Source organism: Mercenaria mercenaria, chromosome 18 (genome assembly GCF_021730395.1).
Source record: "Mercenaria mercenaria strain notata chromosome 18, MADL_Memer_1, whole genome shotgun sequence".
In the NCBI taxonomy this organism is placed as follows: Eukaryota; Metazoa; Mollusca; class Bivalvia; order Venerida; family Veneridae; genus Mercenaria; species Mercenaria mercenaria.
This window is the reverse complement of record NC_069378.1, coordinates 6,274,321-6,346,409: the sequence shown is the minus strand read 5'-3', so window position 1 is coordinate 6,346,409 and position 72,089 is coordinate 6,274,321. Positions and strand designations below refer to the sequence as shown.

Here is a 72,089-nt window from a genome sequence, read left to right as displayed (position 1 = left end):
AATCAATTTCTAGACTTTATTTAATGCATTTCTATCAATGAAAATGTTAGGGTCTATCTCTAATTTATGAAAAACATGGCCGCTTGTTTGATGTGTGTTTTATCTATGAAACCTAGGGGATCAACACAAGACTATTATAACAACTTACCTCAAGCGCTCGTCATCTGTTCTCGAGAGCACGACTTCTTTTCTCGAAAGGTTGTACCGTTTCTCCAAATATAAAACGAAATATGTTTCAATATTACTGCAGAAAACACTGATGAAAATACTTTTAGTAAAACTTTACAATTTCCCCTCGAATGTTTGTAGAGGAGTGACAGGATCAAAATGGGTGTCTTCTCATTACTGTAACAAAATCTATGTGATAAAATATAGATGTGGTAATCATAAGAAGGAAAATATATTTTAATGACATATACGCACACTCCCTGGCATTTAAACGCTGTAAACATATTTTGATGTGCATTACAGACGGACAAAAATGCAAACGAAGAACTTTAAATGATACTTGGCGACTAGTTTTAATGCATCTGTTACTGTTTGTCAGATACTACGATTTCGTCTGTCTGGGTCCCTAATCAAAAATCACTACATAAAGCCAGACATCGTGTTGATCGCTATTGCTGTGAATACGACAATTCTGTCAAATATTGTAATTTAAAATTACTGTGATTGACTTAATTTTTGAAAAGTATTTGGTCTTCTTCAACCATTTAATGCTACTATTGTATAAAACGGCTGATTTCCATGCTCCTTGTTTGTACCATTTTTCTAGTGTTTTTATTGTATTATTAGATACACTTTTAACGATTCTCTTCAATCGTTCTTATTTGTACCATGTTGTGTATTGCTTTTGCTTATGCAAATACACTTTAACTTTCTTCAGTCATTCTCTTTTGCACTATGTTGTGTAGTGTGTTTGTTATTACATTATTAAATAAATTCAGATTCTATTCATTCATTCTCGTTGGTACCATCTTGTGTAGTGTGTTTCTACTGTATTATTGATTTTACCATTTATTGCAGTGACATTGTATTGTATATTAAGTACACTTTGATTCATTCTCTTCAATCATTCCAGTTTGTACCATCATGTATGATGTGTTGATCGCTATTGTATTATTTAATACATATTGAATCATTCTCTTCCGTTATTCATTTTTCGTACCCGGCCGTATAGTGTGTTCGCTATTGTATTATTTGGTAGAATTTGATTCATTCTCTTCAGTTATTCTTTTTTCGTACCAGGTTGTGTAATGTGTTTTCTATTGTATTAGTTGGTAGACTTTGATTCATTCTCTTCCTTTAGTACCAGGTTGTGTAATGTGTTCGCTATTGTATTATTTGATAAACTTTGATTCTTTCTCTTCATTTATTCTTGGTTGTACTATACTTTGTAGTGTGTTCGCTATTGTATTATTTGTAACAATTTGATTCTTTCTCCTCATTAATTCTTGTCCGTACCCGGCCGTATAGTGTGTTTGTTATTGTATTATTTGATACATTTGATTCATTCTCTTCAGTTATTCTTGTTCGTACCAGGCTGTGTAGTGTATTTGCTATTGTTTTATCTGATACACTTTGATTCTTTCTATTCAGTGTGTTTGTTATAGTAATATTTGATTCTCTTTGATGCTTTCTTTTCATTTTTTCGTGTTCTTACCTGGCCGTGTAGTGTGTTTGCTATTGTATTATTTGATACACTTTGATTCTTTCTCTCCAGTTATTCGTAGTTGAACCAGACTGTGTAGTGTGTTCGCTATTGCATTATTTGATATACTTTGATTCTTTCTCCTAATTAATTCTTGTTCGTACCAGGTCGTGTAGTTCGTTCGCTATTGTATTGATTTGTGTAGTGTGATTGCTTATTCCTCTGAAAATAAAACATTTTATCGATTGTTTTTCAAGAGGAGCTAAAGTAAACAATTTAGATTACATGTGTCTTTCTGGGGTGAACTTAGTGGAAATTGTTTATGCTTATTTAATCAACACCTCCTATCACTTACTGCAGACAATATAGTTTTAGCAGCGTAAAGTTAGCGGGACATAAATATCCATTACTTGGTAAGTCATAATTAGAGACACATGTAATGTTCAGTAAACAACATGTGCGTATATATTTGATCAAAGATGTATATTTCATTTCACATTTCAATGTGCTCCTTGTCACTTTGAAACTTGATCATTAAATTTACTTAGTTATTCCTTAGCCAAGGGAAGGTAAGTGTTTGTTGTAGAAAGTAGATGAGTAAATATATGAAATCATGTAATGGTTTTTATTGGGTTTAACGTCATACCGACACAATAACAGGTCAGTAGGCAACTCGTTCTAGCTGTCAAGCTATAAATGTGTGCTAGATGCCCATTCCTCATTTTTGCAGGCTGGGATGAGCGTTAGTGCAGAATCACCGGCCTTCTGTAAACCATCTGAACGGTTTCCTCATTTGGAAAGAAATACACCCCTATAGAGGTTTCGAACCTACAGTGATGAGCTGGAAATGAATCAAATTCGGTGACCTTAACCACTCGGCATCGGGTGTCCGCTCAATAAAATCTATCAGTATTAATGTGTCAGTCACACTACACCGTATAGCGTTAACGGACGCCAAACGTATAGAAAAACTGCGGCAGTTAACCGGTGACGAAAGGCATCCCCCGCTGCTGCTCGGTGCTCTCGTGTTCGGCGTATGGAGCGCATAAAACGCACATTGACCGCAAGATTAACGCACATATATAGGACGAACAACGTTCAATTAACGGATATCACCGTACTATTAACGGACTTGTGCCGCGTAAAATGTAAGCGCAACGCATGAGAAACTGACAAAACGTACTTGTCAGTTATCGTACGTTGAACATACGTTACATCCGTTGCATGTTCTGTAGTAGTCCGGCCGTGAATCAGGTCTACCAGACAAGAACGGATGCGAACCGGACAAGTACAGAATAGGGAACGCACGAGTAACGAACAAAACGCATATCAGTGCATTGCTACCGTACATCTAACGAACAAATTTGTCCGGTGGTATACGTTCTAAATTTTGAACATGCTCAAAATCTTCCACCGGACAAGGAGCGTAGTTGCCGCATGAGAAACGGAAAAGAAACCCATGCGAACGGACACGAACGGATTGAAAATTTTGTTATACGTTGGACATACGTTAACGCTATACGGTGTAGTGTGACTGAGACTTAAGTAAAGAAAGTCTGCGAATGTCTCTAAAAGAATTTTTTTGGTACTTTTAGCATGTGTAAATGTTAATTTCTGCTCAACCCGAGGCTAGAGGGCGTGGACGGTAGCATGCATTTCCACTACCGTCCATGAACAGGCTCAATCAAACCGAGCCTGCAACATTTTCGTTTTTGTCGTGTTGAGCGACTTGTGGAGTTGCCACTTTTTCTATTTTACATTATGTCAGATCAAAAAGTTATGTGATGACTACAATTAATGTGTTTAATCATGTCATATGATATCGTTAAATTTAATGATCCATTTTAGTACAGAGAAAATTGATATTGGTAATATTCTGTTTATGACCTCGAAATATTTCTATGTTAAATTTCAACCCTTTTCTCTCCGTTATTACTATTAGGATGATGTATGGATTAATTTCGCCCTAGACATTTTAAGCACTGATGTGTTTAAAGACATTGCCAGAGCATATACATATTACTCTTTTAATGGAAAAAATTTTTCAGGTTACCTTGTGGATTTATGTTTTCCCCGACTATATTAATCTTATATCACGACAATACTTGTGTCAATTTTCCGAAGAAAGGAGAAAAACGACGTTTTTTAAATTATCCCTTCTAGAAACCACGGCTTCAACTTGCAACATTTTATATATTGTGTACATGTTGCATTCGCTTCATTTTGATGAACTTGCCGGAAGTTAATATAACACTTTTTGGACACCATTATCGCAGTATTCCTTGAATACTGTTGGTGAAGTATTTAACTGAAAAGTTAGTACCGTTTTATCGTTATTTAAGGAGAATTACTGATATTATGATGTAAAAAAGTATTTAAGGATATCTCAGACGATATGCTGAACAGCATAACATGTTAATTATTACTCATTAAGCACAACTCATCAAAGTTAATCTAAAATTTTATACATTCCCCTTTTTTCTTATGTCACTAACTGTTGTTTCCACATAATGATTTGCGCTAACGGAGTCCACATAATATAGACACTATTTGTTTTTATTTCTTAGAAACTGATGCAAATATAGCTTATCTCACAAACTGTCAAAGATTGCTGTGCCATTTATGTGTCCATTAGCAATTTTGTTGGTCTGATAGCCGTTTAAAACCGTTAACGCTTAAATACCGAACACGAGTATTTTAAAATTATGTGTCTGTGAATAATTTGAATAGCACATGGATAGTAACCTGAATATTCATGGAATTATTGCACGAGTGACGGTGACATATAGACCAACAATACGGTCCAGACTTTTTTTAAAACTTTTTTTCGGCGACGCCGTCTAAATTCGTTTTCGTTTACCTATGCCACGTGACTTCAGTTTGCAAATCAAACTACTAGATAACGCATTATAGATAATTTATCAATATGGAAGATTTATGCAACACTCTGCCTGACTGGACGAGAGTGTCAATTTCTTTCACTCTGTTGATTGTGCTACGCTGAGTGAAATGTAGACAAAGAGTTTATCCTAAACGACGCTGCTCACAGTTTTAAAGCTAACTTTGGCTTAGTACATTTAGAAAGAATATTATAAGATTCTTTCACTGGTTGTAGGTGCAGATGGGACTTTCCGGCCTAGGAACCTCGTTACCGCCTAAACAGTTACCCGAGAGCCGGATATTCCCATCTGCACCTATAACCAGCGACAGAATCTTTTTCTTGCATACCGATATAAAGATATAATAATAAAAATAAAATCAGCTGAACGGCTTTCTTTTTAGAACTATTTCTTATAGCAGCGTATTTAAACAAAGCGCGGGAAATCAACGTCCGTAAACAGGAAAGACGTCATGACGTTTCAAAGACAAATAACAATGTTTAGTTCCGATTTTGTTTTATCAGTTCCAGCGTAACGTTATGAATTTTTGACAAAATAACGTATTTTGAATCGAGAAATATACTATCAGGAACAAAGAGGAACTGTCAAGGTATTGGATTTTTATTCCGTTTTTCAAAATAAAATACAAATAACTACATAAATCTTCTACATATATGTAGTTCGTAATACGTCATTTAAAGCACGAGAGTCATCTTACACTCTCGTGCTTTAAATGACGTATTACATAATCCGTACATGTAAAGGGCGAGTTGTGCGCAGGAACCTCCGTGCAGTAGTAGGCAATCATACGCAACATTTAAGCCTGGGCATTTACAATAACTTTCGCTATGTTCTTAATATCGCCGACTTGAACAATATCTTGTCAAATGAGACTCTTGACTTATACATTAAGATATTTCGTTCGCGAAAAAGTGTATTCTGAACAGGAAAATTAACTACAGGTCGATGTTCCTTTGTTTAATATGTATTTAGTTAACTCATATTATATAACTAAAGAAAGTTGATTATGTAAACGAACATGTTTAAAATATTACTCAATGTAATAGCAAGAAATAACTTCAAGTTTCACATTCTAACAAACTCTTTACAAAAATATTGTATTTTCTGTAAACTTGTTAGCCATGTGCCGGTCATCTTGAATTTTAACGGCCAGTTTGATTTAATTACTACAGTTGCAATCTGTTTATCTGGCAGGAGTCAAAAACTGGTTTGTTCATCTGAGAGAAATTTTGAAACTGGTTTGCTCATCGGACGCAAATACGAAATCTGATTTGTTTGCCTATACAAACGAAGTTAGAAAGAACGAGTGTTTGTAATCGCCGGTCCGAGTCCTGATAGTACATGGGAATTTTCTTTGGGTGCTTAGCATACGCAGGCCTGAGCGATTTATTTTTAAAGAAAGAAGCTTAACCTTGCATCGAATCTTTTAAGTCTACACTTCAAACATCTGTTTTTAACATTTAGCAATTTACGTCCATGACTCAGTGAATAACAATAACATAACAAATCGTATAAATGCAGTGTTGCTTTGAAGAATGCCACATTCATAACTAAGTGAAATGTCTGTTGGTTTCAAAACTGATCCTTTTAGGTAGTTAGATGCATTATAGAAATGACTGAACTGCTGATGCAGGTTTCACTGTATCTCCAACATTTTTAACGAGGGTCAATGTTATAAAAGCAATGGTATTTAAATGCACAGAGGGACATAATCATTTGTTTAGCGTGCACGTCCGTAGTTATTTAAAAGTAAAATATCATTCAAAAATAGAAACTTCTAAGGAATGATGGATAATGATGTAATGCGATCAGACATAAAACATTTGTTTAGAATAAAAACCATCATTCTGGCTGTAAAACCTGTAATTGAAATGCTGGTGGGTGCGAATGGCGTTGCACATTACACTTAGTCTACACTCTATCAAACGGAGTGTACTAAAAATTTTGTAGAGTGTGATCAAACCTTGAAAGAAACTTCTATAAAATTGTTTAATAATTCAAACAGTCTCGTCCAGTTGCAGTTGTTATGCAAAATAATAATGAAAACGATCACATAATTTAATATTGCTAATGCGGTGTTTGATGCACAATATTTCTGATTAAATTTCTGCAAGACGGGTATAAAGCAAAAGATATTTGCTCAATTCTAGGGTTGTTTTAAAATACCAAGTCATTGTGGCCTCCAAACGATTGTTCTCTTACAAAGCTGGGCGTGGTGCACATAAGAGTGACTGAAAACTTTTGTTACTTATTACATCCTTGGAAAATAAGAAAATGATTTGATTTATTGATAGCCAGTCACAGTTGACATTATCGAGATTTTATGCTGCACAGCCATAATCCATAAAATGATATGTAAATTTAAATATGCAAATTAAAGTCCCCATTTGCATATCATCTCAAAAGTTATTCTGCAGTGAAATACTTCTTTATACTCAAATGCTAATGATGTCCATTGTTATGTTTGTGTTTCGTTATAGCAGAATTACATGTTGATTTGAAGACACTGATAAGAGTTTTGGAATTCAGTGCTCTTGCAAAATGAGAAATGAAAAGCCAATTCAAATTATGATACTTGATGGATGTCGCATGAACATCAGTCTATATATTTAAGCCTGCAAATATATGTTCAGTCATGCTCATGCAAATTTTCTCACTAATGCACTTTTCAAATCTTTCAGACTCTCATTTTTCATAAATGAAATAATATATTTTTCTAGCCGCATTTATTCTCCAGTATGTGAGCGTTGTACTCACTTGGCTAAACATCAGGGACATAATAATTGTAGTTAGTTACTAATGTATATCCAGACAATTAATTTAAGGTAGAACTATTAATATTGTGCACCTCCAGCATCAAATGTCGTTTTTCTTTAAATTTAATATACGCTTCCTCAAAGTTTAGTTTATACTTATAGTCTGATTTTAGTTATGTGTTAATGGTCCTGATGCCAATCTATATGTCTGCCCGTCTATCGCAAAGTCGTGTATGTTGTATATCCTTTTAACGCCTTTAATAGATAACTTGACACTAATATTTGATATAACGAACCGAGTTGTAGAACGCCATAGTCTTGCCATAAAGTTATATCAAGGGCGACATGGGCAGAACGTCAGGTCTGATTTTTATCTTTAAAGTAGTTCATTTTTCAGGTGTTCATGATATCAGGAAATGTACTCTCGCTGCCTTGAACTCTTGATATATCAAAGTGGTAATTACAACATAAACCTTGAAACAGTTTTCTCCCTCTCTAGTTACAGAACTGTAATTGGTTACAAATAGTCAAGCAGTTCAAAACATTTCATTAAACCACTTAACTACGTTTGGAATCTCTCATTCTCTCTCCATTTCACTTGAAATATTTATATCATTATCATTACGGCTTAGGGCGTAACAAAACACCACAATTATATTTAGTATTGTAACAATAATACAATTTCCTAGAGAGGTGTTTTCGCTTTATTTGCGTTCGATTAAAGTTTTAAGACAATCGTTTTTCTAATATTAGATAGTATCAGGAATGAACTTATCGTTGCCTCTTATTGTTTAAAAAATAATATGTAAGAAGATTTTAGTAAGTGAAATTGAAACTCTTGTCTTATCAAGGTTCTTAAATCACGCTTAATGAACGAATCGCTACACGTAGGAGGCAATGTTTTTTTTAAAAAAAAAAGGCTTTGGGTAACTACAAACTTACAGATTAAACGTGTTTCCTTGAAATCAGAGTATTTCCGATTGATTCCGTTTGTTAACGTGTATCAAAATGTCAAACAAAAAAAAACGCAATATGATCCCCTGTTTCTTTTGTTAAAGTCAACCTTTCCTGTATAACTTTGACTCTTTGATGTCGTCATATCTCATGTTTGCGGCCACAACTAAAATTGCCTTTGTTGATGGTGGGTTACATGTGCTCAGTCTCTGTGTACATGTATACATCTAGACATACCTATAGTTTCATGTGAAATGTTGCGTTCTTTCATTGTGGCTTTTTCTGTTTAACCTTTGTCGCCTTTCATAGAGGCATTTAAGAATTGAATATAGTTTTCAAATCAGATTGGCTTTAGGTCGTATGAGTTATATAAAATAAATAGAACCCGTCACGGACTGCTAAATTATTTATACACTTACGCCTTCCAGTAATATTGTTCTTCAAGCCAGTAATAGAATAGCTACCATTTATTTCGTAACTCAGTACGTTTGCCTTAATCAATACATACTATTACATGTACTTACAGAGAATATACGTTCATTTAGCCCGATTCATTACAAAGGATATGAGCTTTTTCTGGAAGTCTTTAGTGAAATTCGAACTTTCAAATTGCACATGTAGTCTTTAGCGATATATTTTTGCAATTTAAAAAGTTAATTTCAATTATTTCTTTTATAAATGAATGTTAATATTCATTCCCACTATCAAATTACATAGAGTAATTCACATTAAATGTCACGCACCGAGGGTGCGGAAACATAAACTGAACCGTTCCGCACTTCTTACAAGTGTCACTGTTTAGGTCCACTATTCGGAGAATAGGGGTTGGGGGGGGGGGGGGGGGGGCTTTTCTACTCGCCCCGACGTCGGCGTCGGCGTGATCTTTCGTGGTTAAAATTTTTCGGCAACCTTTGTTTTTCTGTCATATCGTTGTTACTATTGCTTATATCTTACTGTAACTTCACATAAACATTGTCACATATACAAACAAAATATGTGTATGGACAGGGTCCAATTAACTTAAGGTCAAGGTCACCAAGGTGTATACTTTATTTACTTTATTTGTAAGATTAAAGTTTTTCGGCAACCTTTGTTTTTCGGTCATGACTTTGTTACTATTTCTTATATCTTACTGTAAGTTCACATAAACATTGTCCGGCATACAAACATAGTATGTGCAGGTGACGGGCCCATTATACTCAAGGTCAATGTCATAAAGTTATTATACTTGGAATTGTTTTCATGTTAATTTTTTTTCGAAATCTTCATTTATAGACATATCTTTGGTACTTTAAAAGATAATGACTTGAAATTAAAAATATTCTTTATAATTATCATCTGCATGTGGGGTTACAAACCCCATAACTCTGATTGTATTTTGACAGAATTATGCCCTTTTGTACTTAGTTTTTTTGCAATCTTCGCTTTACTGGATATAACTTTAATGCAATATGAGATAAAGACTTGAAACTCAAAATATATCTTTACCATCATCATCTGCATATGTGGTACCAATCCCAATAACTCTAATTTGTGTTCTTGATAGAATTATGTCCCTTGGTGTATCTTCCTTTTAAAGTACAGGTCTCTTATTGAGACATACATGCATTTTACTGTCAAATCCCCGAATAGTGGAGCGCGCTGTCTTACGGACAGCTCTTGTTATACTACAAGTTATAATGGAGATATTGTGCTAGTTTATTTATTGAATGTATTTTAATACTGGACAATATTTAAGATATTTTTTAAAATTTATGATTATTTTAATATAATATTATAAGTTTGCTACTAACAAAAGCCGAACTTAATCTTAGAAACTCGGATTTACAACATCAACTCCATAATCCATCTCAGAATATTACTCCATTTCTGTATTATAGTAAAATCTAGCTAATTCTATTAAACGACCCCTTGTGTAAATCGCCTGTCCGCAGTTTGCGCAAAAACATCGTGAAACATCAAACACCAGTAGTATCATTTCAATGCCGTGTAATACTATCGAAATTTGCTTGTTTATAAACTTAACGAAACTTATTAGACTCCTCTCGAGTCTGTCGGTAAATTATTTTTGACACAAACTGTATATTCCATGATTTTGTTCTCATTTCAGAAAAGTACATATTAAATCAAGTGAAAATTGGGAGGCTTTGATAATTTTTCATTCATTTAGCCCTATTTTAAGAAGTCATAAAATACAGGTCCGGTTAATATCTTTTATTTTTTTTTGCATAAAAACACTACTCTCACTGGATCCGCCAATGTATTAACCGGAGAAAAATTGTGTGCAAGGGATGTATTCAGTATTTCTGCGCAGACTGACATCTGGCATCTGCGTCTTATTTCTTCCAATATATCTATAACCTCTTTTCACTCGTAGCAGAAAAGATGCGATATTTTCCATAGTATATTTTGCTTTTTCAGTTACCAACTCCAAACGCACTGCCTTCTATAATGTACTTAGGTACTCTCTTCTCTCTCTCTCTCTTTTAAACTCGGCGTCGGTAAATTGTGAATGTACTGAATGGCATGTAAATTGTTTGATTGTTTTTAGGAATCATATAAATCATTTTAGAAAGTATCAGTCTGTATGCTTTCATTCATCTCATTTCTAGCAGAATTCATATATAAATCTTGAAGGCTATTCACTATATTCGTACCCATGCGTATATGAAATGTGTTCGTTCTCAAAACAAAAAGTCATGTTATATATAATCAGTAAATATGTTTTTCATATCACTGAAATGCTCTAAAGTGCTAAAAATGAGGTCTCAAGATTTCATTGTTTATGTGAAATAAAGGAACTTAATTGGTATAGTGTAACCTTCTAGGTTCACCGTTTCCATGAACACCAGAATTGTTAATAAAATTTGTACCGGAATCGTAAAGTCATTACATTAAAAAAACAATACATTAAGTCTTCGTGTCATGCTCATTCCCGCGGGCTTCTGCAGACGTTAATACAGAAATAAATGTGTATTATCCCTACATTAACAAATGAAATAATTTCGTAATTCAGGAAAACCAAAACAAAATCAAATTGACTTCTTTACGTCGACATAATTTATAAATTATTCAAAATTTAAAAGTAGATTGATATTTGATATTGTATCAGTGTCAAGTTTTGGGTTAACTATAATGGTGACAATATCTGAGGTATCTTCCAAGCAGTATACACGATGAAGGTTTCCTAGATATACTTGACTTGCTGTACCCCTAGACTTGCTTCACGTCTTAGACTTGCTTCACGTCTTAGACGTGCTTCACTTCTTAGACGTGCTTCACTTCCTGGACTTGCTTCACGTCTTAGATTTGCTTCGCTTCTTAGACTTGCTTCACTTCTTAGACTTGCTTCGGTTCTTAGACTTGCTCCTCTAATTTAAATTGCTCCTCTCACTGAATTTGCTGCGCAACCTGGACTTGCTGCACTTGGAAGACTTACTCCTCCGAATTGGACTTGCTCCTTTTACTGGACTTGCTGCGCAACCTGGACTTGCTGCACTTGGAAGACTTACTCTTCCGAATTGGACTTGCTCCTTTTACTGGACTTGCTGCGCAACCTGGACTTGCTGCACTTGGAAGACTTACTCTTCCAAATTGGACTTGCTCCTTTTACTGGACTTGCTGCGCAACCTGGACTTGCTGCACTTAGAAGACTTACTCTTTCCAAATTGGACTTGCTCCTTTTACTGGACTTACTGCGCAACCTGGACTTGCTGCACTTGGAAGACTTACTCTTCCGAATTGGACTTGCTCCTCTTACTGGACTTGCTGCGCAACCTGGACTTGCTGCACATGGAAGACTTACTCTTCCGAATTGGACTTGCTCCTCTTACTGGACTTGCTGCGCAACCTGGACTTGCTGCACTTGGAAGACTTACTCTTCCGAATTGGACTTACACCTTTTACTGGACTTGCTGCGCAACCTGGACTTGCTGCACTTGGAAGACTTACTCTTCCGAATTGGACTTGCTGCGCAACCGGGACTTGCTGCGCTTTGGAGACGTACACCTCTAACTGAAACTCTTAAGTTTCGTTAGTGACAATACTGGAGGTTTCTTTCTAAACCTTATTTTTTTCTCTCTTTTTTTTTTATTTCTATTCCATTTCAAGTATAAATACAAAACGCGCGAACCGAATAGAGAGACGCCATTGTGACGTCACGCGAACAAAAATAGCATACACAAAATAGCGGCAAATTGTGTTTGTTTTATACAAATAAATTGATATTTTTGACAACAGCCCCCTTCTAAAGAAATATTCCATATTTCAAAATCATGGCAAAAATATCTGATTTATTCTGTCTGCATATCCTCTGTTCATATTGTAATGTGGGGACTGTCTTCATCATCTTCATCTTGTCTGCTCAGATAATCTTCAAAGATGTTGTCTGATCCTTTTATTGCCTCAATCCGGAATTTATATGACTGCAAAAATAATGCCATCTCACTAATCTTCCATTATCTGGTGTGGATTTCTGGATATATGCTAAAGAATTGTGGTCTGTTTGTATGACGAATCCTTCCCATAAAGATACTTCTGGATTTTTTTTATTCGAATACTATGGCAAGGCACTCTCTTTCTCCAACTGAGTAGTTCTTCTCACGATCGAGCAGCTTCTTGCTGGCAAAGGCAACTGGAAATAAACCCTCTTCATACTGCTGCAGTAACGCTGCTCGATCCCGGTACTTGAACCATCACACTGTAAAATGAATTGTTTAGAAAAATCTGGTAGTCGAAGAATAGGCGATCTGGTGAGTTGATCCTTCTAGGTATTAAAAGCACTATCTTGACTTGCTTCCCATTGACATAATTCGGCTGTCCCTTTTTCGTCAAGTCTGTTAGAGGTGCTGCTATTTCGGCAATGAAGGTATGAATTTTCTGTAATAGCCGCTAATCCTAAAAATGCCCTAACTTGTCTTTTGGTTTTTGGAACTGTGCTTGCCTTATGCGATTAAGTTTCTCCTCTTCATCTGAAGTATTCCATTTCCAACCATATGTCCTGTAAATCCAATATTGCCAAACCCGATAAAACATTTTGATGGTTTAACTGTAAGACATGCTTCTTTAAGTCTTTGGAGGAGGTCTCATAGCATAACAAGATGATCATTCCAAGTTGGAGTATGTCCTATCATATCGTCGATATAATTATCAACGTTGTTACATCCTGCTAGCAGCTTCATCATCATACGATTGAAGGTCGCCCCAGAGTTGACCATTCCAAATGGCATTTTCTTAAACTGGTAACTCCCTCTGTCTGTAGAAAATGCTGTCATTCTTCGGCAACTTTCAGCAACTGGAATCTGCCAGTAACCTTTACATAAGTCGATCTTTGTAAAAAACTTATCATCTTTCAGTCTTGCCAGAATATCATCCACACTAGCCATAGGTTCGGTATCAAACTTGGTCACAGAATTAAGGCGTCGAAAGTCAATGCAGAATCTATTGCTTCCGTCTTTTTTTACAATTACGATAGGTGCATTGTACTCGGATACAGATTGTTCTATAACATCAGCTTCCAGCATCTTCTTAATTTCATCTTCCACATCTTGACGCTTAGCGTATGGTATTGGGTACTGCTTCACTCGGATAGGTTTCTAGTCAATCAGTTCGACGTGGTGCTGTATGAGAGGAGTTGTTCCTGGTTGTTCGGAGAACACCTCACTAAATTCTTGAAGAAGATCTAAGACTTGCTTTCTCTGTTCCTGAGTAAGTCTTTCACAGATATTGACATCACAAAATGTTTCACCACTTGTGTATCCTGGAAACTCTAATAGACTTTCATCATCTACCGCTCCACCTTGAATATGGTTGTCATCTTCTATGATTGCCACACTTGCTGCAATCGTGTCTTTGCGTTCTTCATACTTCTTTAGCAAATTAATGTGATATGTTCTCGTTCTATCACCAACATTTATTCTATAGTCAACTCCGTTGATAGCCTCAACAACTTCATATGGTCCTTTCCATTGTAACATCATCTTATTCTTATCTGTCGCTGTCCATATTTCTTTCAACACTTGCATTGGTCCCCGCACTGTTCTTTCATATAAAAGTTCAAAGGGTGAGAATCCTGTACTTGATTGTGGTACTTCTCTATAGACAAATAATACTGCCGAAAGGTATCTATCCCAATCTTTGGGTCTTTTTTGGCATATCTTCTGTAACATGCTCTTCAGGACTCCATTCATACGCTCACAAAATCCATTGCACTTCGGGTTGTATGGTGTGGTGAAGAGTTGCTTCACTGATATAAGACGACTTACTTCTTTCATCAGGTCAGAAGTAAATTGGCTGCCTCTGTCACTTAAAACTTCACCTCGAAGACCTACTCTCGAAAAGATGTCAAGAAGTGCTTCTGCTACTCTTTCTGTGTCAATTCGTGGTAATGCTACCGCTTCTGGGTATCGCGTGGCATAATCAACCACTGTTAATATATATCTGTTTCCACTGTCTGACACTGGTGCAATAGGTCCTATTAAATCTATGGCTATTCTGTGGAAGGGTTCTTCAATCACTGGCATGTCTCCCAAAGGAACCTTCTTAATTCGGCCTTTCGGAATGGTCTTTTGGCATTTGTCACAAGATCGGCAAAATCGTCCAACTTCACTTGAAATCCAGGCCAATAGAAAACTTGACGTGATCCTGTCTCTGTTTTCTTTGCTGAAAGGTGTCCTCCAACGATCGATTCGTGAGCAAGTTCCATCACTCTTTTGCGTTTGCTCGCTGGTACGACAATCTGTTTGGTCTCGTAGTCATATGCCCCTTTCGTCTGAAGATAAACTCTATACAGCACTCCATTTCTTATTGCAAATTTGTATTTGCACCACCCTTGGTTTCGAGCATGTCTTCTGTCTTTGCTAAATCCCACAGCTTTTGCAATGCTTTATCTTCCTTCTGTGATTCCTTTAATGTCTCCACATTAACTTCTGTTTCACAGGAGGGTCTCGGCACATTCAGTGCTTTCGTTGGTAGCTCTGCTTTTCTACTCTGTGATCTTGTCATAACCGCAGCTACTGATGTATAAGCAATCTTCTTTTTCCATTCAGGATCAGGTCTATCAAGTACACCAGGAACATTCCCAATGACTAAGTCACAAATCAACGACTTTGGTACCATTGCCTCAATTTCTCCAATGTAATACGGAGTATCAACCCATATCTTCGCCATAGGTACAACTTTGGCGTCCCCATCTATTGTGATCATCACTATTTCTTTGCCTAGAAATTGCTCTTCTTTGACTAAGTCTCTTCTTACAGCAGCGGATTCGCATCCAGTGTCCCTTAACACTTTCACTTCTTCTGTTCCTACGAATCCTCTCTGTACCTCCAAGTTCCTCTCCCCTTTTAAGCTGTCAATGGTACAAACTCCTGTAAGTATTGGGACTGACTCCCCACTTGCCAACTTCAATTTTCCGTCTTCAGTATTGTTTTTCAATGGACTGTTTTCTACTTCCGTTTGAACACAAACTGCTGCTAACTCATTCTTTGTCATTCTTTGCTGGAGCTGATCTCATCTGCTTACAATCTCTGGCTAAGTGTCCTGCTTTATTACAGATAAAGCAACTCTTTGGAGTGTTACTCCTGCTGTTTTGTCTACAGTCACGCGCTAAATGACCTGCTTTATTACATATAAAGCAGGTTTTCCGCAACCCATTCTTCTCTCTCTTCTGTCTTTCGACTGGACTGCTCATGACTGGTGGAGTTGTGCTTCCTTTGTGGCGCAACACTCTTCAACAATATTGAAGGTGTCCCCTTATGTGCTTCGATGTACTGCTCTGCAAGACGTGTTATCTCGTCCATCGACTTTGGTGTTCTCTCTTTCAGAAACACCGCTAATTCGGCCGAACAACCTTCAATAAACTGCTCTCTTATCATTAAATCACATAAGGATTCATACGTCTTTTCTATTCCAGCCAGTTCAGTCCAACGACTGAAGTATCTCTTTATTCTTGACACAAACTGGAAGACCGACTCTCCTTGGTCTGGTTTACTTTGTCGAAATTTAGGTCTGAATCCCTCTTCAGTCAACTGATACCTCCTTAGGATCGCTTTCTTGAGAGAATCGTAATTACAGGCCTCTTCTTGTGGCATGCTTGTGTACACCTCCAGTCCCATTCCTGTTAAAAGTGAGCTAAGACTTATGGCCCAGCTCTTCTCTTCCCAATTTTGAATTTGAGCATATCTCTCAACCCTTTCCAGATATGCGTCAATGTTATCGTGCTCTTCATCAAACTTTGGAACTTTAGGTCTGTACGCCTTACAAGTATCAGTACTGTCTACTCTGTTGACCCTCAAACGCTCAATCTCTTAGTCTCTCTCCTTCATTTGCAGTTCAAAGTTCATCTCCATCTGTCTCCTTACTTCATCACGTCGTTGAGCTCTCTCTTCCCTTGCAATACATTCCTCTTCCTTATCTTTGATGAAAAGGATCAGGTCTCCACCGGACAATCCAAGTCTCTCGCCAAGTCTCAACCATTCATCGTAATACATCATGCTTGTTATGATAGCTGCAATATTATTATAGTAAATCCCGGACGAGCCCCCAATTTGTCAAGTTTTGGGTTAACTATAATGGTGACAATATCTGAGGTATCTTCCAAGCAGTATAAACGATGAAGGTTTCCTAGATATACTTGACTTGCTGTACCCCTAGACTTGCTTCACGTCTTAGACTTGCTTCACGTCTTAGACGTGCTTCACTTCTTAGACGTGCTTCACTTCCTGGACTTGCTTCACGTCTTAGATTTGCTTCGCTTCTTAGACTTGCTTCGTTTCTTAGACTTGCTTCGCTTCTTAGACTTGCTCCTCTAATTTAAATTGCTCCTCTCACTGAATTTGCTGCGCAACCTGGACTTGCTGCACTTGGAAGACTTACTCCTCCGAACTGGACTTGCTCCTGTTACTGGACTTGCTGCGCAACCTGGACTTGCTGCACTTGGAAGACTTACTCTTCCAAATTGGACTTGCTCCTTTTACTGGACTTGCTGCGCAACCTGGACTGCTGCACATTGGAAGACTTACTCTTCCGAATTGGACTTGCTCCTTTTACTGGACTTGCTGCGCAACCTGGACTTGCTGCACTTGGAAGACTTACTCTTCCAAATTGGACTTGCTCCTTTTACTGGACTTGCTGCGCAACCTGGACTTGCTGCACTTGGAAGACTTACTCTTTCCAAATTGAACTTGCTCCTTTTACTGGACTTGCTGCGCAACCTGGACTTGCTGCACTTGGAAGACTTACTCTTCCGAATTGGACTTGCTCCTCTTACTGGACTTGCTGCGCAACCTGGACTTGCTGCACATGGAAGACTTACTCTTCCGAATTGGACTTGCTCCTCTTACTGGACTTGCTGCGCAACCTGGACTTGCTGCACTTGGAAGACTTACTCTTCCGAATTGGACTTGCTCCTCTTACTGGACTTGCTGCGCAACCTGGACTTGCTGCACTTGGAAGACTTACTCATCCGAATTGGACTTACACCTTTTACTGGACTGCTGCGCAACCTGGACTTGCTGCACTTGGAAGACTTACTCTTCCGAATTGGACTTGCTGCGCAACCGGGACTTGCTGCGCTTTGGAGACGTACTCCTCTAACTGAAACTCTTAAGTTTCGTTAGTGACAATACTGGAGGTTTTTTTCTAAACCTTATTTTTTTCTCTCTTGTTTTTTATTTCTATTCCATTTCAAGTATAAATACAAAACGCGCGAACCGGATAGAGAGACGCCATTGTGACGTCATGCGAACAAAAATAGCATACACAAAATGGCGGCAAATTGTGTTTGTTTTATACAAATAAATTGATATTTTTGACAATCAGAAACAATACAATATTTACTATTCAATATCTTATTGAATGTATTTGACGTTGATAAAAATCAAGATAATCGGGTATATTTTGTGACTTACTAAAATGGGTGAAATGAATAAAATGACAGAATTGCATTTCCGATTTTGATGAAATTTCACGATGTTAAAAATGTTGACATATTTTTTTCTAACAAGCACAACTTCTCAAAACTATACTACAATAATTTTCCAGGAAAAACATTAAACAAATAGGTAAAGTAGTCAAATATTTATTAACCTAATCATCAGTTGTAATTCTAATAAGTCCTTTACTTCGGATCTGTTTTTGTCGCCGCCTAATATCATATAAATATTCAGACTGATGACCCTGTGACACGTAATTAAATACATGCCATTTCAAGAACTTTGAAATAACTTTTAACCTTATAGTGCTATGCGATACGTTATGTGCCAATAAGTGTCACTTCTATCAGTGTTAAATACATGTAAAGTAATTATTCGAGGATCAGCTATCTCAGGATCTTCTTATACATTTAATTAAATGTCACAACAAAAGTCTTTTAGTGTTGTGTGCTGTTACATTTCCTGGTCCTTTGGGATCATTGAGTCCATTTCATGTTAACGGATAACAGAGACTCAGTTCTGTTTAAGCCGATGCAAGGGTGCGTGAAGAGTGTTGCATATTTCATTTCCACTCGTGAAAAGGCTTAACCAAACCTAGTCTGCTGTTTTGTTGCCTGGTTGTGTTTTATGCTGCCAAAGGATCTTTTCACAGATATAACACGTTATGTAGGTGACTACACGTTTATAAATGACATAATAAACGGATTTGCGGCTATTGATACATTTTACATTGTTTAAACAGAAATATTTTACTTAAAAAAAAGACAGTGGCATATATTACACCAAGGCATTTGCTTCTATAGCGCTTCTGTGAGCTTCTGTGTGTTCAAGTGAGCTGATTGTCGCAGTTCCTGTCTATCTGTGCTTCAGTATGTCTTAATTCATACCAATACTCCTGTAATAATTAACGATTGTAAAAAAAAGTCTGAATATGGATTAGATTAGTATGCATTATAAAAGTTACCTTAGAATATCAACGGGAATAAAAATGTTTGATGAGCTTGTGCCTATATCTGCACTGGTACATAGATAGATAAAAGTGTGTAATCCTTTTTGTCAGTATAGTAAGTGAACTTCACTGTATAAATACTGTAATTTGTGTTTCCAGTGGAATACGTTGGACAAAAATGGACAAAATAAGTTCTTATATACTTTACAAATGTCGGGCACTATAAGTAAAAGATTTCCCAGAACACAGCTCACCCCAAACACAGTCATAGAGACAGACGTCGTAATGTAGGCCCGCAATACAAAAGAAACTATAACGGAAAAATGTAGTAGACGGCTTGCTTCAAAAATCCAACAAGTACATTTAATTACATGCAAAATACAGAAAAGATAAAGGGGTGAGGATGTTTGTGGAAAGTGGAAAAACAATGATGAATATTGAACTTGAAAAACAACGTTTTCTATTAGGCAGTCTCCTAAACTGCAAACCACAGCACGCAAACAAACACCCACGGCACAAATGCACACACGATATGAAATTCAGGCGTCAGTGTATGGATAAATATTGACGTTTCCGGTACCAGTGTAACGTAACGGGAAAAAGAAACGAGTATGTAATAATAATATGAATTAAGGCACCGCCTAGCATTGAGGATTTATCTTTTATATATCCGCTTAGAAAGAAATATTCAACGCTCAAGAAAGTGAAACTTTGCTCTAAACTGTAGTTTACATTTAGTGTCATCATACCTCTTACAGCGAATATCAACGAATATCTATATACGGACGTTACCGTCTCGGGGATTTTCATCCCCTATAATATACAGTAGCAATTTTCTACACGGAATCTGGTTTCTTACTAATATGAAATTAGGCGCTGCCTATCTGACGGGAAAACCTAGTCATAGTGATACGGATTCTTTCTTTTTTCTGCATAAATTGTTCTTTCTGATATTTTCTGTTTGGCTTTCAGTTTTGACAGTACTGTAAGCCTAATGGTTTTGCTATTGTTATAAAAAATAACAAAGGAAAATGTTTTAAAAAGTTTTGTTTAAATGAACATAGATCTAATCATTTCTTCAAATGTGTCAAGACTAGACAGACAATGGAAAATAGTGTTCATGAGTTAAAGATAATAGTGATATTTGGGTGCACAGAATCTAGTCCAAAAATGCACCCATACTGGTACTGATGATAAAATAGAGAAAAGTGGAAACTTCACATGTCGCTCTACACGACAAAAACGAAACTGTTGCATAAACCCGGACAGATAACGAGGGATTTTTTACCTGTCACTTTTTTTTATTTCTGCAAATTGTTATCATTTATTGGTATCAAAATAATGCTTAACATTTGCTGAAAACTTTACATAATTCAAATTTATATTTAGTAAGCAAATTTTAACTCACACGAAGTGAGGGCCGGAAAGGGGTATGTAAAATGGGGACTGTACGAACATTGATAAATTCGACCACTCGGTCATTTACAAAATTTTCCTCATAGTATTATATATGGTGCAACAATCATTCAAAACTGACCCAATGTCAGGCCTTTATGTGTTGACAGTGAGCATGCGTAAAAACACCCTCTTCCCCAGTAGTTTTGGATAAATATTTTATTATACAGATAAATGCAAGTCATTTATTTATACAGAATATTACCAATTTTGTTTTTGTTTAAACCCGTTGGTGTTGTAAGTGGTTGCTATTAGATTGTGTGTTCCATTGTATAAATAACCGATTGCAATCAAATAATTCCAAGGTGGTCGACTTTATCATCTGTCCGGGTTTATCGTCAGTACCAGTAGGCCACCAATTACATACGTACTTAGTTTTAAAACTGTTCAGTATTACCCTCTTCGGTAATTACCTACACTTGGCGCTATGCGCCTCAACGATCATGCCTTTGCTATCAATTTGTTTCTCTAATACAAATTTCTGAATCCGGGAATGCACATTCTTTTCAGTTCATTTGTTACAAATATTTTCTAAACACGACAAAAAAAAAATCCAAAAAATAAAACACAACAATTTACACATTATGCCTGCGTAACATCACATTCAACTTCATGTTTTCTGATATTCTTTTTTAGTATAGATGCCGGAACTTAATATAATCCTATTATCTTAAACACTGACTATTTCGATTCTTTTAAATGCCATTATTGTCAAATGACACTCTTTCAGGACTAATTGTGGTACAGCTATGGTAAAACTCTTGTATGTGGTAATGACAAACAACCATTTACATGTAAAATGCTTATTTCAAATTCATTCCAAAAAGTCTTGACCAGAATTTTATCTATAACACAAACACTCCTGGTCGAAATTCAAGAAATCCAATTTAATTTACCTAACTCCTTACAGTCTGGGGCCATTTTTTGAATATGATTAAGATTAATTTCTTAGCTTATAGGGATCGTAGTTGGGGCCTGTCAAGTTTATAGCCAATATTTTTCCAAGTGTAAAAATGAATTGATTTTTTGAGAAAGTACTTGCAAATGCCAATGTATGTGAAAGACTGTGGAAGGGAGGGGAGATAAGCAATATCGACATATGCTTTTCCATGCCTTTGAAATTTGTGTTCAAAATTTACAGACAGAACATTGGCTAACTATACTCATTATTCATTTCTGTCCCAATAATTGCAAAATAATGTGATAAATATCAATAAAAATCAATAAAAAAAAATGGGCCTATGCAAAAATAATAAATAAAAAAAATTTCAAGCAACATACGAAATTCGAACTCGGACCTCGCGCATGGAAAATATGTGCTCAAACCACTGGACCACGGTGAATTGTGACACAATTGCGTGATAATATTATGTATATAAATAAATTTTGTTAGGGCAGCGTGTCTAAATTCGTTTTACTTTGACATTTTTGAAAATATTGCCTTTCTACATTAAAAAAATAAATAAACGATGATTTTGTTATTCAAACAGTGCTGTAATGTAGCTTACATCACAATTCAATATTGGAAACAAAAAGCGGGCCGCTTGAATCATCCATAAACTCGTTACATGAAGAAACCCGAATAACACCGATTTCTGTTGATACCGCGAATTTTCAACTCGATAGAATAATTTGTTTTGATAATGCGGCGCCGGATCGTTCATAAGCAATTTTATTTTATCAAATGTTGTCCTGAAAATTATTTATTGCGCAAACACGGCAGCAGGTCCGCTAGAATTATGGGATAGAACAACAACAACAAAACCGGTGAAGGTATAGAACATCTTCCCAAGTTGAACGGTATATAGGTTTACTTTGACATATATACACGTACACATTATCTAATGCCTTCGGTTTTCCCGTATTATATTTTCGCTATGCTTGTCTGTATTGTCCACTCGTCAAACAAAACCTTGTTAAAACTGAAATGGAACAATCTGAACAATGGAAATAATTCTTTTTGTGCGATGTAATAAATAGACTTATTGATTTAACTTAACTTGTTTAGACGTTATTGTAAAAGAAGGTAAACAGAGCTGAAGATCTAGATTTTTACATTATTTGCGAGTAATTTGTTTATGCAGCCAACATAAGCTGGAACGGTATTCTCGAATAATGTTTATATTAAGTGATTAATGTATATCTAAAACGGAAAGTAAAACACCGGTTAAAAAATGAACAAAACCAAAATGAAAAACGTTCGTACAATAAGATCAGTCCATAAATTATTACTTACCAGAGATAAAACCGAAATACTAATCCATATATTTATCAAGAAGACAGGATTAGAATACAATATGAAAGAGGACACCAAACATACTGGCCAAAGCAAAACTCCGAATAAATGACACCAAATTAGTTTCTGGCTAGTCGATCTCACATTTGTCCTAAATTTAACCTGATATGGTCACCTTTTGCGAGACTGTTATTAAAACATCCGAATGAGCTAAAATAACTTGTATATGTATGTTATAGATCATTAACTGACCTCATAAAATTAGGTTTTGCAGTGCAGAAAAAAATCATTTGGTTAGCAAATAGGGAATGATCTTAAACCTCTTTCTAGTTCTGTAGGTAACCATATGCAACCGTTATATTTGGATTAAAACAAAATCTCTGGTTGGTAATTGGATGTTTAGACTGGTCAAGCTACAATTGAATAACTAAGCCAGATGTACATACTCCGTTATGTCACAGCTCCAGTTATTTTTAGGCCATCGGGTCAGAAAGATTTAAAGACATAGTGACCTACTTTTCCCTCCCACATGAACTTCCTGCAAACCATTCTGATAATACCGGTATAATACAGCTATTCTACAAGATGAGAGGTGGACAATTTACACCTTCCTTGAATAAATGTGTTTTCACAATATCATATGCAAACTTATTCAGTCATTCTGTTTTCAGTATAAATTTATAAAAATACAATGATAACTATCTAACAATGTAGAAACAAAGTGTGGTCTAAACTCACCTTAATACATATTATAGTACTACATTAATTTGACAACATATTTAGACATGAAACACATTGTGCCTTATATATGCCACTGTTAATTTGTAACTAGATACTTGTAATTTCTCATTTTATTAATGTAAGTCATGTATAATTACCATCATGAAAATACAAAAGAATACAGTTACTAGTATATTGTGGCGTGTCTTTAATTTAGAGGTAAAATATTTACACCGAGGACTTACTGAGTTTGCACCCACTTATAATTATGCTACAACTCCCGCACGGTAATTTAAACGACAGCATGTTTATATGAGTCGCACCACGAGAAAACCAACATAGTGCGTTTGCGACCAGCATGGATCCAGACCAGCCTGCGCATCCGCGCAGTCTGGTCAGGAGCCATACTGTTCGCTAACGGTTTCTCAAATTGCAATAGGCTTTGAAAGCCTAGGTTTTCTCATGGTGCGGCTCATATTATGGTTTGATTGATATGGTTCTCATACATCGTTGAACTAAAAAAAGTTACGTTAACTGAATACTGTAATGTTATAGAAAAATATTTTCTGTATTGAAACGATTTAATGAAGAAAAATCGTATATTGTTTGAGTTATCGTGCGTGATTTATACATAGATCTATATTCCTCATGAATTTCTTGTAAATAAGAGAGCAGAAGAAGAGAAACTTGTACATGTATACATATCTTTCTATTTTTAGAACAGATGAGGATCAGTGCATAAGAAGGCATGCACAGTTTTTACTTGGAAGAAGGGACCCTGACTATTACGAATTTGAAGGTAAAGTAACTAATAATAAACGATGCTTCATTTAAATCGTTCGTAATATCACTTTAGGTGACGTAATGTTTCAAGTACGTAAAGTAACGGTTACCTCCTTTAGGTTTTTCTAAGGCAGTGATAACGTCTCCTGAAAGTTTACGTAACGTGGCAGCAACATCCCCTAAAGGTTTACATAATGTAGTGGCAACATCCCCTTTAGGTTTGCGTAAGGTAGCACTTGCCTCCCCTGAAGGTTAACGTTTACCTGAGGTAGCGATTATCCTTCCTGAAGATTTACATAATTTAAGCGGCAACATCCCCTTTAGGTGTACATAAGGTAGCGATTACCTCCCATGGAGGTTTATGTAAATTTATGTTAATTAATAGACAAGCTTTTGACAATATATGAGAATCTGCGGTCGCTTACGCATAGCCTGCACGTTTGAAGCCAATCTCTGACAACTGCGTCAGAGTCGACCATTTGGCACGGTGCTTAGAGCATTGGACTAGTACCCGAGCGACCAGGGTGCGAATTGCGCCACAGGCAGTTGGGATTCTTCGTCATAAAATACTACGGCTAAACCCCGTAAGAGAATAAAAGTATCGAAAATAGGATTTAACAGGAATTTATATATTTTATGTTCATAACAAAAAGGTGACAGCCACATACTATACAAAGATATTGTGGCACTTAAAGTGCATGATATTTGACCGTTATCCTGTGTGTAAAATTTATTGCCCCATAGAGGGTGTGAAAACCATGTCAAAAGTTTCTATGAAAAATACGTGTTTTGATCCAATGCAGTCCTGTTTTATTAGATTATTTTAGATGGATTAAAGAGGATGACAAAAGCAATACTAATTGCAAAACAAAAACGTTCACCAGAGCTTAATCATGTCTTTTCGTTAGGGTTTAGTCCCTACAGATACACGTAAATGAGTTACCTTTCATTAATTGAGTTTTATGTGGCCATTTGCGGTTAAATGCGTCCTTCCATTTTAGTAAGTAATTATAATAAATCAGACTGTTTGTGTTAATACGATTTATTTCCTATTTCTTAAACACATTAGTCTGTAAAATAATAGTTTTTGCGACAGGCATAAAGAAAAATGTGTCGTGACCCAGTAAATTGACCAAAATAAACCACATTGCTGTCGCTTTGTTTATTAAATTGAATGCACTAGTGTGACTTAAGGCATAAAGTGAACAACATATGAACTTCATTCAATGGATTATGTTTATAAATGCAGAAAATGGAATTTTTGTTACATTAATTCCGTGATTAATGTCCCTGATTATTTTATTTGACATGTAATTTGCTCTACAAAAAAAAAACAATTACATCCTTTGCAAAAATGGAAGTTACTGTACATGATAACTGTAATAAAAGAAAAAAAGAAATACGATGATGAGGAAGTAAACACATCTAAAATCTTAGACGACATATTGTTGGTTTAGGTCACAATAATGTGTATCATATTTCTTTTAGAAAGCCTTAAAACAGTGATAAAGCAATCTAGTGTTTTTCAAATATGAAGTTTAAACATGATACTAGCGATTTTAAAACAAACAATTGAATTTTTCATTATTTATTATCTAAATTCAGTTGTCCAAATGTCAAAGAAATTTCATAAATGTACCATATGCACTATTAAAGATACTGCCTAAACTATCAAGAGGGGTTTTCAAAGTTCCGATTAATGTATATCTAGAACTTCGGGTTCATTTGATACTTCTTTGACTTTTATTTATCTGAATTATTGTTTCAGCTCATACATATTTATTTCTGCACTATTGTTTCAACTAATGTATTCTTTGACACATTTATTTCTGCAGTATTTTTAAGCTCATATATATTTTTTTTACCTGGACTGTTGTTTCAGCTCGTATTCTATTTAAATTTACTCATTTATTTCTGCACCCTGTTTCAGCTCACATAGCCGATGACCTATTTATTTCTGCACCTTTGTTTCAGATCATATATTCTTGTACAGACTTTGTTCGGCACTATTTGTTTCAGGTTATATATTCTTCGACAATTTATTTTTCTGGACTGCTGTTTCAGCTCATATCTTCTTTGATTCATTTATTTCTGCACTATTGTTTCAGCTCATATATTTTTTGACTCATTCATTTCTGTATAGTTGTTACACCTGGTTTTGATGTCTGTAGTATTGCTTCAGGTCAAATATCTTTAGCCATTTATTTCTTTACTATTATTTCAGCTCATTTATATTTTTGACCCTTTTATTTCTGCACTATTGTTTCTTATTATACCTCTCTTTTGCTTACAATGATAAAATCCCATTACCCGAGAAAGAGATATTTTGACTATCAAAAACATGTTTAACATTTTTGACACGTGACCAAGCGAAAGTGACTGTCAGGTCATATGACCACGCTAATATTTTGAATGTCATATAAGGGCAATTGCCTGCTTTAACAGTTAGCCATACGGCTGCCCCCTTGTACACATATAGTAGTGACATCACTGTTCAATGTGTACCGCGCTTAAAAGATGAAACTGTTAAATTAAATGAATAAACAACATTTTTAAACATTTTCATGTACTGAATTTTGCCGGTATAATAAAATAAATATCATATGGCAGCGTGTGTGACATTGTTATTGTCAACCCTCGAAACAGAATGTCACCACTCGGCTTTCGCTTCGGGTGACATTCTTTCCTCGGGTTGACAATATCAATGTCATACACGCTGCCATATGATATTTATATAATGTCACATATTCTCTAACCTTTTATTTCTGCACTATGGTTTCATCTCATATATCCTTTGACTCCTTCATTTCTGCACAATTGATTCAGCTCATACATTTTTACCCTGTTATTTCTGAATTATTGCTGTAGCTAATATTTTCTTTCACCCATTTATTTCTGCACATTTGTTTCAGCTCATATCTTCTTCGACTAATTTATTTCTGCACAAATATGTTTCTACAAATCTGTTCATTGCATTATTTATTTCTGCAAAATTGTTTCAGTTCATATATTCTTTGCATTATTTATTTCTGCAAAATTGTTTCAGTTCAGCATTATTTATTTCTGCAAAATTGTTTCAGTTCATATATTCTTTGCATTATTTATATCTGCAAAATTGTTTCAGTTCATATATTCTTTGCATTATTTATTTCTGCAAAATTGTTTCAGTTCATATATTCTTTGCATTATTTATTTCTGCATTATTGTTTCAACTAATATATTGTTTGACTCATTCATTTCTGTACTATTTTTTTTCAGCTCATGCAGTCTTTGACCCTTTTATTTCTGAATCATGACTTTAGCTAAATTAGTTTTGACCCATTTATTTCTGCACTGTTGTTTCAGCTCTTCTATTCTTTGACACATTTATTTCTGCATATTGTTTCATGTCACATATTCTTTAACCCTTTTATTTCTGCACTATGGTTTTATCTCACAAACTCTTTGACTCCTTTTCTGCACAATTGATTCAGCTCATACATTTTTTGACTCTTTTATTTCTGATTTATGGCTGTAACTAATACTTTCTTTGACCCATTTATTTCTGCACTATTGTTTCAGCTCATATTTTCTTTGACCAATTTATTTCTGCACTTTTGTTTCAGCTTATGTATTCTTTGACCTAATTATTTCGGTACTATTGTTTCACATTTATAATTTATTCTTTGTCTCATTTATTTATGTACTATTGTTTCAGCGAATATATTCTTTGGCCTGAACAGTTGTTTCAACTCATATTTTAATTGACCCATTTATTTCAGCATTTTTGTTTCAGGTCATATATTCTTTGACCCATGCTCAAATATTCTTGGACTCATTATGAGACATATTGTTTTAGCCCTGTCCGTCCGTCAGTCACACTTCGTTTCCGATCAATAACTGGAGAACCATTTGACCTAGAACCTTTAAGCTTATAAAGTGAAAAGGCGTACGAAATAGATGACCGCTGTTGTATTTGGGACCACTCTTCGACTGGTATTGTATTTCAGCTCATATATTCTTTGACTTATTTATTTCTGCACTATTGTTTTAGCTCATATATTTTTGACTCTTGTTGTATTTCTGCTCATTTATTTCTGGACCATTATTTCAGCTCATATATTCTTTGACTCATATTGTATTTCAGCTTATATATTCTTAGACTCATTTTTTTCTGGATCATTATTTAAGCTTATATTTTCTTTGACTCATTCATTTCTGCACTATTGTTTCATCCCATATATTTTTGACCCATTTATTTCTATTGCTTCAGCTCAATGTTTGATTCAGCTCATATATTTTTTGACCAATTTATTATTGGTCTAGTTATTCTTTGACCTATTTACTTCCGCACAATTGTATCAGCTCGTATTCATTGACTCATGGTTTTCTTAACTTTTTTTTCAGCTCATATATTTTTCGATGACGCTTTTGAACCTCACAAAGACGACGAGTTTGAATTTACAGTCAATGAGTATGTCAAACTGTTGATGAAAACCATTCCTGTTTCCGCAAGGTAATTCAAATACGATTCAGTAATAATATCTTTTGTATTAACAAAATAATTTAATGATTTATTTTCTGCTTGTAGTTGAACTTGCAGGTACATTTTTTTTTTGAAAATCATTTGTTATTAGCATGGTTGTCTGTAAAAGAACTTCTGCACTTCCTTTGTAATAGAAGAAATAGCCAACGTTTTATTGCATATAAAAGATAATAGGTCATGGTAGATTTCTCGGAAGCACAGAGCACTAAAAACACAGCCCAGAGCCACGCATTTATTGTAGGCCCACAACAAAAAAAGAAGCTGTAATGGAAAAATATTTCAGACGGAATGCTTCAAACATGCAACAAGTACATATTAATTTATGCTAAATATAGATGGAGGGGAAGGAAATGGTAAGGGGCAAAATGGGGGGGGGGGGGGGGGGGCGGGAGGGGGGTGCGGAGAAGAGGAACCCGAAAGGTAAAGTATACAAGGGAATGACATGTTCTTTAATAACAGTCACACTCATGTACCAAAGGTAAACACACAACCATAATCAACTGAATAACATAGAAAAACGAACAAGCAACACATAAGAAACCTGTAGGGCACCGTTATAGACTCACAAGCATACAAACGCACCCACACAAGTAGGAAAAAACAATCGTGTACCGTCTTAGGACTCCGGCTGCCAAAACAAATGGTAGCCACGAAAACTTAGTCAAAGTAAAGGGGAGGGGATGCAAAATAAAACTTATGTGCATTTTGATTACGTCAACATTTGTAATATAATACCTTATCAAATAAGAGGCTCCTAATAACCCTATATTGCTCGCCTGAGTTTAACAGCTTGCCAAACAAGGAAGTATCTGTGAAAATGTTTTCAAATAGGGCCAGTATTTTCTGACAAAAAGGTTTTTAAAAACGTTTCTCCTAAATAAATACAGGGGTTGGTAATGACATTGCGTGTTTGTTGTGATGGGCGGCGGTGGTGATGGTAGATGTTGGGTGGAAGAGGGGTGAGTGGGTAAATAAAACACATTAAAAAGAAATAGTAAACAGTTGTGGGATAATAAATTAGCCCCGCCAACGAAGGCTGTTTTCTTTTTAAACAAAACAGAACTAGAGATGCTTTTGAGAAAAGCGCATATCTCCCACAACTGCCAAATCATCTAAATTATAGTAAGTCAGTCTATATATACTGTTTACTTAGAGCACACGCGCATGTGCTTTTTTGACACCAAAAGGACCGTAGATATCCATGTATATTGCGCAGTTTTTTTACCCACCGGGACCACCCCCGAATCGTGGATGCGCATTATACACAGGTTTAGACCATTTTCCAACTTCAAAACAAGTTTTGTTTCCAATTTTCGCCATTTTTGTAAAGGGAAACTACTCTCCGTGCTAACTGTCACCGCTAAAATCTAAGATAGCCGTTACGTTCCGTAAAAGATCGAGTGGTTTATTTTTCTTTCAAACAAAATCAATTTCTTATAAATTTTAACGTATTTTGATGAAAGAAATATTTTATAATCACAAATATTATGATACTTATTAAAGATGGAGTATTTTATCTTTAACCGAAAACAAACTGTGAGCAACAAAATTTACAGGAGGTGACACACTAATTTCCGGTAGTTACTGGCCATTTGATGGTAACAAAAAGACTATCATACCTTTTGTTATCAGTTTGAATTGAGATGCTCATGTTATTTTGAAAGATACCATTCCGAAATACCCAAAACGGACCCTATACTACTTGCGTATGCGCTTTCGTGCAGGCAAAACGTTCCCTATACTACAAATTTCGCATGCGCTTGGTTTGGTTAGTTGGTTAGGCCGATTTGGTTAGTTATCGAACTTGGCCGAGGTCTTATGGTCAGACACATTTTATTCAAGTTTGGTGAAGATCCGGTGAGAAATCTTCGTCTTAGAGTGCGGACAAGCTTTGTGACAGACAGACACACAGACAGGAGTAAATCAATATATCTCCCAGACCAGTGTGTGATGGGAGACGTAATAATTTGTAGGAATTGGGTTGAGGTTACTGTAAAATTGAAAACATCGATTTCAAAAAAGAAGATTTTCAAAGTTTTTACATAGTTATATAGGGAAGACTAGGCCCGCTATTTTTAACGAAACAGAAAGATTTGAAAGATGTTGTAGAGGGTAATCCAGAAATATGTATATGCAGTTATTTCTAAATCGGGTCAGTAGTTTCTGAGAAGCAGATGTTTAAATTGTTTTCTTTGTTCACATTACGAAAAGATGCACCCGTGCAATGTTATGTTTGCACCTGGTCATACTAGACGCAACAGTAAATACCTTATGCAAATGAATTGCCTGGATAGCCTGCTTGTAAAACGGCTGTTTCGAGTGCGGGAGGTCACTGGTCCGATTCCCGGCCCTTGTCATACCAAAGACTTAAAAGAATGGTACTAGTAGCTCCCTTGCATGGTGCTTAGAATTAAACGGACACTGGCTTCTCTTCTGTCATACCCTCGAGGCGAAGGATTAATCAAGAATGATGTGTAAAGAGTGCTGAATATAAGTAGAACTGGCCTCACTATGGACTTAAAATAAATTTGTACATTTCCTATGCAATATTTGCGCGGGGTGTCTTATGGTTCACATGATGAAATCTTTGCTTTTGCATAAGTACAACTCTTGCGTATGTGAACAGCGCTTTAAGTCTGTTTTCGTATTTAGTTAATAAAACATAATACTTATTAACAGATCATTTGGAAGTATACATTGCACTGATACAAAGCAGTAGACTACTCATTTTGAGTCTTATCTATAATTAGGAAGCACTAGCCACTCCAAGCACACCCCTTTTACTTTGTGCTATTTATGTTATATGTATGTAATTTATTCCACTTTCAGTTCCATTCATGGTATAAGCTTCAAACAGAAGCCCCCAGTTTCTGTAGCCACACCCTATGGTGGACGACTTGTTTGGACATTACCTGGTGGGAACAAACTTATAGCACATCTGAAAGACAAAACATTTATACGGCATCGAAAACGTTGGAGCCAGGTCAGGCTTTAAATCAAGTTAGCTCTATTAAGGATACAAATCATTTAATATTACATAAACGAGATAACGTATTTAAAAGAGATATGTTCTTAAGTAAAACAAAACATTTCGCCATTAATAAAAGAGATATGATCTTAAGGGACTTTAGTAACAGAGATATGTTGCTAAGGATACAAATCATTTTGCATTTAATAAAAGAGATATGTTGTTAAGGATACAAATCATTTTGCCTTTAATATAAGAGATATGTTGCTTAGAATGCAAATCATTTTGCCTTTAATAAAAGAGATATGTTGGCAAGGATACAAATCATTTTGCATTTAATAAAAGAGATATGTTGTTAAGGATACAAATCTTTTTGCCTTTAATATAAGAGATATGTTGCTTAGAATGCAAATAATATTGCCTTTAATAAAAGAGATATGTTGGCAAGGATACAAATCATTTTGCATTTAATAAAAGAGATATGTTGTTAAGGATACAAACCATTTTACCTTTAATAAAACTGATATGTTGCTAAGGATACAAATCATTTTGCCTTTAATAAAAGAGATATGTTGGCAAGGATACAAATCATTTTGTATTTAATAAAAGAGATACGTTAGCAAGGATACAAATCAGTTTGCCTTTAATAAAAGAAATATGTTGCTAAGGATACAAATCATTTTGCCCTTGATAAAAGAGATATGTTGGCAAGGATACAAATCATTTTGCATTTAATAAAAGAGATATGTTGGCAAGGATACAAATCATTTTGTCTTTAATAAAAGAGGTATGTTGTTACGGATACAATTCCATACGTCTAAAGTAAAAGAGATAAGATATTAAGAAATCATTGTCACAGTTACGTATACTTACGGATTTTGCAAACGCAGCATTGGTTACATGAAAAGGAAGATCGTTACTTGTATTGTGATACATCATCTTAAAGCTTAATATTTCCCATGGCAAAAATATGGAAACGGTTTCCCATGGGAAATTCTAAAATTATTTTCTTTTTGCCGTAATTCGTTTCTACTCTGCTGGTTTACATAATTTTAACGATTTTTCTATCGATCTATCGATTAACTTTTTGCACTGTTATTTTCAGGTAATGTATATGTATTACTTCCTTGGATATGAACTTTTCAACAAGGGTTTAAAACGAAAACAGTTACAGAAAAGAGCGGAAAATACATTCCTACTCGCACTTGACGGAGATGTCGACTTTCATCCACAAGCTGTTCTCTTATTGGTTGACCGTATGCGGAAGAACCCCGATGTAGGCGCGGCTTGTGGAAGAATTCATCCAATAGGAAACGGTAATGTTGCATTAAAAGATACATTCTTTTTGTTTTTACACTTGTGGACTTTTTCTACTAGATCAATAACATTTTATGAAGACACCAATGCTATAATCGAATTGGAACTTTGTTTGAAGAAAATTAATAATACTACAAATAAGGTCATTTTTTTATATTAATCATTTTTCAATCATCTGCCTTTTCCAAATGCCTTGATCTCTCACCATCCAGTAACAAGCATTTTCTACAACAACGTGAAGCAACAATTCCAACTGCGCTTGCACGCTCTTGAATGGACACTTTCAGAACTGGATGCCGTACTGATTCAGTTTTTTACATGACTTATCTGTACCACCGTATGCACGTGTATAAACTGCATTAGCGTCTGTTTAACGTGAGCATACAAAAACATATATTTGTGGCAAAATCGATACATACTTTGCCTGTTACGTTTTAGACAGACCAGAAATGTAGTTTTCAGTGTTTACACTTAGCAAATGTTCCAACCAGCAACCTGAAATATGAAACATTTTATTCTTTTTTAGTTTGTTTTGTTTTCTTTTTCACTATAAAATAAATGTATCTTTGGGTAATGATACCATAAGCTTCGAGATCACATATGAAATAATCAATTTTGCACGAAGAATGCAGGTCTGTGTATGAGTGTATGAGATGCAATTATACTACGCAGACGGTGTGTTGTAATAGAAATTCGAAACATCATCTAATAACTTATTTACTAAATACTAAATTTACAAAGGGTCTAGCTGAAAAAGTCCATAATGCTGCGCATATTGACTGCTTAACCGAAGTGACTTCCAACACGTTTCACTTGTAGATTATGTGTAAACAGGGTAAGTTACCAAACCACCAGTGCTATTTAGGGGCATTTTATTGTATAGTTTTCCGAAACAAAAACTACATCACAATAACGATAAATCAACGATTAAGGCAACTCTTGAAGGTACTGAAACGCAAAGAATTTATTTTGAGAGAGCAATGATCATTTGTAATTCAACACGCACGTAAAACAAGATGATGTATGATTGGTTGAACATCAAGTCTAGACGCTTAGATGTTGTCTTTTTAACCGTACATGCATGGATCATATTATGAATACTCCTGCGGTGGTGTACAGGCCGGGGTTTGGGCCGACGATGGGATGGGTGAGGGCCGGGGGCGAGGCAGTAGCGGCCTCCATAAAAATTGTCCTCATTGTAACTTTAGTAGTTCTTACCCATCTTTATCACACTATTTATTGGCATAATAATCTCAAGTTTGATACCCAGCTTAATCCTCTAACTCTTAACAGTCTCATTGGAGTTATGGCTCTTTAATTACCTAATATCCGAAAATTGACATTGCCCGCTCTATTACTTGAGCACTCCTTACCCAATCTTCATCAGACTTGGTAACAAAACTTAAGAGCAAAATTTGTCCGAGTTGCTGTCGAGCGGTGACCCTTTGACTACTAAAAGGGAAAACAATTAAAAGTAGTGTATTATGCAGTAAGCTACTATATGATGTAATAAAATTACTAGACATTATGTTATAACCGTATAGGATTTGATATATATTTAAGTAAATTTTAGGGGCGATGGTATGGTATCAAAAGTTCGAGTATGCAGTCAGCCATTGGCTCCAGAAAGCTGCAGAAGACAAATTCGGCTGTGTGTTGTGTAGTCCTGGGTGTTTCAGTCTATTCAGAGGTTCTTCATTGATGGACGAAAACGTCATGGCAAGATATACTACCCCACCCACCGAACCAAGACATTATGTACAGTACGATCAAGGTATATTCGGTTATTTCTACAAAGAATTTCATGTATTGCTTATAACCTCTGTGTTAGGGCTTTGCAACCAGTACGGACCCAGATCAGCATGGAAATCCGTGAAGTTAGATCAGGATCAACAGTGTTCGTTTTTCAGTCGCAAACTAGAGCTGAACTTAAAAACGAACAGTTCGGATGCGGGGATAAACGAACAATGCGAATGTTCACTGATCAGGGTCCGTGCTGGTCACAAAGCCCTTTTGTTGGATTCCGTTTAGCGGCACTCAAGTAAACATATTTGTGTAGCCATTGTAATTGTCTAACTTGTCTGATTTTAACCATTTAGTCTAAACTACGATGATATCATTAATATGTAACGACGATTATAATTTCTTTATTAATCCCCCGCCGTGGCGGAGGGATTATAGGAATGGTCTGCCTCCATCCTTCCGTCCGTAACAAAATCGTGTCCAGTCCATATCTCCTAAACCCCTTGAAGGATTTTCATGAAACTTGGGTCAAATGATCACCTCATCAAGACGATGTGCAGAGCTTATGAGTCAGCCTTGTCGGTTCAAGGTCAAGGTCACAACTCGAAGTCAAAGGTTTGAGCCTTCCATTTTATGTCCGCTCTATATCTCTTAAACCCCTTAAAGGAATTTTATAAAACTTGGGTCAAATGATCACCTCATTAAGACGGTGTGCAGATCTCATGAGTCAGTCATGCTGGCTCAAGGTAAAGGTCACAACTTAGGGTCAAATGTTTGAGCCTTCCATTTTGTGTCCGCTCTATATCTCCTAAACCCCTTGAAGGATTTTCATCAAACTTGGGTCAAACAATCACCTCATCAAGGTTACGTGCAGAACTTATGAGTCAGCCATGTCGGCTCAAGGTCAAGGTCACAACTGAAGGTCAAAGGTTTGAGTCTTCTATTTCGTGTCGGCTCTATATCTCCTAAACCCCTTGAAGGAATTTTATAAAACTTGGGTCAAATGATTACCTCATCAGATCGATGAGTTAACCATGCCAGCTCAAGGTCAAGGTCACAACTAAGTGTCGAAGGTTTGAGCCTTCCATTTGGTGTCCACTCTGTAGATCTCCTAAACCCCTTGAAGGATTTTCATCAAACTTGGGTCAACTGATCACCTCATCAAGAACTCATGATTCAGCAATGTCAACTCAAGGTCAAGGTCACAGCTGAAGGTCAAAGGTTTCAGCTCTGTATCTCCTAAACCTTTGAAGGATTTTCATGAAACTTGGATCAAATGATCACCTCATCAAGACGTTGTGCAGAATTCATGAGTCAGCCATGTCAGTTCAAGGTCAAGGTCACATCTAAAATCTAAGTTTTACCCTTCACTATCCATAGTAGTGGCGGCGGATTTAGCTGTCTTTCAGACTGCCTTGTTATATTGCATTTGCCACTCACATTCCAAACATTCCTCGGGGCGTTACATTCTTAATGAGAGGAAGCCATCAAATAGCTCTGTGGAAGGTCGGTGGTTCTATCCATGTGCCTACCCGTGATGAAAATAATATCTAGAGGGGTACCTGGGATATTCCTCCACTATCAAATGTTAGAAAGTCATTATATGAAATTTAATTGTGTCATTGTGACCAAAAAAGTAAAAAAATAACATCTTATTGCATCGGCAGAAATCATCTTTGGCTAAAAACTTATTATACGTATTATACGAGGAGTAAAGACCACAAAAATCACCAAAGTAAAGGAAATAGCTCACCTTTCCTTAATGTATTATGTGGTAATCTTCCATATTGAGTGAAGAATTGCATAGCATAGTCAGAATGCAACGTATATTGCAAGGTTATTTTCCCTACACGCGGTTCCTTATGCTGTATGTTAATAATAACCGAAATGGGAACTGTTATCGAAGATTGGCCGAGTAGATCACAGTATTGGGCTCTAAGGTTTTATGCTAAAAATGCAGTACAATATTTTTATATTCTCAATTAATTTACTTTTATATAAACTAAAACTCTATGTACCTAGCTTCCTAAATCATATTCTGGGCTTCTCGAAAAACTTGACCAAATGATAAATTCATTGTTAAAATGACTCAGTAGCATTACTGTTCTGTTCTATTCTGTTCTGTTCTAATGAGTTTGTTGTTATACAGGTGAAGACAGGTGGCTGTGCACGCTCATGTTACAACAAGGTCATAGAGTTGAGTATTGCGCTGCATCAGATGCCCTTACCTACGCCCCTGAAGGTTTTTACGAATTTTTCAATCAAAGGCGACGCTGGACACCATCTACCATGGCTAACATCATGGACCTTTTGACTGACTGGAAGAGCGTCACCAAAAAGAACCCTGAAATAACCCTGGCCTACATATTTTATCAGGTAAATTTTACAAATCCTTCAAACTAGAAATGTTAATAATATACCAAATAGTCCTAAATGAGAAGATAAGTCGTCACAATAGCTTACATAGTGTTACCCTCGTGAAAAATATAGCACATTGCTACCCCCGTAACCACCAAAAGTCACACAATAATGTTACCCTTGAAACAGAAAGTCAGTAAGTAATGTTATCCTGGTCCGTCTGTCCGGTGTCCGTCATCCGTTTGTCCGTCAACACTTTTCTTCAGATGACATCTCCCCTGAAACTGTTTTGTGGAAGTTTATGAAAATTTGCTTCAATATTCCTTCGATGGTCCTCTATCACGTTTGTTAAAAAAATCAAACCATGCAAAATTCTGTTTTCATGGTAACGGAAAGAAAAAACAAGACATCAACACATACACACAATACAAACACACAAGGACAAAACGAACAAATAAAGGCCTTGACCACAGTATGTCACCGCCTTGGAAAGGTCTGTGGCAAAACACCACGGGGAGCATAAATCTGTTTATGGAAAACGTTACAATTACCTGTAAATGTTGACATTTACTTTCAATCACCTAATCTTTAAAGCAAATACTCATCCATACTTAATGCAGGGTATACAGTCGTCTGTTGTACTGAACGCACCTATCTAATTATACAGCTGCACAGAGTTGATGCACAATATTACACATGTCAATCTTTACGTTGCAAATAAAATGTTTATGACAATATTAAATGTCATTGCACGGGAACTTCTCTGTTTATGACGATGAATTCTGCAGAGAATTTTCAAACAGGCAAGTAAGGAAAAACTATCACATATTTTTAATACTGGTTCATTTAGAATTTCTCGCATATCAAAGAGTTGACAAAGTACATCTCTTCAAAGAAACTCAATGATGTCGTGTATGCTGTAAACACTTTGTTCTTTTCATGACTGTTAAGCATATATTAAAAACCAGACGTTTCACTTCCAGGTTCAGATGATTATTCAAATCTTCATTTATGGACTATACTTCGGCTGCCCAAAAGACAATTTTTATGAATGCTTTACTGTGTAAAATGTCTTTTCTTCGGAAATTAATATTTCAAGCTCGTTACTCAAGATCCACAAATCAAAGTCTATCCACAAGCAGTACAAAGATTTTACAAATCTAATTACGGCGTGGTTTCACTTGAGACAAAATGTCGTCTAAGGCACCATGCTGTATATTGCCATTATTTCTTGTTTCTTTCTTCAGGGACTTTTGATGGTTTCCTCTATCCTCACACCTGGAACAATATTTCTGATGGTACTGGGCGCTATCAATTTAGCTTATCCAGCAATTGAACTGTGGGTGGCCCTCATTGTCAACGTTATACCTGTAGCAGTGATGATTTTGCTCTGCTTCAAAGCGAAGACGGATACACAAGTAAACTATTTTATAATTATCATAACATAAGCTGCTCTTCGTCTAATCAGAGCAATACTAATAACACTGTTTTATGATTGTTATAACATGAGGTGCTCTTTATCTGATCAGTGCAATGCTAATGACACTAACGCAGACAAATACATAGTGACTGAGAAAGCTACTGCTATTGTTATAAGTTAAGTTTTTCCATTTTATTTGCGATTATTATTTTAGGGTCAATTTTTCAGCCGATACAGGCAGGTATATAACAAATCAGCTTTCAGTTGCAGCAGCTAAATGTAATGCTATTTCGAGAGTAATTGTGGTGTCTAGCTGCCATACATGTGTTATATTTTTAAATAACCAGTCCATTTCAAGGGCGGATATAGGATTGGTGTTAGGGAAGTAGGGGAGGGGGTCGCAACTAGAGGGGTCCGGGGGCATGCCCACCGGAAAATTTTGAAAACAATGGATCTATCTGGTGCATTCTGTGCGTTTTGAGGTACTTTATTTGGTATTGAAAAAGGACAGGTTTTGTGACATAATCAAGGGCTATTAACATAGAAATGGTAAAGAGCGTTCATTATAAGAGCTCATGCAGACTTTGTTGGATTTTCGTTGTGCGAGCCAGCGAGAAGAAATGCATATTTCATTTTTTCCCCTAAAACAAAAGACAAATTACCTATGTGAGCGTAGCGAGCGAGAAAAATATGCATGTTTTATTTATTTTTTTTGTTCAGAACAAGAAATAAATTACGTATGCGAGCGTAGCGAGCGAGAAAAATGCATATTTTGACTTTTTTCCCCCAGAACAAGTTACCTATGCTCCGGCGATATATTTTTTTTTGGGGGGGGGGGGGGGGGGTGAGTGTGCGCGCCGGATCCGCCCTTGAATTTGCATTTCTACTGTTATACGCGGTAATATTTCTATGTCTTTCACAGTTTGCAGCTGCTATGTATACAGTGATATAACCAAAGCATTTTTAATTTCCAGCTGTAACCCATGGTGAAGTTATTGTCATTCTGTCGCTGTCTAGTGAAATAACCAACCAGTTTCTCTTTTTCAAGCTGGAACATACTTTGTTTTTGATGTGGCCAACGTCGCACTAACTCAGTTGTATGTTTTATAGCGACATTCAAGCTTTGGTGGAGGAGGAAGACCCGCAGGTGCCCCTCCATGTATTATTTCATTACGAGCGAGCACCTGGGTAAAGCCACCGACCTTCCGTAAGCCAGCTGGATGGTTTCCTCACATCAAGACTACAACGCCCCGATTAAAGCGCGGACCCATATCAGTAAGGGGCAAGTGATTTGAAGTCCGCGACCTAAACCAGGCCACGGAGGCCCTAGCTGTATCATGCAATGATATTTTCAATGTTAGTATCATCCTCAACTGCTATACACAGTGGTGTAACAAACTATCAATTCCTCTTTCAGTTGTTATACGCGGCGATATTGTCTACAGCGTACAGTTTGGTCATGATGATAGTTATAGTGGGACTCCTCAAACAGGCGGCAGAGTTTGGACTAGAATCCATCACCACCGTTTTCCTCATGTTTGTAGCGGGCGTTTTTGTTATATCTGCATTAATACACCCACAGGTATAACTTTAAATGAAAATGTGTATATATTTTGTTGTGTTTTTACAAAATAATAGTAATGTCAATGTGTTTTAAGAAATGGCGAGCACAGAAGAAAATTAGAATGAGGCGAATAATAATGATTCATTTAATCTCTAGTGGGGAAATAGCATCAGTTGATCAAGTTTGTGAATATCAATGTATTTTTGCATTTCTCTGATAACATTTTGAGTGGCGCATAAATTGCAAAATTTAAATTTTCTACATAGCTGGCTAAATTTCACTAATTTATAGAATTTAATAATCTCACTAGCAAGTAGTTTATATCTTGTAAACTTTCAAAAAATAATAACAGAAAGAGCTGTTTGTTTTACTGCTTATTTCAAGAAAATTTAGGCATTATTCAAAGGTTCTCTGTAATTAGGCTGCATTATTTATAGTTATTATTTCCATTTTGTAGGAGTTTTGGTGCATAATTCACGGTTTCTTGTACTTTTTGGCAATCCCATCCATGTCAATGATATTGATGTTGTACGCTCTAGGAAATCTTCATGTCGTATCCTGGGGGACAAGAGAAAATAAATCAGCAGGTATAGATAGCAAAAACTATAATATACAGCTACTTTTGGTTAAGTTATAACATATCTTTTTAAATTGATTGTAGAACAAGATTTTTTTTTCAGTTTTATTTAACAACACTCCTAATAGTTGTCCTAGATTAGAGTCTTTATACAGTCACAAACAGACAAAATTAAGATCATATGGCAACTGTTTCAACTTTTTTTGGTAGAGGAAGACCCCAGGCAAGTGAGGGCGCCTGGATAGAACCACCGGCCATTTATAAGCTAGCTGGATGGCTTCCTCACATAAAGAAAATAGAAAAAGTGGAAACTCCACAGGTGGCTCAACACAACAAAAACGAAAATGTTGCAGGCTCGGTTTGATTGGGCCTGTTCATGGACGGTAGTGAAAATGCATGCTAAGTTTACATCCATAACGAGGTCTCTTAGACAGGGGTGTGGGTTGGTGGGTGGGGGTGGGGGAGTGTGGGGGGGGGGGGGGGGGGGCGGTTGAGTGATTCGAAATCAGCAACCTACTAGTATTCTAGTCAGTAAGAATATTCAATTTTTGTGCGAAAAAAGAAATTCCATACAAGGACTTTCACATTATAAGACATTTTATCATGCGTAGTGTCACAAGTCGTTTGATATATTGACATTACTTATACAACTTAGACTATAAATTTCACCACGAACACAAATGTATCTGTAGTAATCGCCAGTACATAAATAAAAATACCTTTACTTTCAGCCGAGCAGCAGGTAGAAAAGAAAAAGGAAGGCAGGTTGTCGGGTGTTTTCTCGGCGTTCGCTGGGTGTTGTCCTTGGGGAGAGATTTTCACGCAAAGAGAAGACGAGAAATTACGCATCATTCTGGACCGACTGGAAGGTGTAGAAGCTGGTATTAGAGGGATGAGCACCATCGGCAGCCACCGAACCGACACCGATTCTCTTAGTGTAAGAGCAGGTACCCCAATTATGATGGGTTACGACGAACCAAAGGTGCCATTCTCGCTGGATCCGATATTTTCTGGTCAAGGGAATAGAAGTAATTCTATTTTTTTTATGAACTTAACTGCACAAAATAAAAAATAAGAAAAAAGAAGAGTACACGACTTGTGCAAATGAGAATTACCTAACTTCAGTGGTTATTGTGTTCGGGTTCACACTTTGAAAGGACTTTCCATAATCAATTCATTTTCTATTGCTTTTTACGAGCTCGTATATTGATTTCAGCCTATATATTCTTACAATATTTGCTTTCAGATATCAGGAACTGTCTTTAAAAAATTATAAAACTTTCACGTCAGTTTCTTCGTCTTTCAGAACCAGTAATTAATGACCATTATAAACAATTCCATCTCTAATCTGTTGACAGTAGATGTAGCTCTAGAAAACGTCTTTAATGATATTTGTTGCCGTACCGGAGCGAATATCTCCAGTATTTCAACACGAATTATTTATTTTAGCCAATCCGATGTTTCAAGAGGAGAAACAAAGACCACGTGACCGAATGCGCGACCCTTATTGGATGAAAGAGGATACAGAAGTGCGTAACTTGAAGACGGACTATATAAGTGCAGATGAGACACAGTTTTGGCAGGAATTAATCGGAGAGTACTTAAAACCTATCGATGCAGATAAAAACAAAGAAAAAGAGATTCAAGCGCAATTGATTGAGCTGAGGAACAAAGTCTGCTTGATATTCATCCTAATTAATTCACTTTTTATCATCATCGTCTTCAGTTTGCAGCAGGTCGTTGCTGAAAGTAAGTCAGCTTTAATGTACCATGCTCATTTAGAATTTCAACAATATATGTCTAGATATATATTATGTATATTTAAAACTTTTTACGAAGTTCTACTATAAAAACTTACGCTATTCGTCTCCATATTTTAAAAAGTACAATATTCATTCTTAAGAGGTTTTGTCATATATGTTAGTAGTGGTAAAATGGAGTCTAAAAATATAAAGGCCAAAGTGCTCATATCATGTAATCCATCCTTATTCCGTATTTCAAAAGGAACTATACTTTATTTATACAGACTTTGTTTTTAAAAAGTTAGTTATAAGAGATTGGTGAATGTCACAGGGCGGGCTAGTTTGCCTGTTGGCGGTCGGACAAAGTTTTGGATTGCATGTGGTGCAAAAGTCAAGGCCGCCATTACTAAAAATAAAAGGAAAATAGTCTCCGCTCTATAACTTTGGTCAGAAATATCACGTGGCAATGACACTTGGTTAATAGGTTAACTGGGATCGCTAGTTTTAAGGTCAGGGTCAATGTTACTAAAAAACAAAACCGGTTCTACGCAATATCTCAATAAATTAGTGACATTGGGTTTGTAGGTGACTTAATTAAAAAGAAGCTTATGGGGTCACTAGGGTCAAGCTTAAAAACACTGTTACTGAAAATAAACAGTTTCCACTCAGTAATTTGTGTTAAAAGGACGAACTGCAATTAAACTTGGTTTATAGGAAGTTTGACACAGATTGTGATTGCAAATTGGGACTAGGATCAATGATTCCTTGTTTGTAGGTACCTTGTGAGCTTTGGCTTTTGCGCTGTTGTTTATTTTCAGGCGACAGTCTGTCTATTAAATTACCCTGGGTGGAAGGAGACACGGTTGAAAAGGGACAAAAAATTGAGCCAATCAGCGTTGCTTTTACATTAGTGTTTGGTGTCCTACTGTTTGTCCAGTTTATATGCATGTTGATGCACAGGTTAGCTACACTTCTGCATATATGTGCAGCAACAGAAATCTTCAAGAAGAAACGTCAGGTAAGACATGAAGAATTGCATGTATATGCATTTTCAGTGTACGCAATTTCAGACTACACATTAAATTTCCTTAGTTAATTCATTTTTAAATTAAAAGTGAAAGGTAAATGTAGATTGCCAATATAAGTTTGATGATTAGGATTTAGATTACTAAAGCGCCCCGTTTGTTATTAACCACACACGCGTGACTATAACCCTTAGAATCCCCTAAAAACCCTTAAATACTGCTGCGCAGCTGCAAAGCATGAAATGTACAATTCTCCAAGATGGCGGTCTCCCAGAATCCCCCAATGTTCGGCGTTAAAACCCGTTACACGGTACGGTACCGTATATTCTCCTAAAATGTCAACGACCACTACACTCCCCCCACTTTATCCCATGCGCTGAGGTTGGAAAATGTTAAAGAAAGTCATATTTCATAGGCTTCTTGGTCCACTCAGTGTTTCTAAACAGATTTGATAGAAAAGTCCAAACCTAACACTTTATAGTTAAAACCCTTATCTGCAATACATGTATAAATATGAATACATACACTGTGTGGCAGACAGGAAGATGTTAATAGTAGAGTTAAGAACAGGATAAAAGCAAAATTGTACTGGAATAATACAATAACACAGAACGATAATATTATGTTTCTCGTCTTTTTATCATTTTATGTAAAACAATTATAGTCCTGGAGCAAAGCCATAAAGATATATGTTGTGCTACATTACATATGAAATATGTTACGCACACGTTAAATTTGAATGTATAGCAGATATAGAAAACCCCATACAATTTGCCCGCTGGCTTTGCATAAAAGGATATTTTTCGTATCGACTGATTTATTCTTGATTTATACTAAAATCTTACATAGAACTTTGATGTATAGTTATACTAGTTTTATGATATGTCTGTTGTAGTTCAAGATGCCTGGGGCGGGCGCGGAAGAAGCAGGGGAGGCCTCCGACACAAGTCCAGGTACGGCCATGTCGTATGATCAGGTACACGATATATTATATTGTACACGTATTGCAGTGTTCATCCATACAAGTTGAAATTTCAACATATTCTGTACGATGACAACATTTTGTAACATTTTCTGTACACAACACGTGACGTGATTATTCTGAGGAAACTATCAGAAAGTGAATATTAGCTTTCAGTTGTAGTGGAAATATTTCGTCGATACCCTAGCTGTTTCTTTAGAATACGTGTTCAAATTGTAACTTATTGCAAGTGAAACGCAGATGCACCCAATTTCCCGGGATAAACAAACTAAGTTGCAAGGCAAAAATGAAATGACAAAATCTTTACAAATACAGTAGATTTCCAACTAACGGGCACGCCAAAACAACAGGCACATTTTCAAAGTACAAACTAAATTTGGTCTTTATTCATTATAAATATTGATCAGTACAGTGGGCACGTCGCTAATGCAGCACTGTGGCCACTTTTTGTAGATCAAATTGGTTACAATGTATTTACTATGTGCTAACTGATAATAATTACGGGAAGACAAAAAAGATGGCACCAGACAGCCTTTGTTTGTTTAACACATTGACCTTGTTTATTTAACAGAGTGTAAATGATCCCCTGCCACAGGCAATTTACATCGATCAATTCATAATTTTAATATGTCCAAAACATTGCGGAATGATACTAATTTCACTTGGGTAATGATTACATTTTACTCAGACTTTATCATAGACTCACTGTGTAACATCTCAAACTTTTAACTAAAATAAAGGTATTAAATTGATATAATATTTCAATGGAACTTCAAAATTTAGTTGTTTGTAGCATCATCAGGGGCATGTACAGTGAAAAATCTATATTAGATTTCCAAAAAAATGTGATATTTATTTCTTAAGTCACTATATGTTCATTGTAAATATACTTCGTTATACCCAAGTGGAAACTGGCAGGTACTCGAAAATGCAGCTTGATTGGTCAGTTAGAACCCCTAATGTACTGTAATGTCATGATAAATTTGTGAATACATGTGTATTTCAACCAGGTACACTTAATCGGTATCGCATGGACGCTTGCTATACAAATGTAAGAGCAAAATCAAGCGTTTACAGATCGATGAATAAATTATGAAATTATTTTGTCAATTTTGTTGTAAAAACCTTAATTGTTAAGCAATTGGCAGCAGTTTTCTTCATGTTATTATCATTTTAACCTTTTTGATCTCAAAAAAGAAATGAATTATATTGAATGGTACGATAATTGTGTCAGTTATTCAGGGGATTTTCGTTCTTTAACCCTTAGCATGCTGGGTAAAATGTCGTCTGCTGGAAATGTCGTTTGCTAAGTTTGTAAAGCTCATCCACTTTGCTCCAAACTAGGAAGAAATATTGTCAGAGTAGCAAGCAGCTTGGAACCTGACTGTTTGCAAAGGCTGTTTAATTCGCCTGCAGCAGGCTAACGGTTAATTTGGTTTGTAGGCCTAATTGACTTTATTGAACATAGAAAATTATGACACCCTACATGTACATAATTGACCCAAAACACGGATTAAGATCAAACTCCACATCTAAATCAAAGAAATAAATGAGGGATTTTAAGTATGACACAACATGGTTATATCTAGAAACATCATTATGACCTCATAGTACAATGATTGTTGATCGTTCAGTAACACGCAAAATCTCAAATTCACTATTAAGGCCATACCACTATTAAGGCCACTTTTGGTCAGACCGCTGGGTGCCCTTAATAGAGAGAATCTGCTGTATAAAACGAGTCATTTACTTAATAGATTTGAGTGTAAACATACTTTTTGCCAACCATATGACACTAAAAACATCTTGTTAATTACAATGTAGGTTTATACACCCAATTTAAACTAATACAATATTTTCCGAGTTTGCAATACTGTTTTAGATTGAAACACATTGCCAAAGAGTTTTTTTTAAAAAGGTTAAAGAGTATATCAACACAGAAATATTTGGTAAACAAACAACATCTTTACCAATATTCTACATGTCTATTACATGTTCTGCCGTATTATCACATACGACAGGATACTTAGAATATTCTAAAATAAGTTAGCTCCCTTAAAATATGAATGCTATTTGTAAGAAAATAAAAATAAACAACTGCTGAAAAATACGTTCTAAACTGTTGCCCCTTCATACTGTCCTTTTCCAGACTTCAACGTATATATCAGTTATATGGCAATTGTTTTATAGAGTAATATACATGTTTAATATGCTGTTATTTTTTTTTTCATCTAAATAAACCCATTTTATGATTTGGTGTTGTGTGATTCTTTTCTTAATATATGCGGCTAATCGTTAACAGTAAGAATAAGCCATGGCATAGCGTTGTAAAATATTCAAAGTAGTGTGACCGTTAATAGCATTCGTGACTATTACCTAAAATATGATACACAACAGCATCAAGTGACCTTTTTCAAAGCTGCAATTGTAAGTGTATGCCAATTGTAAGGATGAAGATATTTTCTAAATCGTTTTAATTTTGCTTTAACATAAAACTTAAAGACAACATAACAATTCAAAGACCCATCACAGATTTACTGTTTTTTTGTGTTTCCATAATTTTAGTTATATATATCTTGCATGGAAAAAGAGAAATACTGGTACATTGTATCAAGTTACAAATTTGACTTTGGCATATATCAGACCAAGACAATGTATTCAATGTCTCAAACTTTTACTAAATCAATGTAGCAGTGTGAACAATACTCGATGTACTTTATGTCGAAAATATGAACTTAAAGAGCCTCTAATTGTCCACATGTCATCTTGCAGTAATGCTGTTTTATATAGAATAGGCCGGTCATCAGGTATTTGGTTGGTCTTTAGAATGTATCTATATTATGTCAACGGAATATAAATAAAATATTTTGTTGTTAATGAACAGGTGTATGGACTGGTACGAAATATAGTAAAATTGTTTGTTGTTATTGAACAGGTGTATGAACTGGTACGAGATATAGTAAAATATTTTTTTTGTTGTTACTGAACAGGTGTATGAACTGGTATGTGATATAGAAAAATATTTTGTCGTTATTAAACAGGTAAATGAACTTGTATGAGATAAAGTAAATATTGTCGTTTTTGAAAACGTGTATGAGCACGTACGGGATATAGTAAAACAGTTCGTCGTTATTGAACAGGTGTATGAACTGATACGAGATATAGTAAAATATTTTGTCGTTATTGAAAAGGTGTATGAGCTTGTAGGAGATATAGTAAACTATTTTGTCGTTATTGAAAAGGTGTATGAGCTTGTAGGAGATATAGTTAAATATTTTGTCGTTATTGAAAAGGTGTATGAGCTTGTAGGAGATATAGTAAAATATTTTGTCGTTATTGAAAAGGTGTATGAGCTTGTAGGAGATAAAGTAAAATATTTTGTCATTATTGAAAAGGTGTATGAGCTTGTAGGAGATATAGTAAAATATTTTGTCGTTATTTGAAAGGTGTAAGAGCTTGTACGGGAAATAGTAAAACACTTTGTCGTTATTGAAAACTTGTATGAGCTGGTAGGAGATATAGTAGAATATTGTGTCGTTATTGAACAAGTGTATGAGCTTGTAGGAGATATAGTAAACTATTTTGTCGTTATTGAAAAGGTGTATGAGCTTGTAGGAGATATAGTTAAATATTTTGTCGTTATTGAAAAGGTGTATGAGCTTGTAGGAGATATAGTAAAATATTTTGTCGTTATTGAAAAGGTGTATGAGCTTGTAGGAGATATAGTAAAATATTGTGTCGTTATTGAAAAGGTGTAAGAGCTTGTACGGGATAAAGTAAAACATTTTGTCGTCATTGAAAAGGTGTATGAGCTTGTAGGAGATAAAGTAAAATATTTTGTCATTATTGAAAAGGTGTATGAGCTTGTAAGAGATATAGTAAAATATTTTGTCGTTATTTGAAAGGTGTAAGAGCTTGTACGGGAAATAGTAAAACACTTTGTCGTTATTGAAAACTTGTATGAGCTGGTAGGAGATATAGTAGAATATTGTGTCGTTATTGAACAGGTGTATGAGCTTGTACGGGATATAGTAAAACATTTTGTCGTTATTGAACAGGTGTATGAACTTGTACGAGTAAAAGTAAAATATTCTGTCGTTATTGAACAGGTGTATGAGCTTGTACGAGATTTGCAGAAAGATCAAGATGCCGATTCAGCTTCTCTCACCTCTGTATCTAGTTATGGAGGCCAAAGTGAGATTGACGATGACGAGGATTCAGGTTATTATTTTACAATCTTTAATTTTACACTATCCACTCGAGGCAATATTCCAGTATTTTATATAACTGTTTATTGTCTTTAATTTAAAACTATTAACCTAAATTAATATTTTAGGTCGCTGTTTTATAACCTTGAATTTTATACCAAGCACCCAAAATCAGCTGTTTAGGTTACTACGGTATTTTATACTTACTCATCCGATTCCAATTTAGGTCGCAATTTTATAACCTTTAATTCGTTACCCTGCAGCCGAAACGTTACTGTTGTAAAAGCTTCTTCTAAATGAGCCGCACCATGAGAAAACAAACATACTGTATTTGTGACCAGCATGGATCCAGACCATGTCAGGATCCATGTTGTACGCTAATAGTTAATCTAATTGCAATAGGCTTTGAAAGCGAACAGCATGGATCCTTACCAGAATGCCCGGATGCGAAGGCTTGCCTTGATCCATGCTGTTGGCAAATGCACTATGTTGGTTTTCTCATGGTGCGGCTCAAATGTGTTTTGACGTCAAGAACGTATATTTTGTTTATCATCATAGTACTTATTTTCAAATTACCCGCTTATTGATTTCGCTATTTTTCATTTCTTTCAATTGTGTGGATATGTTTAGAATAGAAATTATTACCTGTCTTTGGTTCCAATACGTGTTGGTCGTAATTCGAAAAGTGGGTTTGAATAAATTGACAAGTTTATATCTTTATAGCAATAAGGAGAAGAGAAACACGAGAAAGATGGAAAAAACTGGCCAAGAAAAGGCGTACAATTCATGATAATACACTTGGTGCAAACTTTAAAACAAACCTAGACAGGATACAGTCTTTGATAAAAGAAGAAGACAGATTTCGAGACATTGATGCTGATCAACCTGATGAGGTATGTATTATAACCAGATTGTCACTTTTTTATATTACCTGTATGTATATAAATATTCCAGATCATTGATATTTGAGAGGCGTAGATAGTTAGGTATATACTGAAATATAATAAAGGACTTGCATTATATAATTCGCCCTATCGTAGTTTGTGCTTATGGCCAGTGTATTACTTTCAACACTTTTGGAGTCTGAGGTCAAAACTCGAAGGAGCTTGTTATGAAAATTTATTTCTGATATGTAATTGAAATCTTTGGGCTACAGACAAAATTATTTCCCTCGGTCCTTGGACTACGAACAGTGTATTTACTTACTGAAGGCTTACCGGTCAATACTAAAAACTGTTGCCATAGGTCTGAAAGGGCAGTTGACATTATTTTTTTTTCTGTTGACCTGTAAGCTTTGAATAAGTGTTTTAAGTTTACTTTTTACTTATCATTCAAGCTCGATTGTGATAGAAATTTAAAACTTATTTTACGTAAAAATAACGGTAACGTTGCTATGTAAGGTGAGCTCCCTGTTTTATTCTGTTTATCTTCTGTCAAGGAGTGTAAACAAGAATGCATTGTTGCAGTATTAACAAAGATTTGATGTTTTATTTTGAACGTCTTTCCATTCGAAGTTTACTCAATTAAACAAAATCACAATTTATTTTTCTGACAGCAAAAGGGAAATGATCAAAGGTAAGCTGTGAAAAGTATAGGAATATATGGCTTTAATGTATGGCTTTATAGTGTAAACATGAAACAAATTAAATGATACATTTTATTTATTACAGGACACAAATGAGAGAGAGATCGAATATTTCAAAAACAACGGTCACTTCAACAGAATGCGAAATAAATCCTTGCATACATTAGCTATGATGTCAAAAGACAAGCAGATGAAGGAGAGTCTATCTAAAAAGCACATCGTCCCAAATAAAAGATTTAAAGATGTTGTAGACAAAATCAAACTTTTGAATCCTAATAGAAAGATGTCTGACATTGTAATCCTGGCTAAGAAAAAAGAGCAAGATGATTTTCAGGCTCTTGAAGATATTGACGAAGCAACACCGGTTCCACAGAGGCACGAAATTCAAGTACATCAGTCAGAGAATGACGAACCTGACTATACAAACATACAGGAAGTTAATGACAAATCTGACGAGGTTGTAGATAAACCAGCTTCTCCCATAGAAAGGCGAAGGCTATCAACTGATAGTGAACCAGAAATAGAAGTGAAGCCAGAACTTGTTATTCCAAAAGTAGAAAATGACGAGTGGCCTGAAGAGGACCATTACGCGGTAGCTCAAGAATCGATGGACGTGCTCTTTTAAAAAGGAAACTGGCTACAGGTTGTCAACAGTTTCACTTGAATCCTAACACAGATTATACACTTTCTTCAAATAATCCATGATATAACGATAGTAACTGGATATTACCCTTAGGCTAATACAATGGTGTGATTGTAGATCATTTAGATGTTACATTCTATGGTTCCTCGTTGCTGTTTAACTCACAGCCTGCAAGCAAAGCTTCACTAGGAGTTTTAAATTATATTGCTGTCGTATGATGGTTGTTTGTGTAAAAATAGTTTCAGTAGATAACGTGTATTTATAGAGGTTCCATTGAAATTTGTTCTATTTCTGACAGGTTTAAGCACAGTGATCAAAAATATGATGTTTACAAAGGGTAGACAATTTAGTACATTAAATACTAAATGAATGACTTGCATTGAGGGTCAGTAGTCAAACCTATTAATCCTCTGTTGTCTGGACCATGGGCAATGCGTTCCAATATTGATCAGAAAGCAAATCAATAAGTGTTTTATTATATGACCTCAGAAATTAATTTTCTTAGTTAATCCATTAAATAAATAAACATGTGCTGATAATAGACCGGACATACAACATTGTGGACTAGCGATTTGTATAGTCAGGGAATAATTTCAATCAATCAATATTCGATAATTCATTTATAGTCATAATATGTTCATCGGCATGAAAATGTTAAATGATGTTACATGGCTAACATTAACATTTTCTAATGGAAAAGCTAATATGTATATTCAAATGTACGCATATTTCTTTGATGAAAATACATAACTAACATTAAGAATCTTAATGTAAATATTCATACTTTTGTTTTCATAAATTGACAGCAAATTAAGTGTTGAACTAGATACCGGTCAGTAACACAAACTATGGACAGGTTACTTATATAAGGAGTCATGTGGTCATAGATACTGTCAACATCAGTAGAGTACTGTTAATGGAGCCGGAGCCGTGGCTAACAGTGTTTCTCCTTATCTTGACAATATTATTGTCTCGCGAAATGCTATAAGGAATTTGTTTTATTATACAAAAAATCTAAATGCGCTCCTTTCATAAATTAAATCGAGAAACAATTTTATAACAATTCAACTTGTTTCAGTCTATTAAAACACGTACCTCAGTACTGAGCAAAATAGTCTGCATATCGTGCAAAAAGTTCGGTATCTCCGATAGCAAGAAAACATTCAAAGCTTTTTCAGTATTTGTTAAGTTATACAAATAGACGGGCAGATTTAAAAATAGTATTTATTTAATAGAAATAGTAAAATTATAAAACATTAATTACATAAGAGCTTACTTTTCAATGAACCTGAGGTATAATAATGTAATTTATTGCTTGCTTTTCATTTATCACAATTTACATTGGGTACTATGAACACGTATATTTCAATAATGTAGGTATGCTAATGTTTTCTAGTGCTACATGTATGAGTTTCTCAGCAGACGACACACAAGCCGGTCTGTTGTTTTTTTTTGTTTAAACATCTGTTAGACTTTATCAATATGTATTCAAATCTTGCATTATCATTTATAATCATGAATGCTTCAAGGATATATAACGAGAAATTATATTTATTTATTTATAATATTGATATATAGCCAAGTAGTTTGCATTAAATGCGTTTCCGTTCCTAAATTCATACGATGCCGCAGCGAACGAAGATACATTTTCGTACAATCGTCCGTTGGTCATGGTCCCACTCTGTCCATCGTCGGATAGAAGTCCGTTTAATATACAAAACTGTACTTTCAGCTTTTTTTCAAACTAAAATTTCTTTTTAAGTATTTAAATGCTAACCAAATAAGTAAAGATCAATGATGGTACCTGACTATCTATCATGTATAGTTTTACAGCATATAGCACATAGTGTGTTTTCATCATCGCTCCACTTTCCCCCAACGTTCGTACTTTTATCTACCCCTTTCCCCTTCCCGCCCCTTGCATATAATAATAAAATGTACTTGTTGGATTTTTGAAGCAACCCGTCTTCAATATTTTTCCGTTACAGCATATTTTTGTTGTGGGCATACTTTGCGATGCATGGCTCTATGACTGCGTTTGATGTGCTCTGTGCTTCCGGGAAATCTACCCTTACCTTTTATCTTTGATAGCTTAAAGAAATATGTGGCGGCTGTAAAAATCCCGCACCCCTCCCCCCGGTATTTAGACTCGTGTTGTTATATTTTCTGGTCCATTTGTAATAGAATTCCGCTTAAGCCGGTGTTAGGGGGCGTGAGGGATGTTGCACATTTCATTGTCTCTCATGAACGGACTCAATCAAACCGACTCTGTTATTATTTTGCTTGGTTGCAACCTATGCTTCCAAAGGATCTTTATAAAGATTTAATCAATACCAGTTTTTGTTCTGAGTGAATATGTGTTATAATGTTTGAATTGTGCCATACGTGTATTGTCCGAAGTACCCTTCATACTGAACAAACTTTTACTGATCTCATGGTAAGTTATGTATCTCATGAAAATGTGAAGTTCTTTGATGTACAACTTTAATGTACCGAGTGGGCAGTTCTATCGAATATGCCATACTGTTTGAAGCAGAAAAGGGCCAAGTTGTTCGAAACTTTAACAGGCGATTAAGAAAACGGTTGATTAAATTTTAGGTTTCTTTTCGACTTAGAAAAATAAATGTATGAGTTAAGAATTATAAACACTGAAATATCTTTATGTCACAGGCTGAGAAAAATGTGCAGCCAGACCGGTACTCGAACCCGAGGCCTCAGAATACCGTTCCGATGCTCTACCGACTGAGCTACCCGGCTGCCTACACACTTTCTCCCCGTTTCAATATTCAAGTCATATACCGTGACATTTACAATAAAATCGAAATATACCAATGCTTTCCACCAAGACTAGTATTTTGAATCAAAATTTTACCGGCGGTTAGTTTAACAGTCGGTAAAAGTTTCGGATCGTAATATCGCTTTATTTGTCTCCCCGACCTGTCCACAAATTGCTTACGGACCCAAGTGTCATATTATTTTGCGAACCAAAACTGATCAGTATCATATTTATAAATACTAAATTAAAATTAAATTGATGCTGTCAATAAAAAACAAAGGCATTATACTGCACGTTTTGAATCAGTCACTGTACAAATTTTTAAGCAGGACAGAAAATAAAAAGATGGATATAAATAAATACAATAATGAAAGCAGATCTCATACCGTTGTTATAACGTCTGTACAGTAAAATAGTATGACTTTTCCCCAATGGACAAAAATGATAAAAAATGTGGTCAATATGTCTCTATCTGTTTAACAATAGATTATTGTGACTGTATACTATTTTTATCTGTGTCTTTATGATATGCATTTTTTCTTGCAGTATATAGCCGTAATTGATGTGAATAAGGGTAATTCTAGCATAAAACTGCTACTCGTGACACATTTGGGGGTGTTTAAACAGGAGAGAAAACGTGTTAACAGACAGATTCTCGCGCTCACGTGCTGTTAAAACACCTTTTTATATATGCGCGTTCCGTGGCAAAGCTTATACATATTACGGCCCCAAAACGGATTATTCAAAACAAAATGACATCAACGTAATAACAACAACGTAGATATTCCTGCGCATTTCATGGATATTGAATGGCGTTGAGGGACAATATATTCATTTACTTGGTTTTTACGCGTTTTATGCTAGAATAGCGTTAGCGCAGTTTTCTTTTCGTGTAATAACAGCTTCAGAATCCTTCGGTAGTCGTTGGTACACTTGTCCTAACGGGCTCGGGCACCAACAAGTCCCTCGACATTCTTCAGATGTTATTTCACGAAAATACATGCATTAGCCCTGCATTTATATATTTCAATATGATTAAGATATGTCATGATCATTATTATATCTAGTACTGTGTGATCATACTTCAGTATTGTTTTATCATGTATCTTTCCTCAATAAAATCAGAAAATAATTTATTGTAACAGTATGTATCTCTGCATGTCAGTCTAGAATTCTCACTGTATTCATGGCTCGGTGGTTTAGAGGCAACACATCTGACTGTAAACCTAGAGGTTCAGAGTTCCAATTCCGGTCTAGACACTGGAACTTTCTTTGATACCATTTAGCGTCTCCCACCTAACTAAGAGGATAATACTGATCCTTCCAAGGAAAGACAGCTTTGTGTGTATCAGTGCTATGCACTGGAAAGGTTAAGGAACCTGACTGTCTAGGCTATAACTAGACACGCACGTATCTAAAGAACTTCTTTTTCCCTGTTCTTGGGGATGGGGGCGGACATTCTCTCGCTCTGTCTCTCTGGTCAGTTTGCTCTGTGTCTGTATTAGTATTAAAAGTAGAGGATGATTTGACACCCTGAGTGGCTGCCTTGGTACTATGTAATGACACTTATCATCTATGTGACACATCGCTGAAATCTCAACCAACGTAGAGTTGCAACAGGGCACTCGTCCACAGAAAGTTGTAGCTATGTGGGATTTTTGACTCAAACAAACGAAAGCCCAATTAATCAAAACGCCATCCACTGAATTCATCTACAGTCCTTCTTAAATCCAGTCAATTTTAGTGGCAGCCAACGTTTACCCGAATCCAATGCACACTTTCGTCTACCGTTACTTTTACCATCTTGTAATGATTAAAAATTATATTATCAGCATGACAGGTAAACCCTCCCAGATCCTCAAACTTGGTAAACTCAGAAAATTGACGGATGGCAACAACCCCACAAAATATTCCGTAAAGAAAAAGAAACGGGAGACTGAAAATAAGCATGTTGACGATGTAACAACTACAAGTAATAAAGGAATATGACTTCAGTAATGCAATCAATGACATTTACTTTGGGCATGTGCGTTGACTTTGTATATTGATTTAAGGTCATAAATGTTATTATTGTTATTATTATACCAGATTTATATAGCGCCCTTTTCATGATCAATTTCATGTTCAAAGGCGCTTTACATAGTTCAAATGCAGCCACACAGGGCGCATAATTCATCCTCTACTAATACAGATACAGAGCGATCTGACCAGAGGGACAGAGTGAGACAAAGCCCCCACGACAGAGAGATCAGAAATCAGATACAGGCTTGTCCGGCTAACTTAGCCTGGTTCGTTGCGAATAGACAACCTGGTTCTTTAACGTGCCCAGTGTATAGCACTGATACACGCGAGGATTGCCTGGGTTCCTGACCAGTACACCTCTAGTTGGATGGGAAACACTGAAAAGCGTCTCTGAAAATTCCCGAGTAGCTGCCGGGGATCGAACCACCGACCTCAGGATTGGAAGGCCAGTGTGCAAACAAAAATATCGGCCTAGCTTGATCACCTGCTTTTATATATAGGTTAGTGCTGAATTACCCCTTGTTAACGGATATGACGGGTTTTTTGTTACTACAATTAAACTAGCTCCTTTAGTTTTGAAATGGCGGATAAAGGTTAGAAGACGTTTACGAAGCTGTGCAATTACAAATTTGAACTTATTGCTATTTATTGATGTCAAAGATATCTGAAACACACTGACGGCGGAGGAATGTCTTGATTGTAATGCGAACTGTTCAGTTGTCAAAAGTATGCAAAAAAGAATGTGTAAGAGGAATTTCTACGGGCGCCACCATAATTATATAACTACATCTTTACCTCCGGCAACAGAGAGTAGTATGCTCCTCTGTAGTAGAAACTAAAGTACGTTCGATCACGCCCATGCGCAGGAATACTTCCTGTTTCTTACTATACTACATAATAGTAGTAGTAGACCAAACTTAGCTATTGTGAAATGTTTCCAAAACAAAAAAGTACACATCTGTGAGATTTAACTAAATAAATGTAATATTTGTAGGTACCTACGTCTGAATTAAAGGTAGAAACTAAACAATAGATTGTATCGCTCCTTGGAATTATGCTTGCTTCATAGAACAAAAAAACAAACTTCACTTTTATAGAAAGCATATACTTATGATACCAAATCCTGCAGCAATGATATGTACACACAGATAAATTCTATCAAAATAAATAGAGAAGAAAGTAAATGGCAGTTTAACAAATTGGTAGCAAATTGCTTTTTTTGCATCACTACAGAGTTTAGTTTATTGAGTCTATCTATGTCATCTCTCCCGCTCCTAGGCACCGTCTTGAGTGTGACCTTGTTTTTTGTATTAAAGACTATTGAAAGGAACTAATGTCTAAACAAATTGCTAATAAAAATTGCGTATAGTATTGTATAGTAATTCCAGCAGTAACATGTTAAAAGAGCGGGTGTTTTCGCTTGCTGCTGTGATTGTCCTTCTTGAATTTTAAGCTGTAGAGCATTCGAATCTGAAATGTCCTGGTTTAAATATTTGTACGATGAAACATATTAAAACATAATTCGGAAATATTTTCTAAAACCACTTCAAGCCGGTATTGTCAAATGGATTAAATCTGTTTTGAGTAGCTTGTTGTTTTGACTGCATATTAAAATGAACTTGATTATCGCAAGTGGCGTGAAAGCAGATCAGACATTTGAATATTTTGTTTTTAATACTGACGATTTGTTTCAGAAAATTACACGGCCGTAAGCCTTTAAATCATTATTGATAAATGATTCAAACGTTAAAATCAAGTTATATAATAACACATATAATAAATTACATGGTTGCTATATTATGATGTTTTATGTGATGTTCGTGAATATTCAAATAATTTCTATTTTGTTTTGCCTAGATTTAGTAATAAGTTAAGCCACAATGAACGAGACTTCATCAGAAAACTCTTTAATTAGTTAATTTAGTACCGTACCGCTGTATAATCTGCATACATTATAAGCTTACACTATTGACTTAACGCATAAAAACAAAGGCTGAAAAAAGTCCTAATGGACTCTTGATAAAATATTCATATCTTGGTATTGCTTATGATATTTTTACCATGTCCAAAGTATGTTTCAAACCTACCACTTCATTACTGTCTATTCAGGCTTTGAAAAATCAGATATTATAGTAACTGAAATTGAAGATGTCTGAATTTTGAACTGGTGGTAAATTGTCAAATTTGAGAAAATAGGAAATATTAAAATTACATAGTATGGCCTCCTTCCAGTATTTATCATTTTACGAAGATTGCATTATATGCTTATATTTGCTCAATCTTATAAATTTTGTATATGTTAAATGTTTTCAAATACAATGGGTTATAGTTAAATGATCACTTTTATCATCGTCTTTGGCATTTTCGAAGTTATATGTTTTGCAGTACCAGACATAAGGTACATAAAGCCAACATTAAAGTAGCCTATAATTGCCTAGAAATATATTCATTTTATAAGTCAGTAGAGTACTTGAATGGCTTGAATCAGACATAGCTGAAATATGTTTACTGAACTTTTATGAATGTAAGTATATGTACAAGATTGTCAACCTTAGTTTAAACATATTTTTTCCCAAATAGTAGACACATGCATTGATACATAGTCATACATTGAATATAACAACTCAGGAAAAGACAACAATGGAAGACAAAAGATAGTAGGTAAGGGTAGATTTCTCGAAAGCACAGAGCACTTAAAACACAGCCCCAGAGCCACGCATTTGCCAACAACAAAAAGAAGCTGTAATGGAAAAATATTTCAGACGGGTTGCTTCAAACATCCAACAAGTACATATTAATTCATGCCAAATACTGATGGAGGGGAAGGAAATAGTAAAGGGCGAAATGGGGTCGAGGGGTTTGAGGAAAGTTGAACAAGGACGAATATACATGGGCATGCCATGTTCTTTAGAAACAGTCGCACTACAACGTAAACCTAAATAGCGCAGACACTCTTGTAAAAAAGATAAAATACAACTACAATCAACTGAATAACACAGAAAAACGAACAAGCAACACATAAGAAAACAGTAGGGCACCATTATAGACTCACAAGCATACAAACGCACCCACACAAGTAGGAAAAAAGCAACCAAGTAACAGTAGACAAGTCTCACATTGTTATCTGAAAAAAATGTGCAATTAAATATTTATTGTCTAAGAAAAACAAAGACGAAAAAGGGATAATACACGATGTTAGAGGTGCAGAAGAGTATAGCAAACATTAGATAGTAATATCTATTGTGGGTCGGTCTTTACTGTAAAGGTAGAAGTGTTGACGTTTGTCTCAAAGGAAGGGGTCATTTGACTTACAAGAATCTCTTACTGTCCGATATTAAGGACTGTGTGTAGAAGATCATTGTCATGTTATCCTGATCAGAAAGGTATGGGTTACCAAAAAGAACAGTATCCAAGTCAATATATTAATTCCGCAGATTATTTAGAAAATCGTTCCGACAAGCATTGTTAGTATTCCAAATGCCAATTTGCTACCTTACCTCAACTTAGAGTATGCACAAAATATTTTTGCTTAAAAATGTTCTACAACATGTGCCTTGAAACTGAATGATGCAACTTTGTCATCATTGAGCATTTTGAGATATTCAAGGTGGCCACCAAGATGGCCGCCCAAATGCAAAGTTGACATATCTCCTACATAACAGGAAATTATGGCAGGATTTTTAATGTATATACTGTTTTTGTTGTAAAAGATAAGATTTTAAACATTAAATGCATACTCTAAAGAAAAACAATATATGAAAAGTCCAAAATGGATGCCAAAATGGCAGCTAAAACTGAAAATTCCCATATATTGCATTAAACACTTAAGTTTGCAGAATGTTCTGCCATATATGGGTACTTCTAATAATTCAAATTTGTTTGTTAAAACGATGAGAATAGAAAATATAAAATGTGTGTTGTATTTGTTGCTAGAGATAAAACACTCACATTAAAATTTAACGAAAAAAGTTATGTGAAAAATTCAATAGTTAAAATTGCCCAGTGCTAGACATTCTCTTATAATCCTGTTTTATCCTTGAAGACCATGTCTTTATAAACTTATTGTATCAATAATGATAAAACATACAGTGATTACTGATATGACAATAACTACAGGTGATACCAGGCTTAAGATTGTTTATAACTAAATGATAGATATTAGTACTTTAATAATTTGGTTACTTCCCTTTGTAATAAAAACACCATTGATTTTTCTGAGGCGTCTGCATTCCAGTGAATGTATTTTGCCTATTTTCAATCATAAACAGGACAATTTCCAGCTCTTTTTTGGAATGTGTGTGTGTTGGGGAGGGGGGGGGGGGGGGGGGGGGGGGGGGGGGGCAAGGGGTGGTAAGTGTTGAATTTTATACTGTTTGCACCTAGAAGTATGTGTGGTTATAATAATAGAGGGTAAATATGTGTAAACTGCTAAGTTCCAAGAATGGCCAAAAATTAAACACGAAATGAATTGTAGTAATGATTAATCGATAAGAAAGTATAATGCTGTTCACAAGTAGTACATAAATTGTTATTTTGACAGTTTCTATACTTGTTCAAAAAGGTATGCTATAAGGAGGGTCATGTTGCAGGTTATTTTTTAAAGTATAATAGTATTCGAATATGTACTAGTATCCGGACAAAACAGAAAATCGATTGATAGAGTGACTGTATGGCTGAATCACTAGTTAGCAATTGTTTATATCAATTTTTATATCTTACAGATCTGTCCTGTGAAGATGAGTGACTGGTTTTTCGCAGAAGTAAACGGCTGCGAAAAATCAGAGAAAGGACCCACTAGTGCTGAAGCTAAACGAATTGAAAGTATTATCAACTGTAGCAAACGTAAAAATGACAGTTTACATGTAGATCTGGAGAGCTCCCCTCCCCAACATGATGAAACTTGAAACCATTGTGCCATAGAGATTGTTTATCTACTTATACTTCATCTTGGTTTATAAGCCAGCATCTTAAACGGAGCGTTTCACCAACATCTAGCCAATTACCAGTGAAGCGAACTCATCGTTCTGTAATGGAGAAGTTTGATGTTCGTGAAAACTGCTTGTACTGTGGTGAAAGATGTGTAATAAAACCCAATCCTAAAAATCCTAAACGCTGGAGGAAAGCATTATTGTGTAGAACAGCAGACCGACCAGGGAGACAGACATTTAAAACACAATTATACAAATACGTGAGTTGCGCAAAGATAATTGGGCAAAACAAGTTTAAGTGCGAATACATGGAGCCGTAAATGACTTACATGCTGCTGATGCAAGGTACCATGATGACTGTCGCAAATTTTTTTATGAATTACCGTAATGTAGAATATGCATCAAGAGAGAGAGCGCACCAAACTGATAATGCATTTGAGGCTACTGTTGGTGAACTGAAATCAAATAAGTTTCAAGTATGGACATCACTTGGGATTCATGATAGGTATGCTGCAAATGGTGGTACTACATTGTCACCATCAACTCTAATCAAGCAATTAAATGAAGTTATTGGTGAAGATCTGTTGGTGTTTTCATCTCCCGAACTTGCAAACATTGTTGTATTCCGAAGTACCGCCTCTAATTTGCTTAGGTTAGAAGAATTAGATGAAGACAATATAGAAATTGAGAGTGTTGCAAAGCAGATTGTGAAAGAGTGTAAGCAACTTACAAACAGACAAAATACATATTCTGTACAAATTGACAAAGAGATTGCCGTAGAAGAGTCAAGTTCAACAATATTCTCCTTATTGTCCTGTTTGTCTGATAAGCTGGAGTTCTTGGCTCCCTTCATTGCTAATAGGGAATATAGTGACTGGGATTCTCACACACAGACCTACAGCATTGCAGATTGCATTAGGCGTGCAGACAAGGGAGAGAGCAAAAGTAGATAGTATGCACGATTTTGGAGTGACCTGTTCATCTGATGAAGTGAAGAGATTTAAAGCGTCTGCTGCTGCTGCGCTGCTCAAGAAATGAACAACAAGTCACGTGCAATTAATGATTTTAATGTTGGATAAATTCAGGCTGTTGCTGACAACTTCGATGCTAACACCTCTTCTCAGAATTGTCTTCGGTCTACCCATGCATTAGCATTATTACACAAGACCAAAAGACATTGAACACCAGTCAGAGCCGAAGAGAGACAATAAGGCGGGTGAAGAAGGAAGAAATGAGCCTTTTGGTGATTCCTAATATACAAGTTCAGCATTACCATGGTCCAAAGAAGCCTGATATGCCAGCAAATAAAATACTGCGTTCTGTATTGCCTTTTGAAAATGTTGGCAGAGCAAGTTGTTATGCGAACACGAGCAAATGACATAGATTTTGAATTTTTGAAGAATGTAACGTGTGTCCCAAATACACCAGAATTTGTGGGTTACAACACATCACTGGCAAGAGTACAAGGTCAAAGCTTGAAACCTGGAACTACAGATATGTTTACTCCTTTGATAGATATGGTTCCGTCAGACCCAAATACAATGATGACAGCTATGTATGAAGCACAGAGGCTTACTACTAAATGTGGTCAGACATACACTATTTTTACTGCCGATCAGCAATTATATCGTGTCATGGTCAATGTCATGTGGGTTGATCCAGAATTATGTCCAAACCTATATCCACGACTTGGTGGTATGCACATTTTAATGAGCTTCGTCGGTTGTGTTGGTGTGTTGATGGCTAATAGTGGCTTGGAAGAAATCATGCAAGCTGCGTTTGGTGGGGTAGCACGCATGCTAACAGGAAAGAACTTTCCACAAAATGTCAGAGCATTGTGAATTGTATGTGAGGAAGTCATCTGAGGTGTCATTTCAGATGTCGACAGCTATGATGAACTTATAGCAACCATGAAAGCAAAAGCTGCACGTAGTAGGACAACCAACAAAATGTTGGCTCGAGTGTCTTATCAAACCAGTCTTGATAATGATGTTATTTGTTAGAGCAGAAAGAGAAGGAGAATGGTTATTAAATCTGTATGCAGTGACCTCCATGATGCCATACTTTTTTGCTGCTGGGCATGAGAATTATGCGAGGTATGGCCTGTATTATTTGCGGTCTATGGAGAACCTTCCGGATGATGTGCAGTCAAGATTCAGAAACGGCGAGCATGGGATACGATATAATGCAGGCCTCTGGAATGCAATATGGTCGGACATGTTTATCGAGACGACGTTCATGCGTTATGGCCATGGTCCTGGTGTAACCATCAGAATTACTTTCTGTGAGTCAGCTCTAAAGCGGTGGGCACTAAGTCTACATACCTGCAGCCGTCTTCTGCAAGACTTAAATATCATGAGAGATCAAATAGAGGAGCCTCATAACGTCACCACACATAAAAAGGAGGCAGCTGCACGTATTGCTACTGACGCAGGTGACAGGTTAAAGATCCGTGAGAAGTTGGATACTTGCATTGACCCGCTTAACCCTGAAGAACACAAAAATGGTATCTTGAACATCGTGACTGGTCGAATAGGCCCATATTCTGCCAATGTTGATGAGGCTGTGACACATGGCAGGACTTAAATGTCTACATATGAAAAGTCCTGGCCTGAAAGTTTCAACGGACCTTTATCCAACAAAGTTGTCACTATGGCCGTCAGTGAAAAAACGTGGTATGGTTCTGGCACTGTTTATGACAGTGTCACACAGTTGATCTATGCAAGGGTCATGGGACTAGCGCCCACTAGGTCGATAGGCTTAAAAGATGTTTTCAGTCATGAACTAGCCCCTCTTCCGACATCAATGTTTCATGACAATGGTGACATGAGGATAGCCGCATCGAAATCGATTCTGAAAAAAAAAAAAAACACTTCAAATCACTCACTCCGCTCGGGTTACCGCACAACCCGAAGTGATGATTATCGATGGGTGTGCAATTCTTTGGTTCATACATTGGCCTTTCAATGGAACAGTACGGAATTACATGGACAACTACTGAAATGAAATAAAGTGTTGTTCTAGCGGGTATACCGTGGAAGTCGTCTGATTTCTTAAATTGTAACGTGCGTCACCTACGTAAAGAACAAGAGAAAACAGATATGTTGGGGTAAAACTTGACTTCGTTTTGAAGAACAAGACGAGTATAAAATGTCTTTCTGCAATTGTATTTCTCTTTGTAGGTTTCCTAATGAGATAAGTTTAGCCTTTTCTAAAATGTAGTTGATCTGCGGATGCCAGGAGCAATCACTTGTCAAAAATACACCGAGATGTTTGTGTTTGTGTTCAGTTACTTCGGTATGTACATGTATTTATGAAGACAAGGTGGTTGACTGTTGAGTCGCCTGGATTAAAAAAACGGGAAACATGAAGGTGATTGGAAACATGCTTGAAGGTAAGACGATCAAAAACCTTTTCAGTTGTATTTAAGAGGGAGATGGGACGGTAATTACTAGGAAGAGTGGCGTCAACTTTCTTGTGGATTGAGCTAACATGAGCTTCTTTCCACAATATCGGCACAATAGAGAGTTGTAATGAGACATTGAAAAGATCACAAAGACCAAAAGATCGTCAAAGGCTTCAAGAAGAATTCTATTGCGGTCCTGTTACCGTTTAAGGACTTGAACACATCTTCTGTTTATATTGGATAAAGACAGATGGTAATTAAGACTTGGCTTGAGAGACTGAGGTCTGGGACGTCTCGGTTTCCATCATCAATATATGTCTGCTTCTGAAAGTACTCTAATTCTAATTCTTTATTTCATTTACTCGGGAGATTGCCATGCCAGGTGCATATTGCAATCATAGTTAGTGTCAAAAATACATGCATATCAAAGTACAAAGGTTATATATCCAATTTTGATGACATATCAAAAGAAATGCCTTTATGTATACAACTATATCATTAAAAATAAATATCACGAAGCTAATCGGCAAATGTCTGTTCTGTGTTCTGCTGCTCTTCCATATCAATTGTTTTTTCTTTTCTTTTTAACTCTCGCTCAATATTCTAATTCTCTGATATCAAAATCAAACAGTCTATAATGTAAGTATATGAGTGCCGTACGAATTCGATATTTCCGTAATGAGAGTACTTTACCTCGTTTTCAGACATGCCTCCCAACATTTCTACAGTAAACGTTTTTTTCCTTAAGCAATTTCATACTTTTAATATAATTATCTGTAAGGATTGTATCTAATTCAGTGAAAAAAATTTCTCGTCGTACAACACTAATTGTAAACGTGAGTCAAATAATCAACGAATGGTATATGACTATTGATGCATTGGTCCCCTGTTAAGTCTACAGATGTTGTCCATATGTTAGCTATTATGTCTCTTTTAAGTCTGTGCGAATTATTTTTATACACTTGATAGACTATGGCGGGTTTTATTTCAGTCTGGATTAATTTGAAATAACCAAACTCATGGTCTTCATTTAAACTTTCCAACTAAAATATAATGCACATTCTGCTCTACTAATATTATAGCATCCTTTCCATATCAGTTTAGTCAATTTGTTATGTTTTGTTATTTAACCAGGTTTCAGAGGGGGCAAGAATATCAAAGTCGGACAGTTAGGCGTATAGAATATCGAATTTGGGCTGCATGTTATGAACATTAAAATGAACGAAAGAAAGATGATTTGATATAAATTTCGCATGTGGTAGCGTGTTTGTAAGAGCAGTGTCTGAATATGCACCTGTATTTTTGTATGTTCCCAGCAGCCAGCAGGAGGCATAAAAGCCATGCTGCAAAAATAACGACAAATAAATAGAGAATATTAGGTTACTGTCTTTCTTAACTTAACTTTATCCACCGAGTTGGAGAAAGGTTTATCCACCCGAGGCTTGCCGAGGGGGATAAACCTTTCGGAGACGAGGTGGATAAACTTAAGTTAAGAAAGACAGTAACCTAATATTCTATTTATCCTGCAGTCAATAAAATCTGTGTATAACATATATTTACTTTCAAAATGCTTTTTTTGCTATACACAAATAATCCAGAATCTACTCACTTGTGAATTCCTACGCCCTTCAAACCCCATGTCTGCTTGATCCAGTTACAGACGATTCCTTACAATAAAACATTATTTCATGCCTCATACTTTGCCTTCTCAAGTTCTGTGTATTATAAATCATCGGTGCTAACAGGGCATTCGCGTACAAAACAAGCAGATTGGTTTTGATTCGGATAAAATACAGCCGAAAACCACGCTTGAGATGAATTCAAATGCCCGCAGTCTTAAATTTACTTCATTTTCGTACAAGACAATGTGAGATAATGAAATTCCTTCCACCATGAATGGTTTAGATCCAATAATTACAATAAACGACTGCTTAAATCTGGTTATTTGTGTATTCTTAACTAAAAATGAGTGAACGCCAAATAAACAAAGTCAAGGACGATTCACTCAGACTTTAAAAACCGTCACCGTACCATTCCGTATGAAGGTTTACTAGGACAGAGTGAACCAATTTTTATTCTTTTTTTACCGTGGCTGTCCTCATATAATGATGAAATGTTTGAGCTTAGAACTCTCAGCCCAGTTTACATTACCTATAGCACATATACTTGAAAAAGTAGTCCGTCAGTTACATTGACGGTATAAACCTGCATTGACTGAATAAACCTAAAGTTTACACGGCAGGCAGATATGGGCCTGATAAATGCATAGTGGTAGGATAAAGAGTTATACTCCGTAAACATTAGGTTATCGTAGGGTCTGTCCTTGTTGAGCATAGCAGTTTTTGGACGAGTATGCATGATATTGTTAGAAATACAAGCATTTGCTAACAGTGAGTTATACAATGATAAGACAAATACAGGACGACTATGGATAATTATGAGTAATAAGATATGTGAGAAAAAGGTAGGAACCTATGGTATTTGTATGTGTACTTGACGGCTTGATTACAATTTAAAAATCGTTTAATTATGTGATTGAAAGAATAGTTAGCAAGAATTGAAAAATTACCGTCATTGGTAATGATATTTTTAATAGCCTTGATTCCAGATACTCATATTTCAGACGATCTCCTTTAAATATCTAACTAGTAGTTTGCACGTTCATTGTATATTGTCAAAAATAGTCCATATTTTTGTAGATTCATAGCAACGTGTAATTCTTGCTAGAAGATATACTAAAATTGTATACATGTATTGAGATAGCTAGGGCAAAAATATGTAGCCTAAGCTAACAATTATAATCTAACATAATCCAATTCATTTTATTATCAATCATACAAAGAAGGCTGAAAACTGCGTGTTATTAAACAACAATTTTATTTTGGCGTCACAATTATTACGCCATAGAGTCAAACGGCGTAGCAGCGCGCTGTAAAAGAAACCAACGGAAAACAGGCAATTTTGTTTTGGTTTTACGGCGCACCAACACAGTATAGGTTATATGGCGCCAAACAGGACTACAAACTTTGGTTTCACATCTCATCTACATCGAAATAAAAACATGAGGTATGGAATCAAAATTTGTATACCTGCTGGAATCACAAAGTTACAGCAAAACCCAAGTGTTAAGACCCTATTAGTCGCCTCTTACGATCATGTAAGGGTAAGGCAGTGGTTCCAATTCTTTTTATACACAGATGGCTCCAGAACCACATGGGGCGAAAGCAGGCAAATTCTTAATGAATGTCGTCAAGGAAGAACTTAAAAGTCCTCGATAACGTGTTAGTATCGAAATAATATATCTCATTTAGTGATTTGCTCTTGAATTGGATCAGGGTTTGTCGCTCCAAACAATGATTTTTTTCAGCGACAAACCACTAAATTATTATTATTATTTCTTAACTACATTTTTTTTTCACTAAATATGCGTCTTAAACATTATAGGTATCGGTTTATGAATAGACATTTAAGTAAATCAGTTAGATGAATTTATTGATCAAGATTCCAAATGTGTTGCACATTTCACTACATTTAATGAACAGACTCATTTAAATCAAGTTTGCTGTAATGTGTATGTTTCAAAAGGGTCTTTTTTAGAACTACGTGCGTGACGTCAATGTTGACGTCATTTTCATGGGTACCATGACGTTTGGTAATAGCAATGCTTTAGATTTAACTCAATCTCAAAAGTAAAGGACTCAATCTCAAAGGTAAATACGCGTCAGTACCGGAACAATTGTTAGTTTTGCGTCAAGACATGTGAACTAGTTCTTCCGCGGAATAACATTGCGCTCCGATGCATAATTTAATAAGCTGATACTATTATAAGTTACTGTATTACTAATATATAAAAACTTCCCGTCATATTCCCTCAAAACCATATGACTTCGTTCAGTTATGCATTTAATTAAGAGCTGTGTGTGTGTATTCGGGTTTAACGTCTTTGACAACATGCATGTCATAACAACGGCGGTGTCTACTTGTAGCATCGGGCACAATGTCCAACTTCATAGTGCTACCTCATTGGAATATAAAGCAGTAGAGACATTTGCCCCGAACATAGTGCACACGTAACTATAATAAAATATTTACTTACTTACTCACATGACATGACATCACACCACACCCAGTCACATTGCCCACCCAGTCATAATATACTGACCCCGGACTTACCAGTCCAAGCACTATCCTTCCATGCTGAACGCCAAGCGAGGAAGATGCTAGTACCATTTTTACGCCTTTAGTATGACGCGGCTGGGGATCGGACCCACGACTTCCAGCACCCAAGGCGGGCGCTCTACCTCTAGGCTGATTATATGCACACATTTGCACTGTTTTACAATTGGTTTTCATTCTACCTTAAGACTGCAGGACTATAAGAGCCAGATGAAATCAGTTCAAATTATTTGTTTCAGATTATCATGTACAACACCAAACCATGTATATTTCAACCAAAGAAAAACCCGATCCGTTTTCTTCTAGCTTATTAGAAATTATTTACAAGCTTTTTATCATACAAATATGCGATGCCTTCAGTGCCAAGAACCCATAAATGTATATTTTATTTTTGGCTTAAGTGTATAGAATTCTATTATGTATGCCATATGTTTTTACTGCAACAAATATAAGTAATCTCCGAGGCCAAGTGGCCAAGGTTCGAATCACTTGCCCCTTACTGATCGCTCCGGGCGTTGAATTCTTCATGCGAGGAATAGGAAGCCATCCAGTAGAGTTACGGAAGGTCGATAGTTCTATCCAGGTGCCAGGTCATGATGAAATAATGCACAGAAGGGCTATTTGATTCTTCCTCCACCATGAAAATCTGAAAAGTGGAGATATGACTAATTGCGATAGTGTGACATTAAATCCAACAAAAACAAACAGAAAAAGAAAGAAGCTTATCTATATTATATTTTTCTTAAGAATCGACAGTAACAACATCTTCATTTTATTATGTACGTATGTAAATTCTGTCAAAAGAACTGCCAGTATTTAACAAGTAAGGGTACCTGTGCAGCTCGTGTGTACAGACCTGGCAAAATACACTCGTGCCGAATACAGCATCCCAAAACACGTTATTTTTATAATAACTCTATTATATTCAATGCCTCTTTTTCCCTTTCCTTTTCTTTAGTTAGATAGTGATAAACATCATCAGCACACAGTTATATATGTCTCTGACAAGTTTATGATGCTACTGTTGATAGATTTTAGCAATATTGTAATTGATGGACCTTTATATAACCCTCTTGAATTTGACTTTTTCTGACACGATTGACATTTATATAAGCTTCTTGAATTTGACTTTTTCTCTCACACGATGGAGCTTTATATAAGCTTCTTGCATTTGACTTTTTCTGACACGATGGAGCTTTATATAAGCTTCTTAAATTTGACATTTTCTGACAAGATTGACTTTTATGTAAGCCTAATAAATTTGACATTTTCTTACACGATGGACATTTATATACTAGAAAGCTCTTGGAAATTGACATTTTCTAACACTATTGGCTTCTCTATAAGCTTCTAGAAATTGACATTCAATATGGTAAATTTCACAGCATTATATTTGAAACAACTGCATTTTCATCAAACAATGGAACAGACTTGCTTAGAAAATGCTATTTTAACTACAAAATTGTTTTTTACTATAAAGTTTAAGTTATGAAAATTTTATTAAATCTGTTTCTGTTTTTGGGGAGAGAAATCTTACAGCTTGATTTAAAAATTCTGTAACAGGGTTAAGCCTTTTTTTCTGTCTTGTTTGTAAAAGAGAGGAAGAAAATTTAATCCTATGAAAATTGCAAAATGTTTTGTTTTTTTTTACAAAAGCAGCAGTAGTACAAATGTGAAACTGGCAGTTGCAGTAGCGGTTGCAAAAATGTGAAATTATCAGTAGCAGTAGATAAAAGTAAAATGGTCAGTAGCAGTATCAACAGTAGCAGAAGCAGTACCAAAACTGTGAACTTGTCAACAGCAGTACATTGTAGCAACAGTAGAAGGAGCAGAAACGTGAAATTGTCAGTAGCAGTAGCACTAGAAGAATACGCAGTAGCAGCAGAAAAATCGTAAAACTGGCATTACGCAGTAGCAGTTGCAAAACTGTGAAATTGTCAGTAGCAGTAGCAACAGTAGCAAAATGTCAAATTGTCAGTAGCAGTAGAAAACATGTTAAATTGTCAGTAGCAGTAGCAAAAGTAGCAGTAGCAAAATCGTATATTATCAGTAGTGGTACCAGAAGAAAACGCAGTATCAGTAGAAATGTCAGGAAACTGGCAGTAGCAGTAGCACTGGTAGCTGTAGCAAAAATGTGAAATTTTCAGTAGCAGTAGCAGTAGCACCGGTGACAGTAGCAAAACTGTGAAATTGGCAGCAGCAGTAGTAGCACTAGAAGAATACACAGTAGCAGTAGAAAATCGTAAAACTGGCAGTAGTAGTAGCAGCGGTAGCAGTAGCAAAACTGTGAAATTGGCAGTAGTAGTAGCAAATTGTAAAATTGTTACTAGCATTAGTAACAGCAGAACTAGAAAACACGTGAATTTGCCAGTAGCAGAAACATTAGAAGAATACGCAGCAGTAGTAGAAAAATCATGTAACTGGCAGTACTGTAGCAGTAGCAGCAGCAGCAGCAGCAGCAGCAGCAAACATGTGAATTTGGCATAAGCAGTAACACCAGTTGTAGTAGAAAAATAAACGATTGCTGTCGCAGTAGAGAAATCGTGAATCTGACAGTAGCAATAGCTGTTGAAGAGTAAACAGAAGCAGTAGCGGTAGAAAAATATGAAATTTGCAATGACAGAAACAGCTGACAGTAGCACAGTAGCAGTAGCGGTAGAAACAGTAGCAGGGAGCAGCAGATGCAGTAGCATAAGAAGCGGTAGCAGTAACAACAAAAGTAAAACCGTGAAGTGCATTTGTGACTCACTGTATCAGTAAAAACAAAACAGTAGCAGTAGTAGCTGTGGCACTAGATAGTAGCATCAGTAGTTGTATCAACAGTAGCAGCAGCAGTGAGCAGTAGCTACCGCAACTACTGCTGCTGCAAACATTTTTGCTTCTGCTACTGCTGCATTTGTTTCTGTAATTTTCAGATTTTTGTTACTGCTACTGTTACTGACAGTTTTCACGAATTTTCTACTGTTACCGCTTATTCTTCTACTGCTTCTGCTACTGTTGGTACAGACGATTTCACATTTTGCTACTGCTACTACTGCTATTTGCCAGTTTCTCAGTTTTGCTGCTGCCTCGAATGCAAAATTTTTGCTAATTCTACTGCTACTGTCCATTCTTGAAGTATCCACTATTTTAAGAATGGACAGTTACAGGTTAATAATGGATAGTTATAGTAATATCATCGTGTGTATAGAGCAGTATTGGTAAATAACCTATATACTGGAAAAATTAACAAAGGATTACGTCACAAATTGTCACCCGTGTTTTAAATCTAGATAAAGCCTTGCCATATATGTAATATATGTGATATGGCGGGCCATATAGGTAATGCGTCATGTCTGATTTTTATTATTTTAAGGTGTTGTAAGATTGTTCACGATATCACGAAATGTATTCTATTTTGAACTCTTGGTATATCAAAGCGGCTATTACAACATTACTGCCCTTGAATCAGATTTCTCCTTCTCTAGTTATATAACTGTAATTGGTTACAAATGGAGTCAAGCAATTCATAACGCTTCATCAAATCACTGAACTACATATAGAATCTCTCTACTCTCTTTCATTTTAATTATTTATACCATTATGGCACGATGCGTACCAACGAAATACAATTACATTCAGTATTGTAACAATAATTCAATCTCGTAGAGAAGCTGTATCGCTTAGTCTGCGTTCGATTACTACTGGGATAATTGTTCTTCTAATATTAGAATCAGGAACAAACTTATCGTTGCCTCTTACTACATATATAATAAAATGTTAGTTAGTGAAATTGAACTGTCGCGTTA

The 72,089-nt window shown here is 35.9% G+C and overlaps 1 protein-coding gene across 1 annotated transcript; it reads left to right on the top strand.

The window, feature by feature from the left end:
• Positions 1 to 24,267: 24,267 nt before the first annotated feature.
• LOC123537845 (chitin synthase chs-2-like) lies at positions 24,268 to 51,791 on the top strand. The gene is made up of 16 exons (XM_053530724.1): positions 24,268 to 24,352; positions 28,723 to 28,831; positions 31,691 to 31,844; positions 32,935 to 33,145; positions 34,720 to 34,920; positions 37,039 to 37,265; positions 38,495 to 38,665; positions 40,085 to 40,249; positions 40,689 to 40,818; positions 41,540 to 41,836; positions 42,258 to 42,557; positions 43,369 to 43,568; positions 44,471 to 44,551; positions 48,667 to 48,778; positions 49,489 to 49,658; positions 50,436 to 51,791. The coding sequence occupies exons 2-16, from the start codon at positions 28,806 to 28,808 to the stop codon at positions 50,973 to 50,975; spliced, it is 2,985 nt and encodes a 994-aa protein (XP_053386699.1). The 5' UTR covers positions 24,268 to 24,352; positions 28,723 to 28,805; the 3' UTR covers positions 50,976 to 51,791.
• The last annotated feature ends 20,298 nt before the right edge of the window (positions 51,792 to 72,089 follow it).

What these genes read in the sequence shown, in the direction of transcription:
- LOC123537845 (XM_053530724.1), top strand. Translation starts at nt 28,806, where the DNA reads ATGAAAACCATTCCTGTTTCCGCAAG. An exon ending in TTCTGGTCAAGGGAATAGAA is followed by an intron (nt 41,837 to 42,257) that starts GTAATTCTATTT and finishes TATTTATTTTAG; the next exon opens with CCAATCCGATGTTTCAAGAG. An exon ending in CGGCCATGTCGTATGATCAG is followed by an intron (nt 44,552 to 48,666) that starts GTACACGATATA and finishes GTTATTGAACAG; the next exon opens with GTGTATGAGCTTGTACGAGA.